The 72,089-nt window shown below is 43.4% G+C and overlaps 1 protein-coding gene, 1 long non-coding RNA gene and 1 pseudogene across 4 annotated transcripts in view; 1 reads left to right on the top strand and 2 right to left on the bottom strand.

Annotated features, from left to right (window-relative positions):
• Nucleotides 1-21,805: 21,805 nt before the first annotated feature.
• VDAC1 (voltage dependent anion channel 1) lies at nt 21,806-44,014 on the bottom strand. Of its 2 annotated transcripts, XM_083428940.1 has the most exons (9): nt 43,351-44,014; nt 32,572-32,641; nt 31,450-31,499; nt 31,141-31,293; nt 30,992-31,044; nt 26,729-26,956; nt 25,989-26,139; nt 23,513-23,570; nt 21,806-22,807 (listed from the first exon to the last, which is right to left on the bottom strand). In XM_083428940.1, exons 1-9 carry the CDS (start codon nt 43,459-43,461, stop codon nt 22,716-22,718), a joined length of 966 nt encoding a protein of 321 aa, XP_083285066.1. In that variant the 5' UTR covers nt 43,462-44,014; the 3' UTR covers nt 21,806-22,715. The 2 variants fall into 2 exon arrangements, with proteins under 2 accessions (XP_083285066.1, XP_083285067.1); XM_083428941.1 differs by lacking the exons at nt 31,141-31,293; nt 31,450-31,499; nt 32,572-32,641; nt 43,351-44,014 and having other exon boundaries at nt 26,729-28,032; nt 29,742-31,044.
• On the top strand, nt 43,974-62,420 carry LOC310672870 (phosphatidylcholine:ceramide cholinephosphotransferase 2-like; annotated as a pseudogene). Its single transcript, XR_014515475.1, has 4 exons — nt 43,974-44,079; nt 55,453-55,880; nt 61,404-61,464; nt 62,329-62,420. The product of XR_014515475.1 is annotated as a phosphatidylcholine:ceramide cholinephosphotransferase 2-like (transcript).
• Nucleotides 62,421-66,976: 4,556 nt separating this feature from the next.
• LOC310672193 overlaps nt 66,977-72,089 on the bottom strand; it is a 6,252-nt gene continuing 1,139 nt past the window's right edge. Inside the window, exons 2-3 of the long non-coding RNA XR_014508468.1 lie at nt 71,045-71,130; nt 66,977-67,416 (exon numbers count right to left, since the gene is read on the bottom strand). This is a non-coding gene — a long non-coding RNA (uncharacterized lncRNA). The remainder of the gene's footprint in view (nt 67,417-71,044; nt 71,131-72,089) is intronic.

Raw genomic sequence — 72,089 nt, 5'->3', positions numbered from 1 at the left:
TGCTCAGATGAAGGCTTTTTGAACATGCCAACCATTCTGTGCTTGTCAAATGCACAGATGTAGCAGCATAAATCCAAGTGGGTGAACCTCTGGCTAGGAATTACTGCAGTAATTACAAAGTAGGAAGAATAAGTACAGTGGAGAGCAATCATCTGGAGCACCGCCAGCAGGCCAGCCTCTTGCATTTGGCAGCGAAAAGAAAGTACGGTATGACACATGTAAAGCTTCTCATGGTGCTCCTTTTTTTTACTCTCAAGCAGGTAATAATGTGGAGGTTTGCAAAACCATACTCTTATTCTAGATCACTTAATCCAGAACAAATATAACCTTCTAGTTCACGGCCCACAAATCACTGACACAAATGAGAACTATGACATACTGTCAAGTGCATTCTAACACAAGCCGGTTCAGCTTTTAAATTGTTGGAAGCCTTTATTTCCACACAATCTAATGTACATTTTCTCATGCATTCTATACACGTGCAAGGAAATGTATTTACAAGGATGCATGACATTGTGTCCTTTTTTTTAATTAATTAATTTGAACTTCTATGACTAACCATCACTGTAATGGGTTAAAATCTCTGCTCAGCTCTTTGGAAAGATGTGAGAGGTGAGTGCGAGGAATCTACCTTTTTTTCCATGCTGAATCCTATATTGGACTAGTGAACAAAAAGGGTGGTTCAGTTGCATTGAGAGTCTATAAAAATTATAGAGCATCCTTTAGTACCAGGGAGTACCTTGTTATACAGCATCCCACTGTATTATGTCCTATGCTGTGGAGGACGAGCACAGGGAATGCAGCACTCACTGACCATCATGCTCTGGCAAAAAAGCACAAAAGCGTAAATATTGGCACTTAATCATACCTTTGCCTATAGGTAGCCTCTCTTCACAGCAGTTCAGCCCAGCATTTGGCAGCCTTGTACATTTCACTCAATCCCTTGCAGACGGACTGAGGCCTTAACTTGTCACTGCTCATCACTGTAGGAAAACAAAAACAACAACAAAATCTGGGATTCCAGTTAGTAGAGCAAATCCCAGGGAAAGCCAGCCAGATACTGCATCTCCAAACTAACATTTCTATAATCCTTCACAACAGGAAGACTACTGAAACCTTCCCCCTTCTCACCCGTAAAAGCAAAAAAGCTGTTCCTCCGCAGGGCTTCAGAGTCATCCAGGTCATGACCTCCAAGCACACTCCTGCTCAAGCAAATAAGCTTTCCCAAACAGTGTTAAGCACTTGCAAGCCCAAAATAGCCACACATTGTTTGCGCAGGAGCTAACTGGCCAAGGCATGCCTAGAATACTGATGGTGCCCATGCCCTAAAGATACATTCCCCATTTAAAAGCCAAATGCAGCCTTAAGCTCACTGGCCATTTAGCGGGTTGTTTTTGTACCCAAGAGCGAGCAGTAGCCACAAAGAGTCACTGGCATATTTCCCCTCTGTTTCTTTCATAGGGCTACAAAACTGAGCATTAGGAAGATCAATGGAGCCCACTAAAACCCTCATTTGTATTCTCTTCAAAACCATTTCCAGAGCATTAAGAAGCCCCCAAAGAGTTGAGGAAACGGCAGAGTAAATAAGCTGGAGCAAGGGGGGAGAAATAGAGCCAGAATGGCTACTTAAAAAAAAAACCACTGAATATTCTATTATGATTTACATACAATTTTCTACAGCCATGGCTTCTCTCCTCTCCTCCATCTCCTTGGGAACAGAGACCTTTGTCCTGACACAGCCCTTTCTTTGCTTCATTTTGCTACAGTTTGCTTCACAAAACTTGGGAAGAGTCAAACCAATGGAAGGCCTTCTTTATGGCTTTGTTTGAATGGCAAAGAAGCATATGTCAGCAATCGACAGCCCATGGTCTCAACCAGCCCCACCTCCCCTTATTCCACTAACTGGCCAGTCTTGCATCTCTGTTTGCTTCCCCAAATTTTGTGAAATGGGCTGAGTGGGGAGGGACACTCAGAATTATTATTGACGTGTCTTTGGCCTGGTTCCTGTTTACTTTCCCCAGCAGGAAAGTGGAATGGAAGCCTGGTAGATTGCAGCGTGTCAGTAACAGGATGATTCCTTCTCTCCTCATCCTGCTGTCCTCCCTTTCTGTCTCCTTCTGCCTCCCTTTCACTTCAGCTGAATCTATTTCCTTTCACTGCTGTATCTGGCTTTATAAAATGAACAACACTGGAGGGTTTTCCTCTTCTGGGATGATGTGTTCTTTCCCTCTGTTCCTGTTCTGACCATTTCTCCAAAGAAAAATATTCAGGTAGACATGGAGGGAATAAAGAAACCACTAGTCTCCACTAAGAATACAGTGATGCCTCGCAAGACGAAAAGAATCCGTTCCGCGAGTCTCTTCGTCTAGCGGTTTTTTCGTCTTGCGACGCAACCCTATTAGCGGATTAGCGCTATTAGCGGTTTAGCGGCTATTAGCGGCTATTAAAGGCTTAAGGGATTAGCAGATTAGCTGCTAAAAGGCTATTAGCAGCTTAGTGCCTTAGAAAAAGGGGGTGGGGAGCGAAAAAAATCGCAAGAATCGCAAGACATTTTTGTCTTGCGAAGCAAGCCCATAGAGAAATTTGTCCTGCGAGGCGCATTGAAAAACGGAAAACCCTTTCGTCTAGCGGGTTTTCCGTCTTGCAAGGCATTCGTCTTGCGGGGCACCACTGTACTTGAGGAATCCTGTGGTTGCGAATCCCAATATCAATGGACGTGATCTGTGCCTCCTAGACGAATGTGCAGGTCTGAACTTAGTTATGCACCAGCTTTCACATTTCCCAAATGCTCTGAGAGAGTTATTGTTGGGGGGGGTGTTTGACAAAATCAGTCCTCCTGGAGTTTAGGACATTCCATGCCTTTTATCAGCAGAGTTTCTTTTTCTTTGGGGAAAATAAGTGGCTCACGTAAATACAAACTAAGCTTAAATAATAAAGAAAACTGTAACTGTAAATAGCATAATGAGAGAAACTGAATACAACAACATGAGGCAAGTCTGAGGCAAGAAAAAGAAGAGATAACGCATCCCTCTTAACTGAAACTTTACGGAATACACTGAAGGGAAGGGCTGATTCTAGAACATACAAGCCCCACCCACCAGATGCCAAATATTCTACAGATCACATTAGGCCCCTGTGTTTCTCTTACAGTTTTTGGCTCAAAGAACATATTTAAATATATTTTTGGGAAACTATTCTGATAGAAAATTCATTTAGAAATGTGTCGTGCTTTTTTTCTAGGGGGGACGCAGGAGTACGCATTCCCCTAAACATTTTGTGAATCTAAGTTTGGCCTCATTGAGGGGCAGTATTTCAATATAAGTAGGGAAATGAGAGTACCCCTAAACAATTTTTTTAGGAAAAAAAAAGCACAGGAAATGTGCAATAAATAGGTATTTGTATGCAATCCTCATACAGATTTGTTGTGTGGTTGTTTTTACTAATTTGCAGATCAACATGGAAATTGGACAGAATGGAATTATCAAGGAACACATGCAAAAGCAGTACAGACCAGCAATTCATCTGTAGCTGGTGGGTGAATTCAATTTTCATTCAATTTAGCCACAAAAACATTGTAAGAAGGGCTATTATTTATTTAAGGGGCCTAGAGATTTATATTTAGTGTATCTAGCTTCATAGACCCTAGATTTAGAAATCTTCCAGCGTATCACTCTTCCAGCTCTTTGCCATGAAAACGGGTGCTCTATAACTGAAGCATCCATGATAAGTTATCATTCCAGGTCATCTTAATTATTATGCCACTTGGATGTTTTTCAATTTCAGCCAATACTTGGTTCCACCATTTTGGATTATATTTGGCTTCCTTGGAGATCACTGCAGCAATAAATCTTAAAGCAGCCGTTCTAAAAAGCCTGCTTATTCCACTGCTGAACTGCTCTGGTTAGAAAGCGTTCCCATCCTAATGTTTAATTTACTTTACTGTTATTTAAACCCTTTACAATTCTCAGCAGAGATATGACAAGCACTTCTTATCTCTTTTCTTTTAGATATCCTATTCTCCCGAGCCTTTGCAGTCCTTCTCATTTTCTTATTATTACATACCAATCTGATAAATTTAATGTCTAGCCTGTTCCAGCCACTGATAGAGGATGCTTGAGCAACGCTTTCTCCCATTGCATAGGAGACATTACAAGTCAGTTAAATCAGCTTACTGCAAATGAAGCCCATGTGATTAAGCTGCCTTTTGAGTTTTGTGCCTGTTGGTTGCATTCACCAATCAAGTGAGCGTGAGCCATTATATTAATCAGGCTCCCATTCTGGAAACACCAGGCCGCCAGCAATACACCTTACTCAGCAAGTAGGGAACTTGGTCCCTTTCTGGAAAAATGTCTAAGGGCTTCTCCACACTTAGCTCTTGCCCCACACTTTCCAGGCACACTTTAAAGCTCTATGTCCGAGTGCTCTATTTTTTCACACCTAAACCATAAAGTACAGAGTATGTCCAGAAAGAGTGGAGGAAAGATAAGTGTGGATAAGCCCTAAGACTGCTCAGCTATGTGGGAGAGTTATGTAGCAGTTTCCTGCTCCATCTGATCCACCCAGAACTTGCAATGGTTGGACTGGAAGGCACAACAATAGGTGGAGGCAGCAACAGCCTTAGGAAAGAGGTAGAGCTACAGAGGCAGACTGATGGAAGAGAGATCTGTCCAAGCAGAAGCAAATGTATCACCAGCCACAGTAGCTGGGCATGCTTGGCATGTCAACAGCATTGGAAATGACCAGAAGAGGAAAGAAACCAGTGATTTCTCCTCCCTCTGGGGATAAAGCCTCCCTTGCCTGAAGGGGCAGTTGTGTGAGAGAGCTCCTTCATTGTAAGGTGGAAGTGGAGAGCTGAAACTTTGCCAGTCCTAGATTGACATCTAGCGGCCAGCAATGAGAAGGATGCATCTCACTGAAAAATTGCTCTAAGAACCCAGGATGCTGAGCCCAAATCCCCCACATGCACTAGGAAGGTGTTTGAATATACTCCAGAACTCAACCAATGGTTGCCTCCTCAAGATGTGAAAGCAAAGGACTTCCCATTAACCCACAGCTGCCAGCAGCAGGGCCCAAGACTTGCATAGCTTTCTCTCGCACACACTTTGCAAGCTGTGACATCTAGACCATGTGCAGTCAACTCACGTGCTAGAGAAGAAACCACCCAACATGACATGGGTCAGTGGATATCTGTTGCAGTCCCCCCAAGTGAACTGAAATAGCTGGTGAAATTGGGGGAGGGGGCCAAGGTCAACAGAAGAGTGCATGTAGCTATGCAAAAAGTCCTGGGTTCATGTCTACCATTTCCACTTTTTAAAAAATCCAGATAAAACTTCTACCTGAGGCCATGGTGAGTTTTTGCAGGTCAGGCAGCCTAGTGGTCTGACTCAGCCTAACAGCAGTGAGTGAGCATCCTGTCTGCCTGCTTGGCTTCCCCATGGGCACATCTACAGTTTGTACCATAGGGAACATCAGCTCACATGCACAGGAAGATGCCTAGGAGCACAGTTTTGCCTCAAAACCCACCTTTCCTTCAGGACCAGCCTTAGGGGTAGGTGAGTTTGCTGCTCACCCCTGGGCACCAAGCAGAATGGAGAGACTAGCTGAACTTAGTACTGTCTGCAGTTAGCTAGGGCAAAACTGTTGAGAGGTAGCTCTGTTCATTGAGATAGCTAGGAAAGACAAAGAGCAGTACGGCCTGTAGGCTGAAGTTTTGCAATTCTGAACAAGCCATTCAGCGCAGCAACACTGCAAACTGGGTGGGTGGCATTGAAGGCACTCTTCAACCTGAGCACTATATATCCTAGGGCCAATCCTGCTTCCCTTCTTACGACACACACAGTTTCACTGTGGAGCCTGTTTAATGAATGCCAAAGACCACAGGAGTTTAATGCAACTCTTTGTCCAGGAATAGCTACACAATAGCCCTTAAAAAGAAAAACTTCTCTAATGCAGGCCTTCTTGTGCTCCAGTCTCTGTTCTAGTTTCACTTTCTATACCATACAATAAGGCCTTCAGGATCACATTTCTCTACAGAGTCCTCATACCCTCTAGTGATGGGCACACAAAGATATGTCCTGGTGGCAGGCAATGAGTCCTCAAAGGAAGGATCACACACCCTACAGGTCGAGAACCTTGAGGAGCAGGTAGGGCCCCCCTCAACACAACCCTTCAAACATCCCCTTGAAGGACCCTCTGAATTGGTACCTGGTGAAAAAACCCCATGGAATTCTAAGAGGAGGAGTTGGGGCAGCCCAACAGTCCTCAGCAGTGAGGCTGCCAGAAGCTTTGGGTCAAAACTGGAGTGCGACATCACAATATGCACCTACAGACCCAGGCCATTGGTTTACTTGTGAGTAAGGGGTCAGCTCATGAGTAAGGCATCCCTGATACTCCTTCACTGCCAGCAGGTGTTGTTGAGGAGACCAGATTCTTCCAGCTTCTTCCAGCTTCTGGAAACAACACAGATCTCTGCCTCCTTGGTCCAAATTCTAGTCTTGCCAACTGCCTACATTGTACCTTGCCTGACCTCCTTGTTATGTTGACTGTTTCCTAACCTTGTTTCTGGGTCACATCTGGACCTAGACTGATTCTCTGTGCTTGTCCTTGTTTTGTTTGAACTGTGCTGCATCAGGCCCTGCCCTCACGGGTGAGTACTTTGGTAGAGGCTTATATTGTCTATAACTGAGACCCTAGCTCCATCCACTGGAGCCTGGCAGGAGGATGCAATACTTTCTGTAGCCACTAATCCTGAACAGTTATGATTCTGCATAATCCATCTACTACTGCCCTGCTCTGAGGCAAGTCTGGGGGGCAACCTGCTGATTTTTTGCCCCATTGCTTCCATGGATTGTAGTGGTAGATATCATTGGGGCAGCCCTCTACTTTGCTGTAAGTGTTTTACAAGCGACAGGGGGGTGCGCAGCCAAGACCTGACTGCCAGTCAGCATAAATTTACAGTGGCTCCATAATTGAAAAGATCTGTTGTGTTAGCCCAGCAAATACTTTACAAACAAAAAATAACCCATTTTCAAGCAGTGGTTCAATAAAGCAGGACAAAATAATTGATCAGTCAGTAGCTGAACAAATTAATTAGCCACAGTAATTTTAGCAAAGTCTCCCGAAATCTATATTTGCTACAGGACCCAGCAATTATTTGTACATTGCTTTGGAAAATGTTGACTGTCACCGGGCAAGATTCATCGTACTATAATCTCATTACGAGCAACATTCAATCATCCTCTGATTTGTATTCTATCATATGAGATAATAAAGACTGGTGAGAGAGAACTTCACGAGGCTGATTGAAATCATGTTGCTTCGATAGCAAATACAAATATGGATAGTTCAGACTAGCTTGGAGAACAGCTGGCCCTTTGTAAAAAAGGGGGGGAGACAATGAAACACAAAAAATATATGAAGGGATGAATAAATTTAAGGTTGTAAAAGAAATGTGTCCAAGTCAATAAATGGTGCTGAATCACTGAGGAGAACCAAACCTGCCAATTCCAAGGCAATGTACAAACCAGGCTGTTAATTGTGCACTTGGATCACACAGATCTGATTTATCTGTGTGCATTTTTGTGTATGTTTGTCCCACGAGTGATTTTAATTGAACTCTATTTTAGTGTTATCTGTCCACACTAGTGGGCAGAGCTTGATGGGGTGAATTTGTAGTGTTGTCTCTGCCCCTTGATAAGCAATTCCCCACCCTCCCTAAGTCCTGGAATTCTGAGGTCCATTGTGGGCATGCGCGGACAGGGGTGCCAACTTGAATAAAATATTGGGGGGTGCCAGGTAAGCCCCACCCTGGATAATCAATTGCATGATGTGGTGCATGCACATCATTTGAATGGCAATACCCATTAACTTTGGGGGCAGACCCCCTCAAATATTTTATTGGAGGGGCTGAGGACCTCTCAGCCCCTCGGAGTTGGCTCCTATGTGCACAGTTTAATTGCCTCTTTTTTCTGATAAAAAATTCCAGTATATCAGGCTTACATAAAAGAGCAGCTTAAGAAGAAATGGCTGTATCACAGCCCCTCCACCCCAAATCTGAGGTTCGTTGTGAGCCAGCATATGTTTACTCATGCAGATGTCCAGGGTTTTGGTTTTTTGTTTTTACTTTAGAAAGTTTCCAGAATACAAGATTTGCGTAAAACAGTGGGTTAAAAATTAAAGTTTAAATATGTATGTGTTGCAAGTGGCTCCACCACCAGCCCACTGAAGACTGCCTTGGATAAGATAATACCAAACAAAACATCACCACAGACGTTGTTGTTGCTTTAAAAAAAAAAAACCACTCACATAATGCACTTCAGAACATCCACAGTTGGATAACATGCAATTTTATGCTGGATTCCCCCCCCCCACACACACACACACACTTACTGCATTATCCGCAGATCATTAAAAATAATCCAAATTAAATGCGAGGGGATGTGTGCACTGCCACTTGGATGAGAAAAAAATATTGTGTGGGTTGCACAATAAACATGCCCCCATGGGATGCTTAGAGTCCATTGCAAACTGCCAGGTGTACACAGTCAAAGACGGTACCATGCTTTCTACAATGGACTCTGACTACCATGCTGTGAAAAATCAACAATATTACAAAAGCTGTGCTACTTTGTATGTTAAAGTAAGTGACAGAAACCTTAACAGAGGTCAACTGTAAAACAATTAACACAAGATGCTAAACAGAGGAGGAGGAGGAGGAGGAGGAGGAGGAGGAGGAGGAGGAGGAGGAGGAGGAGAAGAAGAAGAAGAAGAAGAAGAAGAAGAAGAAGAAGAAGAAGAAGAAGAAGAAGAAGAGGAGTTTGGATTTGATATCCCGCCTTTCACTCCCCTTCAGGAGTCTCAAAGCGGCTAACACTCTCCTTTCCCTTCCTCCCCCACAACTGCTCACTGAATCTCATTTGCCATTATGCTACTCATTTACGCAGTTTGCAGTAGTAGTAGAAGAAGAGTTTGGATTTGATATCCCGCTTTATCACTACCCCAAGGAGTCTCAAAGCGGCTAACATTCTCCTTTTCCTTCCTCCCCCACAACAAACACTCTGTGAGGTGAGTGAGGCTGAGAGACTTCATAGAAGTATGACTGGCCCAAGGTCACCCAGCAGCTGCAAGTGGAGGAGTGGAGACGCGAACCCGGTTCCCCAGATTACGAGACTATCGCTCTTAACCACTACACCACGCTGGCTCTCTACTGGAAGAACTGGAACTGGAAGAACTGGAACAGAATGTCCTCGGCTTGATGTCTGATAGTGAACATAGCAGTCTGTGTTGTATTCTTAAACAAACTAACTAACTTCTTAACTTCTTAAACAAACTAAACAATGGGAAGTACATGGTTGTGGCTGTAGACACAGGGGTAAGGCCAAAAATACTGGGAGGAAACACGGAAAAGTCCTAGCTGCAGTCACTGTGGTCAGAAGAGGGGCAAATCCCCAGGGGGGGAGAAGGAACCCCCGCAGACTAGAGCATTACATAGGCACAGAACCCAAAACTATAGCCGTGCTTCTTGTTGGCTAGTTTTGAGGTGGGGGTGTTTCAGTATTTAAGAGCATGCAAAATTATGCAAATATTTATTTTTATTTGAGTCAGTTCTCTCCTGTTGTTCCCCAATCTACTGCTGCTTTTGTGCCTTTAAAAAAACACCAAGAAAACAACAACCCTGGGGTCTCTTCTTCCTCAAATGTGTCAAATGGGTTATCCCAGCCAGTGCGCAGTGTATTACATCACAACAATGCATAGCCAATAAGAGTTGATTCTGATTTGAGATCACCAAGCACAAGTGTGGCAGCCTCCAGGATAGCTGAAAGGTTTCATTTTCTTTTGATGTAATGCCTGGAAAATCGTTGAAAGGGGAATGTTTCCCAGTGCTGCCAAAAATATTTGCACAAAGCACCTTTTCTTTGGCTCAGCTCTAAGTTAAACACTAGTGTTTAAGTGCCTGTTACACGTCTGTATAAGGAACCTGGTCACTGCATTCTGCACCCACTTTTACCTGCAAAGAATCACCAAGGGTAATTCCACAAGGAATGCATTGGAGCAATCATTCTACAAGTGCAAGAGCTGTGTGCAGGATGCTAGTGCAGGGATGACTGTGACTCTCCCAATGGTCTTGGACTTTAGCTCCCATCATGACCAACCAACATAGCCAATGGAGAGGAAGGATGGAAGTTATAGTCCTAACAACATCTGGAAAGCCACAGGCTTCTCACCCCATGTTAGAGGGTCTGTGGAACAAAGAAAAAAGAAGAAAAGAAATTATGGCTTAATAATCAAAATAGGGATGGTAACGTGCTATTATATTCAATCATAAGCATCATTCTACAACAAGAAGGAGAACATACATACTTTTCTGTGAACTGCCCTGAGACCTCTGGGTATAAGGAAATATATAAATTCAATAAATTGTTGTTGTTTAGTCGTGCCCGACTCTTGGTGACCCTATGGACCAGAGCACGCCAGGCACTCCTGTCTTCCACTGCCTCCCGCAGTTTAGTCAAACTAATGCTTCAAGACCACTGTCCAACCATCTCGTCCTCTGCCATCCCCTTCTCCTTGTGCCCTCCATCTTTCCCAACATCAGGGTCTTTTCCAGGGAGTCTTCTCTTCTCATGAGGTGGCCAAAGTATTGGAGCCTCAGCTTCACGATCTGTCCTTCCAGTGAGCACTCAGGGCTGATTTCCTTAAGAATGGATACGTTTGATCTTCTTGCAGTCCATGGGACTCTCAAGAGTCTCCTCCAGCACCATAATTCAATTCATAATTCACCATAAAATTCAATAAATAAATAATATTAACTTTAAGATAATCTATAAGTCAGTGCCTGCCATCAACACCTTTTTTTGTTGGGTTCAACCAGCCACCTTTCTTTTCATTTTCCTTGCACAACATAAGCTCCACTTCAAACAACTAGTGAACTGCATAGAAAAGTGCCCATGAGATTTGGTTCCTGATGGCAATGTATCTATAGACACACCATCTCCAAATGGTCATGTATCAAATCCCCGTTGACTAGCAAGTCATCCATCTGTCTTCCCCAGGATCTTGTCTGTCTTAGCACCAAACCTAGATGTTTGAACAACTCCCCAATGGCAATTAGAAGGATAGTCTCACTGCCTTAACACTTTGCACGTGCTGTTGTATATCTTTGCTAACTGGCACTCATTGACCTCAGCATTGACAAACGCAAATCACACATTCAACAAGCCAGGGCTATTGCAGTCATAATCAATGCCAATTGTAAAAGACATTTGAAACTTTGTATTCAGTTTGCCAGAACTACTCATCGGTTACCTGGGCAAACAATCTAGAACAAGAGGGTGTGCTTTATGTTAGCACACAGACTAGTGCACAATGTCAGCTTTTATCTGAAGGGCTTTCAGTGTTTGTTTAGAAACATCCCTCTTTTTCAGGTTTTTAAAATAGCTGTGTGCCGTGCAGTCGCAGCGCCCCCTGCTGCATATTCAATGGAAACTGGGAGATAACACTCCAGAAACTAACTTGTGCTAACTTTAACACAGAGAGACACAACTCTCTTTCTTCTCAATAGGTATAGAAGTTTCATAAGAGCAGTAAGTCATATTCTGTTACACTCTCCCAAGAAGCTGCTCAATGAATGTTACACAGCTCAGATCTTTCCAAAGACGAAAGAAAGAAAGAAAGAAAGAAAGAAAGAAAGAAAGAAAGAAAGATCACCTTCCTGTGATGATGGGGTAATTAATGAAGTGGACATACTGCAAGAAGTAAAAAGGAAGGCTGGAACATCTCACTACACGCAAGGGTCACCACTACCATTGGGTAGGGTGAGGCAACTGCCTCAAGTGACAGGTACTGGTTATACCTCCCGAGTCCCCAAGCTGTTTCCCTCACTTGGAATACAGAGCGGTTATTTATTAGATTTATCACCTGTCCATAAGATCATAGGGTAGGTTACAACAATATAATACACCATTATAAAAACAGGTAAAGCCATTACAATTATAAAACAAAGATAGGTGCCTCATGGTCTGTCTTGGATTGCTTAACTAGCCTGATGCCTCGGGTGTGGTGAACGATGCTATCCTATTGCCAGGGTGGCAAAATGTCTTCCACTGGTCCTTACTACACTAGACTTTGCTACTGTACAATCTTAAGAAGAGTACACAGTTAACCCATCCATAAGTCTCATCTAGGAACTGAGAGACATACAGTTAGAAAGGTAGCATTTATGTCTTTACAATCAAATCCCAGGCCTTGGGCCCCTTTATTCCTGCAGAAGGATGGGTTCAGAGAACTGCTGGGGCCATGCCAAAATAGGTAGAATAAGAACAGTTTTCTGCCAACACTTCCTTAGAAGAAGTCTATAAAGCAGCCACGTGGGCTTCACCCAGCTTTTTCACTAGGCAATACAAAATGGACACTTCTGCCTCAGCAGAAGCCACTTGGGCAGGAGAGTCCTTCTAAAGGTCCTGAATCAGTAAACAGAGTCCTTTTTCCCACCCTCACTGAATAAGCTCTAGCACAGATGCCTTTTCTGCAGTGACCCCAGAAACAGTGCCGGTGCCAGACTATTTTTCACCCTAGGCACCCCCCAAAAAAATAAAAAATAAAAATGGCTAACCTCAATTTTCCAAAACAGATAACTTGTAGAAATGATAAAATTATTTGAAATATAAAATAAAAGTAAAATGTTATCAGAAATGTATAAGAGATACTAAGCAAAAACTAATCTGTATAAAACTGTGACCCTCAGAGGTCAGCACTGCACCCCTCTGAGGGCTGGGCCCTAAACGGCTGCCTAATTGGCTCAATGATAACACCGGCCCTGCTGAGAAAGGACCATTGGTTCCTGCCTGAATCAGTATTCCTGGGGTATTCTTGCAGCAAAGGCATCAGGCCCCAAACCCTTTCACAGCAACCCTTTTACTCATATCCCTTTACATACATCACAATAATAGGAGTCACAAGCTATGCAATCATATAAAGGTCTATTGAGATTGAGAAGTAAACTCCACTGAGCTGGGTGGGACATACTCCCATGTAATTATGACATTTATAATATGGCAGCCTAACCAGCAAGCAGCTCAAGTCTTGTCCAAATGAGCCATGTAACCTCAAAAGCCAGTCCTGTCTGATACTGATTGGCCCATTGCTTTCAATAAATGAAATGAAGTTCAAATTTCCTTTTTTAAAAAAAGGATGTTACTTTAAAAAAACAACTTTTGACTTCAAAACAATTTCTTAACATCACCACCGTTGTGGTTTTGTATGAAGAATCATGTCCAAATCTAGCTTCTATTTAATCTAATAAAAAAAAAAACTCTGAGGACTCCTGAGCTTGAACAAGGGGTCTTAATCTTCCCATTTTAACAAAAACCAAAACATAGCTACTGAAGTACATTTCAGTGGTTCATAATTCAATAGGCAATAGACCTTGTAATTAAAAATAAATGTGAAGAACTGTCTATGCAAATTCAATAACTGGACCAATTATGGGGAAAATTCTTTGCTAACCAAATACAGAGAACACTGCCAGTATAAGGGCCTGAGCTCAATACTTCTGTACTACACAGAGTGGATTTACAAACCATGAAACTTGGAGATCACTTGGCGGGTTGTTGTTTTTTACTGCTGGTGGGTTTTTTAGGAAATATAATATTTTGCTGTACAAGAAAATATTGTGAATTGGATCCTGTGGACGTATTTACAGCTCCCTCTACCCTCAGTCTCTCAAAGGCACTTCTGAGAGTCAGGGACCCTTCGGAATTATGTGGGATGTGGTCCATGGGCTGTGGTTGGATGAGGAATCCGTTATCATCAGAAGAAAACACACTCCTTGCCAGAGTAGAATCAAAGCAGTCCTTTTGGACTCAAGACCTTGTTTTTCTATAACTGGAACTGCACCGTCATCTAATCATCTTGCAACACCATCACAATGGTGTCTCGAAGTACTTCCCTTTGCTTTTCCTCATAAGAGTGACTGTCAACCATGGGTGAAAGAGGTGCATTTGGGGATATCAGCGCCATGGAGATGAAACCTACTTACAGTTCCAACAGCTGCAGACGTTGACAGCTGAGCCTACTCATATGGACACATTTCCCAGCTCCCTCTTCTCTTTAGCTACATCCAGGATTATATTGCTGAGTTGTGGAGAAACAGAACTGTTGTGCACTTTATGTGGGGCTTCTCCCAAAGACTGTCCTGAATATTCAACTGGTCCAGAATAAGACTGCTCCCTTTTGAGGGGGGGACACAGGCCTGTTGGCTATTTGCAGTTTAGTAGCACTGCAGAGAGCTTGCTGGGGAGACCATGCATTAAAAAGGGACTCAAAAATAACTTAAACAAGGTTTTAATAACAAAAACTCCTTATACACTAAATACATCAACAACAAACCAGACCCAACCACCAACCCATCCCCCAGGGTAATGGGAGAGCAAGGTGCTGCTCCTTATATACTACACCCAATTGCTGACACAGCTTAATCAATACAACTCAGCAGCACCTGCTATGTTTCACAGCTGTAAAGCTGGGTCTCGTTATTTTGCTCTGGCCCCTTAAAGACATACACATCGGGTGGAACAATGATGAACCTTTACATTTAAAGAAACCATTCAACAAGGCCATTATGATTGATTGGTGTGTCGGTGAGGGTATACATAGAAGCACCCTTAAAGACCCAAAAAGAACCCAAAGTGTTCAGGTCAGGTCAAAACCAGCACCTTGGACTGGATCTGAAAACAAACTAGTACCCAATGAAGTTGTTTCAAAACAAATATTATATGTTGATAGAATCATGATGGCCTGTGTAGATAATGTGTATGCTTTGCTTGGAGTTGGCTTGCCTGTGTAGACTTGTGTCCACTTTTAAGGTCAGCACTTGGAAGTTATATCTTCATGAACAAAGAATGTCAAGTTCAAGCATCTTTTACTTTGATTCTCCATAACTGTAAGCCTCCAAGCACTATTTAAAAAAATATTGTTGCTCTACAAAGAGTTGCTTTTTTAAATCAGGCCAGCTGCTATTTGAACCCTTCCTTCTAAGGATCTGTAAAGAGGCATGATCCCTCTAAAGCAGTGGTTCTCAACCTGTGGGTCACAACCCCTTTGGGGGATGAACAACCCTTTCACAGGGGTCACCTAAGACCAGGGGTCGGCAAGCTTTTTTTGGGGTGGGCTCCTCCACTGATGACAGCCTCTACTGCTCGCAAGGGCAGGCACAGGAGCTGCGCTTAGCAGAGCGGCAGCGGCAAACAGCTTGCTCCGATGAGGGACTGCTGGAAATGTGCTTGGCCAGCTCAGCCCAGCCCCCTTCCTCCTCTGGCTATGCGCAGCTGCCGCTCGCCCATTGGCCAGGGCCTCATACCTTAGCAGGCGATTGGCCGGTGATTTGCTACACTGGGAGGAAGGGGAGGTTCCATGCAGAGCTATGCTAACTAGACACGCTCAATGACAGGTGACAGAAAAGGGACAACATTTTGCTGTTTCCGCAGAATCCATCGGTCTGATAATTTCAGCTTTCAGTTTTAAAAGGCACTTTTTAAGCTTTTAAACTACAAAGTATTCAATATTCAAGACTAGCAATGACATTCATGTGGAGGAATATTAGTCCTTTGCAGGGAGATTGTGGCACCTTAAAGACCAACACATTTACTATGGTATAAGGTTTCACAGAGTACAGTCTACTTCATCAGTTGCAATGTGCAATTCTTGAATAACAGATATTTGTGCACATGGGTTTTTGTAGGGTGTGAGAATAAAAAGTGATATCAGAGAGAAATAAAATGCAGAAAACAACAGACAGTGTTAATTACATACTTTCCTTTGATGAGAGACTTGAAGCCATCCTGCAACCTTGAATCTTAAACTGTACTGAGCATCGTTTGCTTGAACTGTTTCATTCCTACTTTTTATATTCCACAAAAATCAAGAAAGCTTATATCAATAGGAGTTCTCAACTTTCATCTACTGAAAACCTTGGAGAATATTTTATTCCTTTCACCAGAACACTGATGAAAGGCATAATTCACTTTCATAGGAGAAAGTTCCTCACTTCAAGAGATGAATTCATCCTTGCCTCTGGTAAGCTAAGGGGGTTTTGATATTAAATTGATTTTTTTTCCCTGTTTATCATTTCTCTCTTAATTTGACACATTTGATTACCTCTTACTAAAGTTTCTGCTTAAAAGGTATAATTAAGCAGAACGAAACAAAATCTTAAAATTCAATTCTGCTTAACTGGTCCCATTATGTCACATTAAACAAAACAACCATTTTTAAAATGCAGTAAAGGCACAATCCTGTTCAGAATATCTACTACAGGGGTAGGCAACCTAAGGCCCAGGTGCCAATCGCCTTCTCATTCCGGCCCACGGGTGGTCCAGGAATCAGCGTTTTTTTTACATGAGTAGAATGTGTCCTTTTATTTAAAATGCATCTCTGGGTTATTTGTGGGGCCAGCCTGGTGTTTTGACATGAGTATAATGTGTGCTTTTGTTTAAAATGCATCTCTGTGTTATTTGTGGGGCATAGGAATTCATTCATTTCCCCAAAAAAATTTAGTCCAGCCCCCCCACATGGTCTAAGGGACGGTGGACAGGCCCATGGCTGAAAAAGGTTGCTGACCCCTGATCTACTAGCTGAACAACCTTAAGAATAAAGGATTGGTGAATATGTCAATCTTGGTTTCTCATGTTTCCAATCTTAAATCCAGTTCTTCACATTTCCAGCTCAGTTTTGGGAAGGGGGGATAAGTCCTCATTCTCCTAATGTATGCCTTCCTGTATACATTTGATGCCTAATACACACATTTTTGGAAAGCAATTTTCCTTAATATAATGCATTCTGTATGTTATTTTCACTGATATATGCATTCATATCACCCTAGCATGTGGATTTTTGTACACATTACTTAGCTAGAGAACTGTACTGAAAATTTCAAAGAATGCCTGTGTTTCGTTTCACGTATTGCTTTGAAAGGGCAAATTAGGTGGGCTCACCTATAAATATGAACTGAGTCAAATTTCTCATCTCTTCCTACTTAGGAAGCAGCGTAAGTGTCAAACACCAGCGGAATGATAGATACAGAAATGTGGGCAGATTGTGGGTGTGTTGTGCTTATTCCATAGCCAATGCCCTTTAATTTCTGCAGCACAGCCACAAGGATGATGCAACTTTACACCACATCAAGGGCTGGTGTGTTTTCCCTGCCAGGAAAATCAATAGATTTAAAAAGCAGTCCCAACAAAAGCAATAGAAGATTTAGGAAGCAAAGTTCCAGAAGGTGTGGAGCTGGATTTGGCAGCATGTACCACAGCGGACAGGGACGCGGGTGGTGCTGTGGGTTAAACCACAGAGCCTAGGACTTGCCAATCAGAAGGTCGGCGGTTCGAATCCCCGCGACGGGGTGAGCTCCCGTTCCTCAGTCCCTGCTTCTGCCCGCCTAGTAGTTCAAAAGCACGTCAAAGTGCAAGATAAATAGGTACCGCTCCCGCAGGAAGGTAAACAGTGTTTCCGTGCGCTGCTCTGGTTCGCCAGAAGCGGCTTAGTCATGTTTGCCAATGACCCAGAATCTGTATGCCGGCTCCCGCGGCCAATAAAGCAAGATGAGCGTCACAACCCCAGAGTCAGCCACGACTGGACCTAATGGTCAGGGGTCCCTTTACCTTTACCACAGTGGACACTGTGCATGAACTGTATGAAAAGGTTCTTCCAAATAATAATAATAATAATAATAATAATAATAATAATAATAATAGCTTTATTGTCAATGTAAATGTGTACAATGTGTACAATGAAATTAACCGAGCCTCCCTCCCCCCCCCCAAAAAAAAACCACTCAATCTCATTGCACTGTGTGTGCTTCTGGCACAACACACCAACCCCAAAAGTCAGTTGCACTATATTATTTTCCATTCAGCAGCCTAACAGCCCACGGATAGAAACTGTATTTTAGCCTGTTGGTATGACTGGTTATACTTCTATATCTCCTGCCCAAGGGTAGAAGATTCAAGAGGTGCTGGCCGGGGTGCAAATCGTCCCTGAGAATTTTTCTCGTTCTCCTCTAAGGCATCGATCCCTTGCAATGTCATCTAGCGGGCTCAGGAGACAGCCAATGATATCATGAGCTATGTTCACCACCCTCTGTAAAGACTCTGTAAAAACATTGTGGATGTTGCTCTGTATTCTGGAGGTTGCTCTCAGTAAAGGTCTGAGTGTTGCCAGAAGTATTCGCCTAGAGGGTGAGAGAGATTCTTCATCCACATCCCTAGTTTGATTTGACTCCAGGATGGGACTCCCAAGGGGAATGGGCAGGCAGCTTGTTAGACTGCAGGTCTAGAATCATAGAATCATAGAGTTGGAAGAGACCACAAGGGCCATCGAGTCCAACCCCCTGCCAAGAAGGAACCACCATCAGACCACTCCTGACATATGGTTGTCAAGCCTCTGCTTAAAGACCTCCAAAGAAGGAGGTCCGTGTCTTTCTGCTTGATATCCTCTGCAAAGGCCTTTCAGTGGCATGGGTGCTGCCTCTGGGGTGTACGAGGCAATCAGAGGAGGAGGGAGAAGGAGTTTTTGCTTGCATACTGCCTGCTAGGGGTGGCCTACCGTATGTGGCACCATGTGAGTAGCAACTTGATTGCACGGGTTGCAATGGAGGCTGCTAAAAGGACTTGTTAGTCCACACAAAAGCCAAGCCACGCAGCAGCAAATCCTGTCCAAGGCTGAGTCCAGATGGGAACATTAGCTCACAAACTCTTTCAGATCTGATATTTCTGCACACTCCCTTTTTTTCCAGTCACCCTATTGATCCCTGTTCTGCAGCTTGCTGCCTGCCCCAGAATTGGGCAGAAGATATTCAAAGTACAATCTCATGTGTAGCTTTTGTTCCTCTCTTCAAACACTCTTCCCACAGATAGCTTAGATGATTAGACAGCCATCAGTTTGTTCTTTTTAAAAAAAAAAAATGTGCAGTTCTGATTTAACAGACTTGTGCAAGATATGTAATAATAAAAACAAAATGCAGCAGCTTAGTGCTCTGAGTGGGGCCTGTGTGCGTGCCAATGCTTCTGCTAGTGAAGGCAATTCCATTTTCACTGCCTTCTCCAACCATTAAACTTCAGCTTCAAGCATCCAAGGATCCGGTCACGTTGCTGAGGCAGGAGGTAAATCAATTCAGTCCTGAGCTTCTCGCTGATGTTTTTTTCAAACCTCTCTACTACTGAAGAATTTGGGAGGTGGGGAAACAGCAGGAGGCAGCACGTGGGGTTGCTCTCTTGCCTCTTCTTTGTTTTTCCCCAAAACCTTTCCAAAGCCTCTTGCAGCAAACTCAGGGTTGATTTGATTCCCTTTCATCCATCTTAGCACCACAGTTCGATTCGTGCGTGCTTTATGCTGAAGTTGAAAACTAGTCTGAAAAGTCCAGAACGTGAGGAATTACCGTATTTTTTCCACCATAACACTCACTTTTGTCCTCCTAGAAAGTAAGGGGAAATGTCTGTGCGTGTTACTACATAGCAGCAAAGTTTTTCAGCTCGCCTACAGGTGGCGGGGGGGGGATCTGCTGCAGTCGTGAGCAGAGGATCCATGGTTCCCCTTCCTTCCCTCCTTTGTGGCTCACTTTGAAACAGCAAAGAGGGAGAAGAGCCGCTGAGTGGGGAGGAGAGAGGGACAGAGAGCCTGCTTCTTTAAAGGAGCAAAGCGGGAGAGGAGCCGCTTACACTTGTGTCCGGTTGGTTCCTTTAAAGCAAGCAGGCTCTCTGTCCCTCTCTCCTCCCACTACATAGCAGCAAAGTTTTTCAGCTCGCTAAGCCGGGGATGAGCGGGGAGGAGGGAGAAAAGCAGAGCCTGCTTGCTTTAAAGGAGCAAAGTGGGAGAGGAGAGGAGCCTTCTCCCCTTACACCCCTCTCCTGCATTATTAGCAGCATCCTTCTCCACACACCCCACGCGTGCTCCTTGTCCCTTGAGTGCTTTTCCTTCACTCCCCACTTAAAACGTGGTTACAAAGCACAGATCCACATGGATCCTCAGGATTCTTGCACTGGGTCACCCCAAATTCACCATCAGATCACATAGCATGCCCATGGCATGCTTGCACCAAAAAAATCACACACCCACTGTTGCCTGGGGCCGCAGTGGTGCAAAAACATGGTTACAAAGCATGGATCCACATGGATCCTCAGGATTTTTGCATTGGGCTACTCCAAACTCACTGTCAGATCACATGTCTGTGGCCACAGCATGAACCATAAAAATCACACATCCACTGTTTCGTTTAGAATATTTTTTTTCTTATTTTCCTCCTCTAAAAACTATGTGCGTGTTATGGTCGGGTGTGTGTTATAGAGCGAAAAATACGGTACCTTAATTTACAAGGGAAACAGCACATAAAGCAGCCCCAAACTTTTTACTATTATTATTACCTTGCACAGGTGGAAGGGGGCCTGAAGCAACAGAAATGTCACCACACATATGACAAACTGACCAATCACCCAAAAAATGCATTAAGCAGCTTTCACATCAGCAGTGATAACAGATGGATAAGGGGTTTACTTATTGGATTTTATTGTGGTAAGGGGAAATCCAGATTAAAGGGAAATGAAATGTGGGCTGAAATTCTGATGATGTTGTTGTGGAGACATCACAAAAACTTATAAGCATGAGTGGTACAGAGTCTGAAATAAACAGGCATGTGAAAACACCTCATCTCAGGTAGTTTGATCTGTCCCACTCCTTTTACTAGTGCCAGGTTGGCGCATGCACACACACACACAATTCAGACTAGGGTCTTCAGTAGGGATGGGGCTTGCTGCTCATCTGTGCTTGGTTAGTGCTTATGCTTCTCATCACATCAGCTTGGTTCATGTTGATGCTTAGATGCCTTTACCAGTTCGCACTCAGCGCATAGCAGGTATATCGAATGTGAATTTCTCTCTGCTGTCAAACTTTAGCCTGTTGAGCTAAAAATGTCAAGCTCTGGCTCAGCCAAGATTTGGACAGAGAGAACGTGTTAATCAGATTGGCAAATGCAAAACACTGAAAAGAACAGGAACACTGTAATAAACCATAGGCTCAAGAACCAATGACAGACATCTGTCAAGGTTATTCATTTGCTGATAAGGCTATAAACAAACTCCAAGGAATGTACTTTTTTTCCATCATGTGCATTGTTTGTGATGAAAGCAACTATAATTGTAGTGCAGGGGAAAGGGTAGATCTCTCAATCAGATGTGCAGTCTAATCTGCATCTCTTGTGCCATCCAGGCTCTCGTTCCTTCCATTCCTCCATCTTCCACAATGCCTACCCCATACCAAAGGTTCCTCAAGACACAGACCTACATTTTTTGTATTAACTCCATGTACACTGGGGGAGATATCAGCTTGCTTTGGGGGATCCCAAGGTTTACAGAATTCTTTTAAACAACTTAACAAGGAAAAAATACACACACACACACACACCCAAAAAACCTGAATCCAAATGAGGGTGGATTATCCCATGACATGTTGAGGGTCAAACTGGAAAAGAAACCATGGAAACAGTGCGGAGTCATGAAGTGTCCTAGAGGAGAATATGACTAGTTCGCATACCTGTTAGAAAGTGACTGCAACATTGGGGGGGGGGTCTCATTTGTTTCCATAATAACCAAAAGCTTTCATACTGAGGGCTTTACTGGGATATACACTCATCTGCTTGTTCTGTCTTACAACAGATGGGGGGAAAACACCTATAAGTGGTCAAGAGAAATGTAGCCATTGCGTTTTGTAAGAACACAGGTGGAGATGCTAAACCATTTAGGAAAACAGACACAATTAGAGATGAAGTTTCAATGTTTTATTCAAGTTGGGTTTGCTTGTTTGTTTCATTTTAAGTGGTGTCCAGTACAGCATTTTGGGGTCTAATGCCACACAAAAAAAGATGGAAGACTGAAGATGTAACCATTAAACTGCTAAAAAGAGAGAGAAGAGGTGATAGAAACAAAGTCCATCTTGTTTAATGCAATGTCACTAGGTGATTACAGTTACAAAAGACTTCCCTGCTTATGGCTCTGTCGTACAAGCTTTTCCATAATGAGTGCAAGGGAAAGAACCACAACACGGGGTGTGATTTTTAAGTGGTGTTGGCTGAGTCACATCAAACTTTCTACACGCCAAAGTTATACGAAGTGAACACTCTAAAGCACTCCAAGGACAAGCTGTTGGTGTAGGAAGAGAGCTGAAGGTGTAGGAGGGAGAACTAAGTAAGACTTAAACGTGTGTGATGCATCTGCCTGAGCAGCCCCTTATCAGACAAATTTGAACACTCCATCACAGAATGAAAGCCTGCTAATTCAAGTGACAGGAAAAGGAGCTTCCTGAGCACTTGGATGGATTGGCATTCTCATAGCATGAATTCCAAATGTTTCAACCATTTCAGGAACCATTATCTTAAGAAAACGGTTCAAGACAAGAATCAGACCTTCATATTAAGAGCTGGTAAGTATGGCGTTCTAATAAGCAACATTCCCCCAAAGGCCTGGAACTGGAGGGAAAAAATCATCACCGGCCTTCTCTGAAAACACACACTTTGAAGCTTAGCCTTCTTTAACCAGGTTCAACATGACTGACACATGGCAATAATTGCATCCCAGACATAAAACATTGAAAAGTACACTAAATTCGGAAGGTAGCTATGCTGTATAGTATTTCAGAATTAATCGCCAGAAATAACGGTGGTACAATTCCTTCTTTCATGCTTCAAATTCCAGTCCTAGACCTAGTTTGTGGCCACCTGCGTTGACATTCTTCCCATCCAACAACGCTGACAATGTCAATTTAATACCTGCATAGCAAAACAGGGAGAGAGAAGATATGAGCATTCATACTTAGGAACATAAGGGCAATGCATACAATCTGACAGCGATTTCTGCCCGGACAGTTTCCGACTGCCGTGTTCTGGCTATGTCTGGGAAATTCTGGACATATAGGAAGCCTATCTGAGAGATGTATGAGAACTAGACATACAATGGATATAAAGGGTTAATTAATACTTTCCTGATATAGGACAGTGGTTCCAAAACTTCAATACAACTACCAAGAATCCTCACTAAGCTATTTGCTCGCCATTCCTTGTGATGTCAGCATTAGCAACATTGTCCTTTGACTCACCCTCTTTTAGTATTTTAGATTTGATCCAAGCAAATGACTACAATAAATCATGATCAATTATCCATAATTCTTACACAGACTGATCGGCTTTTTCTGTCAATTTAGATTTAATATTTTTGGCACTGTAGTGGCAATTTTTTTGAGGAAGTACAGGGAAAAAAAATTTGGAAACCAGATGGAGTGGCATTCAGTCGCCTTCACAAGAATTCCAATTTAGATAAAAATAAAGCCTGAAAGAATTGATCACTAGGGTTGAAGAATAATCAGGCTTTCCACACAGCACAAGCATACAACAAAATCACGCATGTCATTTTCTACCATAACCAGAAAAGGACAGAAAAGGTCAGCAGAATCGAATACAATTCTATTCCATGCGTACCTGGCTTCAGAGTCTGAGTATATCCTAAACCAATCAGACTGGAATTATTCACTTTAGCCTGAAAAACAAAAGTGAAGATATCTTTCAAAGTTCTTGTTGCAGATCATAATTGTGGAAAACAGAAATGACAGTTTATTTCCTCAGGGGAAGGAAACTGGGAATTCGGAAAGCATGTGGATGTGTATTTGAAAACGCAGATCTTGTTGAGTTCAACAGGTCTCCCCCCGCCCTGCCCATCCCCATCAGCTAAATGTGCAAAGAACTACTCATGCATTTCCTAACAAACTCTTTACTTTTGCTGAACAAAAGTTTTCTCCAGGTGATCAGTACAATATTGTGGCTTGCAGCTCAAATGGCACAAGTAGAATGAACTTAGGCTGTTGGCTTGTGCCAGTGTAAAGGGAAAGCTAGTGGAAACTTATACCGCACCCCACCCCACCCATTTATAAATTTGAACCTAAGGCTAAGCATGATGTTTTGCTGCCATGAATCATCTTAAAAGCTCTCTGCAAGTCATCCAGTTGCCAGCCAGCCTCTATACTGCAGACAAAATATGGAAGGCTGGCCTTGAACGGGAGAGCCCTCGCTTTCCACTCTCCAGAATAGCTACTGCAGGTGCGTCATGCATTATTCCAACCAAGGAAATAATTAATGAGAGGGGTCGTCAACTTCTATCACAGCTCTGATTGCCTATTGGATCCTGCTTTTCACCCTGCCCTCGTGCCTCTACTGCCCGTCCCCGTTGCCCTCCCCAGTGGGGCCATGTCAGGCACCTGTCCACAAGTGGAATGAGCAGGATAGAACCACAGCCACCATAGTAAAGACCAGTGTTTTAAAGCATCAGTGCTACTGAGGCTACATGTGGGGCTATAATAATTAATGATGATGATGATTTATTATTTATATCCCGCCTATCTGGCTGGGTTTCCCCAGCCACTCTGGGTGGTTTCCAACAGAATATTAAAAACACCATAAAACATCCCCAGGAAGAAAAATGCAGAGGGGTTTTTCAGGTGCAGAGATTTAAAATAAAAAATGTTATGATTCAGATGTGATTGTGGGGCAATTAGTCGTACCCAGCAAAATTTATGTGGAGTAGTGAAATTAATGGGCTTAAGTTAGCCATGTCTATTCATTTCAATGGGGCTACTCAGAGTAGAACTAACATTGGACACAACCCTATATGTCAGGCATAGGGGACCTTTGGCCCTGCAAATAACAACAATAATAATAATTTATTTATTATTTATACCCTGCCCATCTGGCTGGCTTTCCCCACCCACTCTGGGCGGCTTCCAACAAAAGATTAAAAATACATTAAAACATCAGTCATTAAAAACTTCCCTAAGCAGGACTGCCTTCAGGTGTCTTCTAAACATCAGGTAATTGTTTATTTCTTTGACATCTGATGGGAGGGCATTCCACAGGGCGGGCACCACCACCAAGAAGGCCCTCTCCTCCTCCTTGCCCAGTGGCAGACTTTGGGCTTTCAAATATCAGCAGCGCCCTGTGTGACACCAAAATTCAGCGCCCGCCTTGCCTTCTGTTCTAAGTCATTGTTGTGGCACCCTCTCAGCTCAGCGCCCAGTGTGGGTGAACCAGTCGCACTCCCCTAAATCCGCCTCAGATGGAAGAGAGAACGAGCCAGCCACAGGTGCAACAGCTCTTGCAGTACTGCTAGTTCAAAACACACATAAATAAGGTTTGTTAAACCTTTTGGCTCATTCTCCCTTCTATTCTTTAGCCAGTTGTTTCATGAGTCAAAGGAAACGATGAGGAGATTGTCTGTGCAGCTGCCATAGCACAGCACTGAGCGAAGCTACGGCAGCTGCATACACATCCCAGCAGCAGTGAGAAGGCATGTGGTGGTGATAGCTACTCACAATGAGCAACTAGGCAAAGTGCTAGATCTACAAAGCTGTATTGCTGTTTTCTTGTTTCTTATCAACGAGTCCATGTTGTTAACACCCAGTGTATCTGAATACAGCTGAATAACATGGGGAAATAAATTAAGAAATGTGACATTAAAGGGAAAGCAAATGGAAACAAAAAAGATTTCGTGTTTATGAGAGGTGCTGAGGTGCAAGTGTCTTTTTTCTCTCAGGGCTGCTTTCCTTGCCTGGACTTCGCTTGATAAGTGAAGCAAGAGGAAGCAGTGATTACCAGGTGAGGTAGGTGACCCAGCAGATGGGTTGCTGTTGCTCTCCAGGAGGGGAGGGGAGGGGAGGGGAGGGCAGCAGGAAGGTCTGTGCATTGGCAGAAGTGCAGGACTGGCTCTGCTGGTGCTTTTGCACTGCACCAACCTCCCCGCCACCTTGCCCTTTGCAGGAAGCAACAGAAACCCACCTGCTGGGAAGCTGGCATAGCTGTTCCACCCCACCTGCTGAGCTGCTTCTTGGAGTTCCAGGAGAATTAAGCAGTCAACTTCTGTAACAGAATAAATCTCCATGAAAATGAGTGTCCACATGTTACTCACAGAGAAAGACGCATCTGGGTCAATTTGATATTTGGCAGCTATTCCAAAGCGGGTGTTGCTATTTCCAGCTGTCCAAGCAAGATTGACGGCAGTTTCCAACTTATTATTCACCTTCTGATAAATGGAACCTCCAAATTCTGTGCCATCATTCCTGTAAGAACATTTTTCATACTTTATTGTACAGTCATTTGTGGGAAGTGCGCAAGCCTAGGCATGGGTATGTTTATGATTTGCTGCTGAACTGTTCTAATGGTTGGATGCTGGGCTTTTACTTTTTTGTAATGTTTATATTGTTTAGCTTTTCATCATTTGTATACTGCTGTGAGATCCTACAGGACGAAGGGCAGTCTAAATTACAATAAATTATATATAGTGCTTAAAAAAAAAACATGAAGGAAATATATTAACAACATCCTTTCACATTTTTTATTTCTTCAATAAAATAGTGTGAATTTAAGTCTGTCATCCATTCCAAATCATTTCTGAACCCAGGTCTCCAAACCCTTCTTCTGGGTTTTGGAGATCTGGATTTAGAAATGATCTGGAAGGTCCTATATATTTGAATAAATATAAATTTGGATAAGTGAAGATACAATCTTCCTCCTACCAAAGCACATAGTGATGTTTAAAGAATCCAAGTTATTGATAAAGAAACAGTACCACCTTCCTTTTCACCAACTTGATAGGCTTTTTTCCCCTGTTACAATACTTTCCCAGTATGCAGTCTTCCCAGTACTTACACATTGGTGTGAAGCTGAAATTCATCGGTCTTGTAACCAACAGCAAAATTGCTCTGAGTTATTCTGGACTTAGTAGTCTCAAAAGTCATTTGGTAACCAGCCAGCCAACCTTCATAGCCAAAGACAAAGGCACCACGTATTGAAGGACCAGCAATGTCAAAATCCATGTCACAGCCCAAGTTGATATGTTCCCTCTTGTATCCAGACTTGACTTTAGCATTCTTCTTCCTAAAAGGAAAACCGTGCTTTACAGTATTCATTTTAAATCATGCATTCTAAAGCTATTTCCCCCTCACTGCTATGTACCAGTCCCATGCATTCTCCAATATCAGTTGCTGGAAACTACAGGAGGGAAGTGCTCTTGTGCTCAGATCCTGCATTTTGGTTGGCCACTTTGAGAACAGAACGCTGAACTAGATGAGTCATTGACATGATCCAGCAGGCTTCTCTTATGTTCTTGCCACCACCAGAAAACTTTAGCGGTAACATGGAGACTGCCAACACAAATTAACCTCTTTCTTTGTATGCTGAGCCGCTTGACAGGCTAGTCACCATGCATAAGCTGTCTTATGATGCTACCTCATCATGCACCTGGTGGCTGAAACAAGTAGGCCAATTTTTTCAGCCTCTCCATTATTAGAGATTTCAAAACAAAAACTGGATGGCCACCTATCATGGAGGCTACAGCAACAAATTTATTACATCAGCAGGGGACTGAACTAGATGATTTTGAGGTCCCAATTCTATGATTCTAACCAGGAATCAGTCCTGTTTTGAGCTGTTGAAATAGGCACTGCACTATTTCAATACAGGGGACTAATGATCAATGCAGTAGGTTAGGGAAATTATTTGGAACATTATCTGAAGATATTGACTCAAAACTGATGGCTGGCAAACATTTTACTTGCAATGCCTTTATCACCAGGCACCCTTCCACATGCTGCTTAAATTAAGGACCTACTTTTTTACCTGTTATTAATCAACCACATTATTTCCTCTCAATTCATTCAACCTGGATATTTACACTGAAGCCAATTGGAACACTGAGATGATCCAAGACCCCAGGTGCAACAGCTCATGGTTCGACATGACATGCACCCCAGGAGGGTGACTGCTACATTAAGCGGCAGACATATCCCTCTTTCACATACCGGCGCCTCCATTTCAAGTTTGGAGAAGAGGCAAACCTCAGAGCCACCTCAAGAGATCACAGTTCAAGGTTCACTGAAGGCAGGTGCTATCAGTAACGCACACCAGTCCTTGTCAAGCAACACTTTCACTACTTCATTTTATAAATGGTGTCACTTAACCACATAATTAATTCAAGGGATGCTGGCCCGCCTCCATTTTCCCTGGGATTAATTGAAAGGACGTGCGTATCTGACATTTGGGACTCCTGAACAGCGTGGTGTGTTTTTTTAAGGAGCTTTATATGGGCAGGAACCTGCCTAATAGTAGGCTAGAATATTTGTCCATCTAACCCAGAACTGATTAGACTGACTGGCAGTGGCTCATCAGAGTCTCAGGTAGCACTTTCCCATTACCTGTTATCTGATCTAGCTGGAGTTGCTGTGCATGCAAGGAACGTAGGAAACTGCCTTATGCTCAGACCCACAGCATGACCAGTGGTCAGGGATGATGGGAGTTGTAGTCCAACAACATCTAGGGACCCACAGGTTGAGAACTGCTGCCTTAGGCCATTAGGTTGGTGCTGGGCATTCAACTGGGTCCTTCTGCATGTGAAGCACAGGCTGTACCTCTGAACTATACTCCCTCCCTAAAGGATGCTTGTGTGGCACTGATGGAGAAACGGACAGTCATGAACAGTCCCAACTAGCATCTCAGGAAAGCTGCCACCTTCCTTCTTCTCTTCACATCCGCCCTGCGGTCTTGCTTGGAAGCCACAGGGAAAACTTCCTTAGCCATTCCCCAGCTTTCTTTGCCAGGCATGTCGCACACCCTCTCTTTCAACTCCCAAACTCCATCAAGGGACCCTGTTATAAAAGGAGAGCAGGGCCTTTCCCCACTGAAGCCAGTGGCTATGCTGGGGTGTTATACCAACATGCAGGAAGCCAGCCTCCTCTGTGCAGCTTTCCTTAGCACCTCTGCAGAAATCAGGGACAGGTTATCCCATCCCAACATGAAAGATGGATTGGGGGGGGGTCTCTTTTGTGTTAGCAAATCACTCCTCCATTGCTGATATATGACTGGTAAGTCACATGTCTGTGTTTACTTTCCTGAGCTGGGAAAGTCTGAGGATGGAAGTTACGTCTTATCTCTTCTGTTATGTCATGCTGTTGCACTGTGTTTTTCTCTCTGTGTCTGCTGCTGAAGAAGAGAGCAGACGCCATTATGATTTGTCCTGTAAATATTGCAAAATAAATCTAAGAATGCTCACATTCATGCTTCCAGTCATCACTGCAGACTCCGCTGATTAATAGCGTGCACAGGATCATCCAACCTGTGTCCCTGAGTGCTCCAGGATGAAGACTGGTGTCCATCCTGGAGGAGCACAACACCAGACAACGCCCAGAGAGGCTTGTCTCATACAGGAGGCAGTGGGGCCCCCAAGGCGTGTTATGGACACTTTGACCTCATATTGAGCTTCAGAGGTGCTCCAAGGTACCAGGTCAGGGGAGAGGTGTGGCTGGTGGTCAGTCAAAGTTTGCAGACACCTGCACCAAGGGAATGACAGAACTGAGGTTCATCGCTCCCTTGTGTGGTTTCTGCTGTGCCACCAATGAGGCAGCAGGAAGGCAAGAATGGAGACAGAATGGAGGACCCCTAGTGGAAAGGATTACCTGTCGCTGGAGTCCAGTCCACACAAGCATTCCTCTCAATACCCACTCACTTGGAAAGGGGATTTATGGCTCTGTGTCTTACCTGCCTTTAAGATGTTGCCCTCCTCACTCTGCTATCAGTAATTCAGCTGTTTTGAAAATGCAATTTCTGAAATTGGGTTGCAAAGGGCCACACTTAATGCAACACTAAACACACAACATGCTGCGGCAACTTTTGTCCTTTCATTGCTAATGGCAAGTACAGGGAGACCAGTTTTCATCAGGACTGTGATGTCGGAGTGGGGAGTGGGGAGGAGAACCACTGTGGCTCTGATGAAAATCAATGTTCCCTGTGTCTTGGGTGAATAGCAGTTCTGCAGAGAGGAATTTTATTTAGCACAATGGTGAAGGAGGAAGGAGTGAAACCACTCCTTTCCTACATTCCACAGTCCCCAAAGTGAATCACACACACCCCAATTTGAAACAAAAAATATGCAACAACCAAGAGGTGCATTTAACACCATGTCTAAATTGGGTCTTAAAACGGCTAATTCCCAAATGGACATTTTAAAATCACACCAGTAATTAAAAGGATCTATTTAATTTAATAATTTTAGTAGATCTCTGATTTAGAGTTTCGTGTCAATGCTAAGGCGGATGCCACATTAACCCCTGGTGCTTTTAGCAAAGGTGCTCTGTCATTTTACATTTTTTATTCCCATCCAGGTAAGCACTGCTAGTAAAACCTGAGTTTGTAATGATGCTGCAAAGCCAAATCTGGAGGCTATGGAGCAGATACTCAGTAATCATTCTGAGATTGAACATCCACAACTCAGGAAAGGGACACCATACGTAATGAATGCAGCCCTGATTACTAGAAATGCAATGCGCTACTTTTAGCTGTGCAACATTCTGACATCAGGAGCATTTAGAAAGGATGATAAAAATGAAGACACACACACACAAATATTAAGTACATATAATCCCCCAGCTGCTTAATCCTCCTGGCCCACATAACATGCAGGAAACAACCACAGCATCAAAACCTTTCATCCAACCAAAGGCATCTAGCGTTACAGCCTGCAAGAATGGAGACCAAAAATCCAGCTGCGGCAGGGGAAGAAGAGGCGTCCCAAATAGCACAACTTAGTGGTAAAGAGTGAGACAGTTATTGTTAAGTAGCACTAAATAGACCTTGCACTGCAGGCTGTTGGAAGATGTATTTTGCATTTATAAGACCCACATGTGCATCTTAAGCCAAAATTAGCAGCAGTTATGACAAGTGGCTCAAGTGATTAACTATTTTAAATAGCACCACACTTAAGTTTGCAAAAAGAAAAGACCTTCATGAAAAGGGGAGGGATGATCGCACACAAAGGATAATCACTAATGCAGCCCAGATTGGAAAGATAAAGCAAATTAAGCAGGCAACTAACAACAACAAAAAAGGTTATTCTACTGTATGAATGTACCCACTCCTTACCCAGTGTTAGGAGAGAATGAGGAGTCAAAGGTCAGCTTCAGTCCATGTGCAAGCTGAACAGAAAAAGAAATTCACCAATTGCATTTATAGTTTGAAAAGATGAGTACTTAAAGAGTTGAAAAACTGCCATCTTTCAATGTAACACTCACCTGATCTTCTAAAGTTATCTCTGTGCCTAGTGTGTTGTCTGTGTTCCACTTCTCTGTGAATGTCAAGCCATATTCTGTCCACCTGTACTTGGTTTCCAAACTTCCAGAAACTTTGGTTGTTTCTGTGTTTGCTGAACCTGAGCTTGTAAATTCCTAAGGACAAAATGCAGGGTGAAAAATTGTTTTTCACAAAGTCACCTTACAGAGTTAGAGAAATATACAGGCCCCTGTCCAAGTAGACAGGTGGCTTTATTGGAAGTGTCAATTAAAATGACATGAAAAAATCATGTTTGGTCTTTCTCTACTCACCAGTCCATTTTCAGATTTTGTTTTCAAATCCAACTTTATTAAGCCAAATCCTAAGAAAATATAAATAAGCCAGAATGATGTCAGTAACCATCTGGGGCAGAGGCAAGCAGAGATTCTGAATGAACTTTCATAAAATGTAAGTCTTCTATGCAGGAAGAAAAGCATTTAAGAAGCTACACTAATTTCAGCAGCTTGCAGAAAGTTGGGATATGATTATATTCACATGATATATTACCTAGCCACAGGACAATCAGGATAAACATGATAAACTTTTGCTGCTGCTCTTACAAGAAGTAAAATGAGCAGCATTTTTATATATTTCAGTTGATTGGTGTGTTTTCAGTTGTATCTGTTTTAATTCGTGTTGTGAGGGAATACTGGAAGAAAGATAGGATATAAATAAAATGAATAATGGGAAAACACATGGTGAGATCAATGATTCCATGATCTATTTAACAGAACACAAACAGTTTTCTTCAAAGGATCAGAAGGCAAATTGCTGAAATAAATACTCCAAAGTAAAGGCCCAAATGAACAAAACCATCTTTAGTACACAAATTCAAAGGTAGCTGGGACTTGGCCCAAATTTACTCCCTTCCACAGGTTGCCGAGTAAAGTGACAAGACTGATTACTCAGGCTGACAGCAGCTGGATAAAACTGTTAATTCAGTCTGGTCAAAAAAGGGACATGTCTCCCCTTGTCTCTGCCACTGAAAAACAATTTAAAAACACACAATTGCCAACGCTGCCTCCAGATATACAGTTAGTTGGGCTTAGATAGGCTTTTACAAAGTGGGAGCTACATCCGAGAACTATTCTTTGCATCCCTCTACTGCAGTTTACACCTTGAAGGACATGAGCTATACTCATAAATACATACAGACAGAGAAGTCCTGTGCATCTTTAGTCAGAAGGTTTACTAAGTGAGCTAAATGATGCCCAGAAGCTAGTGCATACTGGGAAAGACCTATTCTTAGGGCACGGCTTGATCTATGTATATTGACTGTGATCTATAACACACACAACTGGCCAGAAACTGCAATTATAGTTGTGTGAAATCCTTGAAATCAACAACCCAGATAACCAGTGAAACACCACCCATTTCCTTGTGGCAATATTTACCATATCCCTTGGTGAAGATGTCTCGAGCAGATTTTCCTAGGTCAGCATAAGCAGGGGGAACAGCCATTTTCTGCCAAAAAAAGAGAAAAGACACTTGAGTTATGGTTTTGTGGAGAATCCAAACACCACAGTGCTTTTGTCATTCCAGAGGTCCAGCCACCAATTAACCAAAAAGCCTTTTTCATGTTACATCACTGAGATGCCCTCTCACTGGTCGCTATAAAAACAAACCCCACAATCAAGAACAAAGCTGAGTTTGTCGTGACCTTTATTTGTAATGTTGAATCACCTGAAAACATATATTGAAGAAAAATTGGATAAGAAAAAAACTCCTGGGGCTTTAATTTACTTTTTGATCCTTAACAACATGAACAGATCACAATGATCTGGGCTGCCAGGAGCATGTGAAACATGTCGCTCTGAATCTGCTGAGTTAACAACATCTTCTCTCCTCCCCCACCCCCGATATAGAGCGCACTATTTATGTTTTCCCTTCTTCTAAATCTTTCCACAAAGGAAGGAGATAGTATGATTAAAGCATTTTTATTCTCTTTTCCAGATAGCCTTGAAGCCCAAAGCATCCATCAGAAACAGCTGACAAAATCAAACAAAGCCATCAAAGCTATGCAATATTAGGATCTGGATCCAGCACCTTGTTAAATGTCAATACATAAAAGTTATTCTAAAAACAATCATTCTTTAAGAACATGAACCATAGAGATCTATTTCATAGCAATCAAGTCTATAACCACATGAGGTTAACAAATCTTATAATTGAGCTCAATGAAATGACATTTTAAAGCATCTTTGCTCTTCTCCTGCAAGGCCAGTATGTTACAGATAAGTAGAGTTGCCTTGTAACAATCAAGACAGGTCCAACTCATGAGCCCTTAAATCCTTTACTCTTCACCCAGATGAATATGCAACAGTGCCTTACAGCTTATCTGATTCATTACACATGGTGCAGGATTGTTTATTGTAGAAACTGAAGATTCCACCCTCATTTCTTAAATGGATTAGAAGATCCATTAGTATACTACTAGCTACACACCATAGGTTAGAAGCTTTATACAAAATAATTTATTTTGCCAATAAGCAACAGGCATTGAGAAGCTATTTCATATTTCACAGAGAGAATTATTTACCATAATTCCACCAAAAAGGAGAACGAAAAGTAAGGATATGCTGAACACCAAATTTTGCATGTCCCTAAACCGTTTTGGATCAAGCACCACTAAGTTGTTGCTTATTTTGGCTCCAGACCAGAAGCAATTTGCTTTTACAAGAGAACTACCAGAGCACATATGTCAGATAGGTACTTTAGCAGTTATTCACAGCCTGGAGCGCTAAGTGCAACAAGCTGTTGCATGCCAGAGTTGGATACTGCTCTTAGATAAGGCAAGAGTCTCAAGAGTCTCTCTTCTGGCTCAAATTGAACTGCTACATCAAGCAAACCGAGAAAACAAGCTACAGAGAATCTTTCTGACCTAGTGACATAGTCAACATTCTTGAGGGTACACTGATTGAGAGATACAAACCCCAGGTGAAACTAACTTAACTATTCTGTGGTCGTCTCCAGGGTGCTCCAAGCCTGGCACCCAACTCAGTAAACTTAAAATGGATGCTCCTCAACTAATGAGATCTTTAGCAAAATGGAAGACCCGAAGGCCAAGAATCATATACTCAGCAGCGTAACTAGTCACTCACGTGCCTGGTGCAGCACGCACATCCTGCAACCGGGAGAGGGGCGAGCCGCCCATGGGGATGGGGGGAGTGCTGCATGGAGCCTCTCTGCTGCCTCCCCTTCAGCTGTAGGGCAGCTGAGGGACAGGCAGAGGGCAGGTGCAAGCCCCAAACTGCAGTTTCAGGCAGCGCAGAGCCTGAAGGCACCCATACCACCATGTCACTCCCAGGAGAGACGCGTGGCTTGGGCACGCTGCAGGCCCCGCAATAAGTGCCAGCCACATTTCGTTATGTTTGTTGACTGAACTAAAAAGTTTTGTGAGCCCCATTTTTTAAAAAACTCACATTTTTGTCATTTTGTCACATCCCCTCACTGATGACACTCGGGGCGGCCCGCACCCTCCCTTCCTCTGCCACTGCATATACTCCAGAGGTCCCCAAACTAAGGCCCGTGGGACTTGTTTATCTGGCCCGCAGCAACCCCTACTGCCCGCTGCCGCCACCCGCTGTTACCTGCGCTGCACGGCTGCCCACTTCCGGGTTGGAGGAGCACCGGAAATAGCTTGTGCGCATGCGCAAGCATTATTTGCGTATGTGCAAGCATTATTTCTCGTGCACATCCAGGTCAGAGGAGGCCCGTGAACATGCGCACAAGCTATTTACAGTGCTCCTCTGACCCAGAAGTGTGCTAGAAATAGTGTGTGCGCACGCGTATGGGCACGCGCTCCCCCGCCCTCTGGCCCGCCATGCGATCGGCGCTGGAGACACCAGCCCAAGGCGCGGTAAGTTTGCTGACCCCGATATACTCAATACGTGTCACTGTGAAAAGCTAAAAGAGAGCCATGGAATGTTAACAGGTCTCAAAAGCAGTTGACCTGAATGTGAGCACTAAGTCAGAGAAGGGACCTCTCATAATTCTACAGGTGTCTGGAGTAACTAGATCTGTGTGCATCTTTCCATGTGGCAAGCACTGTCTCTGCTCCAAAACCAGAATATTCCTCTCAGAGGAGCTTGTCTTCATAGGCCCCCTTCTCCAGTGCTGTGCTTGTCCACTGCTATACTAGTGTGAGCTGGAGGAAACAATACCTGGAACAGCTCCTTTACATCCTTAATGATGTTTTCGTGGTGCTCAGATGTGACAGCTATCAGTCAGGACAACTTCTATTCCAACTGGCTACAAATCCATTCTAAAACTCCAGCAGGTAGCACTGAAGAAAGCCACGTCACCAGGATCAGCTCCGGGGTTTTTCAAGAAAGCCACCACAGCACGGGAAACGTCAGTGATGGCTGTGTGATGAATCGATCATGACATGCCGGCTTAATGCAGCAGTCTAAACTATGCCTATGAAGCAGTGGGAGGTGTCTAAATCCCATCTTATGCAATTACTGAAATTAAGGAATATTAAAAGGTAATCCTGTATCTAATGAGAATTGACTTCTAAGCAACTATTAACTTCGCAGGGGATCAGGTGTCTGAAACAGACAATATCACAGTGTTTTTTCTGTGGTTAACCCCGATTAAGATATGAATCATCAAGGGGAGGAAAAGTTACTTGCTTCCTCTGTGCAAGAGCTGATCAGTCATTTAAGTCTGCGGTAGCTCAAAGACAACCGTCAGCCTCCGCAAGTTGAAAGTTCAATGAGCTTAATGAGTGGGGCTGCGAGGTCTTAACAGGGCAGCCTGTAAATGCCCCTATATATCAGTCCTGGGATCTCAGAATGTGAACTCCGAGTGGGTCACAAGTGAAACTGCATGTCAGTGTCTGATCCCAGCCTTGAAGATGATAAAGCTATCACATGACTCAATCCCTGTTCAAGGATATCACCAAGACTGAAATAGCAGGGACAAAATGCAAGTCAGTGTTAAGCGCTCCTGACTTAGCAACACTAAACTCTGGCATCTGTTGTCCCACCTCATGATTCTGCAATTTATAGGATTATTACATTTTTAAAAGATGCTGTGGAAGCAAAGTCAGGTAGCAAGCTTTAGAAGCTAATTGTTTTAGGAAACACCAACTGGCAGGAATAGGTTCATACTTGGGTTAAGAAGCCTCCTTCTAAAAGAAAAGCAAGTTTGTTCTTGTATAGCCCTGTCACTGATGATATAATAACAATAACAATAACAATAATTTATTATTCACACCCCACCCATCTGGCTGGGCTTCCCCAGTCACTCTGGGTGGCTTCCAATAAAAATACAATAAAACATCAAACATTAAAAACTTCCATAAACAGGAATGCCTTCAGACATCTTCTAAAAGTCAGGTAGTTGTTTATTTCCTTGATATCTGATGGGAGGGCGTTCCACAGGGTGGGCACCACTACCGAGAAGGCCCTCTCCTCTACCTGGTTCTCTGTAGCTTCACTTCTCACAGCGAGGGAACTGCCGGAAGGCCCTAATTGCTGAACCTCAGTGTCCGGGCAGAATGATGGAGGTGGAGACGCTCCTTCAGATATACTGGGCTGAGGCCGTTTAGGGCTTTAAAGGTCAGCACCAACACTTTGGCATAAGAAAAGGTCGGCACCAACAAAACGGCATAAGAACTTTCTCTAAAAATAAATACAAGTCTGCATAGCCACAAAGGGATGACAAGTTGAAATTGTTTTGGACCCTTGGGCATGGAGCAATTCATTTTTTAAACCAAAAGGAATGATTTGATGTCTTAAAAAAACTTTTCATATCTTATTTTAAGGGCACAAGAAAAGCCCTGCAGGATCAGGCCAAAAGCCCACCAAATGAGTTCTAACAGTACACAACCAGATACCCACTGGAAGCCCAGAATCAGGCCCTGAGTGGAACAGCATTCTCCTAACTTGTGATTCCCAGCAACCAGCATTTGAAGGCATAGAGCCTCTGACTAAGCGGGGGGAGAGATGCAGTAGCAGCCCTAATGCCTGTTCTGCATTAGTAAAAACTCATTTGTTCAGTGTGGCAGCAACTTCCCATTGGAACTCCCTGCCTATTGAGACCAAGCTTAGAAAGTTAAGATCATTTTAACCTGTTTTAGTATTTCAACTTTTGTATATTTTAAAGTATAGTTGCAAATTTCTCTTGATTTAACTGTTTTATCTTTCATAAGCAGCTTTGAGGTGTTGTTGTTTCACAACCGGGCGGTGGATGAATTTTATGAAATAGATAAGAATACACTTCTCAGTCTCCGCTGTGAAAACCAATGTACATTAGGCAGTCTTAGTTCCAGCTTTCGTCAACCTCTGCCTTGGCTCCCATCTCCATGCCACTTTCTGCTGATCCATCGCTCTTGCCCTTAGTTTGTGCCTCTTCTGCAGCTGGTCCAGAAGCTGTGGATCCTGCTCCTGTACCAGCTACACCATGGGTAGGCAAACGAATGTCCAGGGGCCAGATCATGCCCAATCACCTTCTAAATCCGGCTTGCGGATGGTCCAGGAATCAGCATGTTTTTACATGAGTCGAATGTGTCCTTTTATTTAAAATGCATCTCTGGGATATTTGTGGGGCATAGGAATTTGTTCATTATTATTTTTTTCAAAAATATGGTCCAGCCCCCCACAAGGTCTGAGGGACAGTGGACTGGCCCCCTGCTGAAAAAGTTTGCTGACCCCCTCACTGCTACCTGAGCCCCAGGTCGCTTGCCGCCACCACACACCCCAGCCAGGCAGGAGGAATGGACTTTAGACCCCCATCAAAAGAGTTAAAGAGTAACAAGTAATGTATCATTTTCACGGAATCTGGAGACGGCAGAATCCTAAGGTACCAGCAGCTACAGAATGTCAGGGCTGATCTTGACACAGTGTTTGGTACTAAGGCAATCCATCCCAATAGGAGGAGCTTTGTACAAAGAAGTTTTCAGGTTTGGTCTTAATCACATAATATTGTGTTTTTCTCTAAGTAATTCAGCTTTCCTTGCTGCATTTGATCACCTCCTTGCTGCTGGTTAGCAGTAAACCCCCCCCCCCCCAAACAAGATGTAGCACACAGTGTTAGAAACTCAGATATATAACCTAGGTGCCAAATGGCTTCTTAAACCAAGATTGCCGTAGCCAAAACAGAATGTCTAGTTGCTATTTTGGGGTAAGACAGCTCTTATTTTTCAAATGATGTCTTATTTTTCAAATGATGGACTGGCTGTGATTGAGTCTCAGTTAAACATCTGGCTAGTTCAGATGTCAACCTTGAGCAAGGTTAAGAGCTCTGAGAACTTAAATAAGAAAACTGACTTGATCCAGGGACAGTCACTTATAAGAGGGCCATTCCAACCTTTTTTTCCTTAATGGTGACTGCTGCTGCTCAGGCTGCACAGAGAAAGCAATTTGATTCCACAAATTCATTCTAATTGTGCAGATAAAATATAACTGATAGAATTCTACAGGATGGGGTATCAGTGTGTGGAAACAGTCCATCTTCACTTGGTTGCAAGTGGTCAAAAGCCAGCTGGAAAATGTGACTGGCGCCTGACCAATTTCAAACACTGATAGCACACCTTGCCACAAAGCTACTGTAAGCAAAGAATTTCTACATACTTTGAATCCTACCTTATTCTCCCCGACTTACTGTGTGAACAGGTGCAGAAAGCAATCAAACCTAAGCCCTTCAGCCCACAGAACATGAATGATATCAGCCTCAGTAAGATTTACACATTCATATTACTAAATACAAAGGTGATTCAAGAGACTAATATTTGTTCTGACTTCCTGCTCCACAGTCAAACCTCCATAAAATTCCAGCTCTAACCCACACGCAGACTTCGCAGTCATACTGACTGAAGTGACATTTTGCATGGGATTTGACCTGACCACACAGAAGTGGTAGGGAAATGCCTTGCTACTCATTTGCTGATAATATTTTTACATAAGAACATCAGAGCCTGCTTGGTCAGGACAACGGTCATCTAGTCTTGCATTCTGTTCTCACAGTGGCCAACCACATGCTTATGGGAAACCAACAAGCAGGATTCAAGCACTCTCCCCTCCTGTGGCTCCAAGCAACTGGTTTTTTGAAGCATTAGTGCCTCCATCCACTGGGGCAGAGCATAGCTATGATGGCGAGCAGCCATTTTAGTGACTCTCAAACTAGATACATAACCCGCTGAGGAAGAAATCCTACATCTGCTAACTTGGTCCACAAACTCCAGTGCTGCCCAAGCAATTGTTCACACTGTATGAGGTTCTGTTCAGTCACCTGTAAATGTTTCCTATTTCAGAGAAATAATTTCTCCCAACCATTATAGGCTGGAATCCATACCTTTTACATAGGGAATGTCTAAAGCACAGAGATGTGGCCACCACAGAAGTCAGAGCCAAACGTATCAGACTGCAGAAGTGGAAAGTCGCCAAGTCTCCTGATGAAAGACCTCTTAGATCTTGCAGCTCGCAAGCAATAATACATTATATTAAAAGAAGGGTGGAATATACATTTCAAAATATCCCACATAATTTCTTGGAATCTTTTGCAAGCTGAAAAGACGGATTTTGCTCCCTCTGCACCACCAACACTGATTTGTTTTCTCTCTCTCTCTCCCTTAATCTTTTTTCCATTGTAAAAAATTGATTACCAGAATGGTCAAATCAATATATGTAGTAACTGTAAATGGTGCCTTATTTAAGGCACAGAACTTGACACATCAATGACATGAAAGGCATGGGGCAGGGAGAAAAATGGGACATTGCAGATTTAATGCTACCTGTCCATTATCACTAACTGCATTGCTGGGAATTGGGGGGGGGGGGTTCTTTCATTGTATCTTTTTAAAACATTTCAATAAACAACAAACAAAATGGACCAAATTTCTTCTCTATATATCAAGCCACTATCCCTCCCATATGTCTATATAAACACACACACACACACAACCCATTCCTAACAGCGCTAGCCTTATCTTATCTCCACTGTCACCTAGGTCATGTCTATCTCATCTTTGCTACCCTCAGTCAGTATCTGACTTCTACCAATCTTCGCCTTTTGCATCTAATGTTCCTTGGTGAGAAACAATTTGCACTCAGCTCCTGCTTTCCTTAGGTGGTAAAAGGACAGTGAGTGCACAGTTCTCTGGCTCTGTGCTTTTATGTTGTGCATTTGATGATTTTCTTTGCCTTCTCTCCAATGTTATCCATCATGCAATCTTGATGTACCTTTCATATACTCATTATCAAGATCTGAATGCAGCATTGTGAGCACTCAGTTCTGACTCCACCCCCTAGCTAGACGAGGATACGGGAGGAGAACAGGAATGACAGATGTGCCCGAGTGTATCATTTCTCAAATAAATAAAGCATGGGCAGAGCTTTGTGTTTAAAATTTATGTTCCTTCAAAGCAACAGTTGGTATGCCATGCCAATGAAATGATAGAGAACTTGATTACAGACTCACCATGGATTTTTATTCAGAAAACAATATTAGCTCCACATATTACAGGATTACAACTCCCATCATGCCTGAACATTGGCCATGCTGGCCAGACCTGCTGGGAGTTGGAGTCCAACAACATCTGGAAGGCCACAGGTTTCACCGCCCTGATGAAAGCAGATTTTTTTATTATTATTAGCCTAGCTAATTCTCTGATCAAATTTAGGCTGACATCCTATACAAGCTTACTAGTAAGTCAGTTGCATTGAACTCAATTATTGTTCTTAAATCTGCATATATAGCTGAGAATCTAACTGTAGCCTCATCATATATATGTATCAACTGAAAATCATGCTGCAATAACTTTTCCGCAAGAAGCTCAGTTTTGGAAGCAAAATACCTTCTTCTTTTGTGTTTTAAGAATTAGATTTTGTTCTTACTTTGCCTCTAGGTGTCTTTTTAAATGTGTTGCTTTGTTTCTGCTACAGACTTTATGAAAACTGCTGGGAAGCCTTTTAACAGGGCATCTTGGAGAAGATTTTACCAATGTTGCCCACACATGAACAGTTCTATTGAAATAATTATATTAAAAGGAAAGCACATCACTAGTATATGCCTTGCTAAAATAGCAGAGGCATATGCAAATGGAGCAACTGAAAAACAATAGCCTCAGTGTAACTTCCCACTGAGATCAGTATCTGTTAAATGTAATATGTGAATGGCTACATGAGTCTGTTTTGCTCCTTGGACCCTTGTCTGGAAGACAACATCTGTACTGGCAGTCAGAATATTTACATATGACACTGTACATGCTTCTTTCATACAGTAGCCTTCAATCCCTTGGATTTCCAGTCAGTCAACCTGAAGCAGCTGAGGACATCTGACTTCTGCACATGTTATCACCTGCTGAATCAGGAACCTGTGGACATATGTCTCATATGTATCTGAAAGTGGGTGCTATCTCTCGGCATTGCTTTTGACAAACAATCTGTTTGCAACCCCACTAAACAAAAAACAAACAAAAAAAATAGCAGGAGTAAAATGATGAAATTAGAGGTGGTAATTAGCATACAGATTTTTCCTGCCATTTTCACAGGGGAATCAAGTTCGAACAGAAGCACACATGTGCAGAAAGGATGAGGGAGTAGCAACATTGTCCAATGAACACTGTAGCCACTAGTGTTAATGAAATTTAGCATGTCATGTAAAAAAAAAATCACAGTTCCATACTGAAGTGTGAAAGAAACATTAGTCTCACATGTACAAGCATGTTTAGAATTGGATGTCATGTGTCAGTTTTGCTCAATACCAAAGCACATTTTCAAAACACACATTTATGTTTTATCCCCATACATTTGGTTGTCAATGACTTTGAATTTGTGCTAGTAGTTAATACTGTGTTTAATTCTATTACAAACAAAAAGGATTGTGACACTATACATGGAAAGTTAGAAATATCCCACATATAATTAACTGTCTATTTGCTAGATATATGTAATGTAATAGGCACTGTAGAATTCTACCTACTTAGCAGCTATATTGGCCTTATGAATGGCACTAGGATTCTGCCTAGGGCAACAAATACAATCTGCATCCAGCCATAATGGCTGCAAAAACCAGCTGCAAAAACAGGTCACATTCAGATAGCCCTTTTGAAACACATCAAAATCAATCTGAGAATGAAGGTATTTCCCATTGCAGACAGTGGAATTTGATGTAGCCATGCTCTTGAATATTGAAAAACCCTTGCTATTTATTTTTTAAATGACATTCCTTTAGAATTATCTACATCCATTTGAAGACATTCAAATACACCCATCCCTTTGGGGCAAAACCTCATGACTCCATGTTCTCCGCCCATTGAACTTTTGCCTTCACCCAGCAGATATAAGAACACGCAAGGGCATTAGGGGCATTTAGAGGTCAAGGGGAAGAACCTGAAAAGAGGAAACTGGAGGGAAGCAGCACCCACTAACAGGTAGCCAGGAAAGGCGACGACACTGCTACCTGTGCGCTGCATCTAGACCTTGCCAAGCCCACGTTATCGTGTCTGTGGCCTACCCCGGGGTCACACCATCTGGCATCTCTACTACTTGGGTATGTGCTGCCCAGGAACGCAAGGAGCATTCAGCTCGAGGCCTTTCCAGCGAGGAAGAAGAGCACATGGAGTCGGCGCGAAGCACGCTTCGCGCACAGAGGTCACCTACAGCTCGGTGCTGCTGAGCGCGGGGAGAAGGGGAGCAGCAGACCCCCCCTCGTCCCCGTCTTCCAGGAGCCCCCGGCGGGGATGGGCTGGCACGCAGATGGCGCTGGCTTGGAAGAAGAGGTGTCCAAGGGCCAGCCGGGCACCTCTGGGAGGGAAGGATGGAGAGGCGGAAAGAGGTCTGATGGGAAGCAGATGCGCATGAGGGAGGCCCGCGGCGGCGAAGCGAGGCGGCCTCGTTCAGGGCTTTCCGGGGCCTGCGGCGGCGCGCCGATCAGGCAGCCTTCGCGGCCTTGAAATAGAAAGGGCAAGGCGCCAGGGGTCGCGCTGGAGGGCAAGGCGATTTCTCCTCGCCATCCTCGCGACGGCCACCTCCCAGGCCTGCAGTGGCGCAAAGCCTTCTCCTTCCCCCAGCATCCCTCTCTCCGGCTGCGGCGGGCAGGGGAGCAGTAGCCGCGCCAAGGCCGACTGCCCCGGCTCGCCTCCCTCCCGATCCCTGCGGCGGCCCGGAGAGAGGCTGGCAAGCACCCCGGCGCCGCCCGTAGCGGCCGATCTGGCTCGCTCGCCTTACCGTGTCTTTGCCGTGGCCGCAGCAAGGCTTCTGGTGAGCGGCGGGAGGGGCGGCGGCGGCGGCGGAGGCGGCGTGGAACGGGGCGGATCTTGCAGGCGCCGAGGCCAGCATCGCGGGAGAGCCACGGGCAGCAGGCAGGCAGGCAGACGGACCCTCCCTGCCGAGCAGAAGGACGTGACTGCGCCGCCGTCGGACGCTGGCCGGCCGCGGATAGGCTGAGCGCCGGGGACGGGAGGGGGGGATGGCAGAAGAAGCGGGGCTGGGCTTTCCGGGCGAAGGGAGCGGCTCGGCCAATGAGCCAAAGGCGGCGTCTCTCGCGTCTTAAGCCGCACGGTGGTTGCCAAGCGCGACGCTGGAGGCGGGCGCCCGCGGAGTCGCCGGATCGTTCAGGTTTAGCGTATCGCCTTTTCTGCCCCGAGACGGGGTGGCGAGGAGGTGGTGTTAAATGCCTCGTCTCCAGCTGAAATCGGTGGCCCTCGCTTCCAAGCGGAGCTCCCGCTCAGGAATGGCGGTCTTTATCAGCATTTATTCCTCGCTTTACATACCCAAGTCTCCAAGCGAATAGAACACTCGAAACAGCTAGAAATCGGTTAAAAGTCAGAGAGCAGAGATCGCTACACCAGATAATCCGTGAGGATCGTTCGCACGTAGGCAGCGGAAGGCTGGTGTGAATTCCGGATATGCTAAAATGCATGCCAAGAATGCACGGTGGGGGAGCTGTCCAAAAACGTAAGCAGCATCTGCTGAATCAGGCCAGTGAATCCTCTAGACCAGGGGTCAGCAAGGTTTACCTCGCCTGGGCCGGTTCACTTCAGCGGAGACCCCTACATGGGCCAGATCGCGTGTGTAAGAGTGCACGCAATTTCCAGCATCTGCATCTGTGCAGATGCGATTTCCGGCATCTGTGTCTGCGCACATGTGTTTTTCGGCGTCTGAGCATACACAGACGCAGTTTTCGGTGCCACAGAAGCAAGTCCTCGCACCGCGCCGTACTGATTTAGTGCAGTGCGCGGGGACTCACTGAGCAGGCGGCTTAGTTCGGGGGCAGCTTGTGGGCTGGTTAAATGACCCCTGTGGGCCGCTTGTGGCCCATGGGCCTTACGTTGCCAACCCCTGCTCTAGACCAGCATCCAGCTCTCGCAGTGGGCAGCTCACAAGATGAGCACAAGGAATATCTGAAGGTCTTGGAGATAACGGGAGCCCTGCATATAGACACAAGAAGACAGAGTGCATACAGGAACCCACCACATTAGTACTGGCCATCAAATGATGGGGAGTAGCTATGATAGCTCTGAGGGACATAAAACAGAGCGATTCCAACTAAACATCAGGAGGAACTTCCTGACATTAAGAGCCACAGTGAAAAGGACTCCCTCGGAAGGTGATGGACTCTCCTTCCTTGGTGGTTTTTAAGCAGAGGTTGAATGGCCATCTGTCACAGATGCTTTAGCATTGCAGGGGGTTGGAGTAGATGAATCAAGCCATTGTTCCATTCAGCTCAGTATTATTCACACTGACAGTGTCTCTCCAGGATTTCAGACAGGGAGTCTCTCTCCCAGTCACAGCCCTACCTTGAGGATGTTGAGGATTGAACCTGGGACCTTCTGTGTACAAAGCAGATTCTCTACTACTAAATGGCAGCTCTTCCCCTTGGGACTGGAATAGGGGAAAGAAAATGGTGACAATTCCTCAGGTGGTAGATGACTAGTGGGAGTGGGAAGGAAGGGCCATATTTTCACCATGTTTGTATAGAGGAAGTCAACAAAAAAAGAAACACAAACTCAGGACAAAAGGGAGAAATGAGCTAAGAGGAAGGCACATTTGGCAAACCCTCACCATGATCAACTCCTGCCTGGAAACCTATGTTCCCACTGTGGAAGGATGCGTGGATCTAGAATTGGCCTCCACAGTCACAGACACACCTCTAAGACTGTGTTCATGGAAGACAATCTTTTCCCCTTTTTTTAAAAAAAATAATTAACAATTTCAACATAACAATAGCAAAACATCATATTCATTATCCCCCCCCTTTATAAAATTATTTATAAAATTATTTCAATCCTTGTATTATCTATCTACCATGTTATCAATCAATAAATTTGTGCATGTTTATTCAAAACCTGCCAAGGAGTCCAATTCATTTTGTTGTCTTTTTAAGTACTTTGTAAAAAGTTCCCGTCCCAGTTGTCCTTATCTCGCAGTTTGTATGTCAGTTTAGCCAATTCCGCATAGTTCATCCATTTTTCTTGCCACTGTTCCTTTGTCGGGGTTTCCTCATTCTTCCATCCTTGTGCTATGAAGACATGAATAGCATACATGAATAAGTTATTTGTTTTCCTTGGTAGGTCTTGTCCTACAATCCCTAACAAAAATGCTTCTGGTTTTTTTTACAAATGTCATTTTAAACATTTTCTTCAATTCATTACGTGGAAGACAATCTTACTCGGATGCAAGTGATCACCAAAGAATAGAGGAAAGTTGCACAATGGTGATGGAATGAATACTCAGGGGAAGCAGGAGAGAGAAGCTTCATGCCTGGTTGACAGGGTGGGTGGTAACAGGGATGGATCTTTAGAGAATAGGAGAGGAAGGGAGAATGAGAAGTTTTGATCATATTGAGTTTGATGCTTTTATGATCCAAGTAAAAATCTCCAGATAGGCAAGTTAGAGATGTGAGGTTATTATAGGGAGGTTACTATATCAGTTGTAAATCGCTTTGGGTTGCCCTGAACAAGATAAAGTGACAAATGAATTCAATAAGTAATAATAATATGGAAAGGAAAAGCTGAGAAGTAGAGCAGGATCTGGTGGCCTACAGAACCATGAAGGGGTGGTTCTGTAAGCCATGAAATTCACTGAGGTCACTCAGGGACAGTGTGGAGAGACAGAGAGGGAAATAGCAGAGGGATGACAACAGATTCATTCCTAAGGGACCCTGGCAGAGAGGAGAGAAAGCAGAGAAAGAGCTTCCTGCTGTGGGGGCAGGGGGAGGGACCTGAATGAGCAGTGAAGTAGAAAGAGGAATTTAGGTCCTTCCTTCCCAGCCACCTTGTCTGACCCCCTGCCCCATGACTTCTCAGTTCTGCTGCTGCTCCTATTAAATTATTATTGTTATTATTATTCCACCTTTCACCCTACAGTCCCTGGCTGGGTTCTAACAATGAAATGCAATGTTAAAAACGTTTTAAAACAATTGGTTGTTTATTTGATTTTCATTTGATTTTTATTGTTGGAGTGATGGGTTGTTGTAGTTTTTTAAAAAAAGTTTCTCAGTCACTTTTCATGTGGGACCTTTTCCTTCCTCTTGCCAGGGGGCCAGCCTCTTGCTTACTGGGTTGTCAGTTGTTCGGGAGTCTGGACCACTGAGACAACTCCTTCTATTCCCCTCTTCTTTTTTCCCTTTCTGCAGTTTCCCCCTCCCCTTTTTGCAGAATGGGGACGAAGATACAGTGTGGTGTTTTCTGGCCTCTTGCTCATGCAATTGCAGGATGCTTTGAACTACAAAGGCCAGTTTTTGCTTCCATTCTTTGTTCTTTTTCTCTTTCTTTCTTTCAAGGCAAAAGGATTGGGAACTGGCTGCTTGGCCCCTCATGCATCACTGGCAGTAAAACTCTGTGTGTGAGAGGGGAGGGAGGGAGAGAATGAATGCCTGAGCCAGGTTCCTCAGGGAACTTTGTGGCCGTGTGTGTGTGTGTGTGTGTGTGTGTGTGTGTTCATTCCTGTGTTTTGAACGTGCTGTTAATTATGTGTTTGTGTTGAGGTAGGAGTTCATCCCTGCAGGGCTGTTTTTAGCTCTGTTGGGTGACTGACATTCCCCTAGACTTGAAACAACAGCCTGCCCATTGCAGATGACATTCTGCTTCAACCATCACACTAGTCTAGGGGCATTGCCACTACTCTGGTGAGATGTCTCTGGTAAGCTCTTCTTTTTTATTCTCTGTTCCTTATTTTTGTAACTAAAAACTTGTACATGCAATTGCTTACTATCTCCTGGGGTCAGGGACTATCATTTTTGTTTTTAGTAATCTGGATGGCCACTCTGGGAACACGGGATAAAAATTATTCTAAAAAAATATTATAAAGATAATAACCTTTAGCCTCAAACTCTTTCTTTCAAAGCATCTTTTGTTTAATGCAGATTCAGAGATGTCTACATTCTGGTTCTTTATGTGGCCTAGGGGGCAATCCACTTAGGCACATGCCATGTATAAGACACCTTAGGGACGTTCACATAAAGGAACTCATAGAAAGCAGACTTCTGCTGGCCCAGAAATAAGACAGAAAAGGGAGAAAATATGCCCAATGCTCGGACTCTGTGTAAGGCTACTGCAAGTGCTTCTTACGGTTACAAAAGTTGGAAGCCACCACCAATCTCTAACAAGCTGTGACAAGATTCCAGGAAGTTCCAGGTGCTCACCGAGGGTCTGTGTTCCTGTGATAATTCGGACACAGTGGAGACTGTTGTGCCTTTAGAAATATGGTTTAATTACACATATTTACACCTTTAGTCTTTGTGTTTGTCCATGGAGTTTTCTTGGCAGGGATACTGGAGTGGCTTGCCGGTTCCTGCTCCAGGTGGATCACATTTGGTCAAATACTTTGGTCAAATACTTTGGCCACCTCATGAGAAGAGAAGACTCCCTGGAAAAGACCCTGGTGTTGGGGAAGATGGAGGGCACAAGGAGAAGGGGACGACTGAGGACGAGATGATTGGACAGTGTTCTCGAAGTTACCAACATGAGTTTGACCAAACTGTGGGAGGCAGTGGCGTGCTCTGGTCCATGGGGTCATGAAGAGTCGGACACGACTAAACGACTAAACAACAACAACACACCTTTAGTCTACATAGAGAGAGTCCAGATCTTACAGCATGCTCATCTCAAGAGGGGCTTGTTCTTCACAGCAGTGCAGCACCTGACTTTCCAGGGCATCTCTCCCAGCCAGCCTTCAACAGCCATCCAAGATCATTCTGTCCTTTTTTTTCAGCTGTTGCAAGCCAAAGGCACCAAACCTTTCCAGTGACATCATACCCCTTTACCCTACCAACCTTCCAAATATCCTGTCTCTGTTCACACCTCAGGGCAGGGAAGGAAGGAAGGAGAGTTTTCTTGCATTGCCAATGGCTCTTAATGGCCCTCTATTGTTTCTTAATGGTCATAGCTCATCCAGGTCTTTTTGCATAGGTTAGTCCAGGAATTCCTCTGCTGTATTTTCCCTTCTTACAACAAATAATCAAAATCCTACCATTTATTAATTTCTGCTATTCACTGATAGATTCTGTTACCTCATAGCGGTGACAATACATTCTTATGATGGAGCCAGGAATATCCCTATAATGACTAACCTACTACAGCAATCTTGTTTCTGTTGTGGTGACAGCACTCAATGCTTGTATGGGAATTAAGTTGTCTTCTTCTTCTTTGGCGATCACTTGTAGCCAAGTAAGATTATCTTCCATGAACACGGTCTTAACAGTGAGTCCATAAGTGACTGTGGAGGCCACTTCTGGATCCACATGTCCTTCCACAGTGGGGATATAAGTTTCTGGGCGGGAGTTTATCATATCCACTGAGTATGCTTGCTTTATTTTTTATATACATCTGCCAGAAGATGGCAGTAAAGGTCCTATCAATTTAGCTATATACTATTTATAGCTTTCTTCTGTTGTAATAAACAGATGGTGCTATAAAATAGTCTGTTGAGTTGATAACTGAGTGTGATATTGTCCAATGAGTGGAATGTTGTGGGCAGTCGCGTGCCCCACACCTCCCTCTTCCTTGCAAAAAGCTATTTAGCCACTCATAAAAGGTAAAGGGACCCCTGACCATTAGGTCCAGTCGTGACCGACTCTGGGGTTCTAGCGCTCATCTCGCTTTATTGGCCAAGGGAGCTGGCGTACAGCTTACAGGTCATGTGGCCAGCATGACTAAGCCGCTTCTGGTGAACCAGAGCAGCACACAGAAACGCTGTTTACCTTCCCACCGGAGCGGTACCAATTTATCTACTTGCATTTTGATGTGCTTTCCAACTGCTAGGTTGGCAGGAGCAGGGACCAAGCAACGGGAGCTCACCCTGTCATGGGGATTTGAACCGCTGAGCTTCTGATCGGCAAGTCCTAGGCTCTGTGGTTTAACCCACAGCGCCACCCACGTCCCTTATAGCCACTCATAGGTAGCAAAATTAATGTGTTGTGTGCTGCATTATGGAAATGGTGCGCTACAGCCTATGGGTTCTCTGTCTATCCACAGCTTTATGAAGCACATGCAAAAGGGTCTCTTTCTTGGGCTACAAGTTTAGGTGATGCACTATACCTTGCATCTGGTGACATCATGGAGCCAGCTTGGCCATTGCCATGCATTTGTTGGTGACTTCTATGCACTGCTGTTTTGGATGGTTATGAAGTAACATGTTGATTGCTGAATGGTGACAAAGTTACCAGGGATGCTTGGAGGACTGCCTGTCACTGTTGCTATATTTTGTTACAAGATTACGGATGGTGGCTATGTTACACCAGTGTCAGCTCTGGAGTCATGGCTGCCTAACAGAGTAGGACTACTGGATCACCCTGCTTGGCAAAAAGTACTTACATTGAATTTATTATGCAATGTAAACATCCCATCCTTCCATCTAAAGGAGCCCAAGGCAGCAAGTGATAGCACAGTAAAAAAAATATTAAGAACAATTCCAATGCAGATGCAGACTGGGAGAGTTTTCAACTTAAATGGCCTGTTGAATGAACAAGGTATTCAGTAGGTGTTTAGTATTCTTGAGGGAAGGGGAATTCCGAAGGGTAGATGTCATTGGGAGGTTGCAGTCTCCATATCATATATACAACATGTTTACAAACTGCAGGTCTAACACAACCCACCCCACTAAAATAGGCCACCAGTATGCCCAATGCCCTCTAAATGACAGGCCAAAAGCCAGGGTCAAAAGAAAGGTTTTTGTCTGGTACCTAAAAACAGAGAATGTAATCACAGAGAAAATGTAACTTAAATTTTCAAATTCAGTAACTTCTCCCCCCCCCCCCATGCATGCAATGTTTTTTAAAAAAAATGGGGGGAAAGTATTGCCATTGGTGGTGGGGAATAAATTGTACTTTGGTTGAAAGAGCACACTCAGTAGCAAACACAATTTAGAAAAGTCAAATAACTGAATATTATTTCCTTTTTCCCAGTCATCTGGAAAAAAGCTAAAATAAGAAATAAAAAACAGTGTGCCACCAAAGTGAGCCAAGTGAGCATCTTTTGATCATGATAGATGACAAAGAAAGTCAGCTGACATTATTGTTTCCCCTCACACCCTTGCTTTGGGATGTGTGTGTTGACTTTGCGTAACAGGCAGTGATCAAAGTCAAAGCAGTTTTTCTGTCACTTTATATTTTCTTCTTTACCCTGAGCGCAAGTTGTTAAGTTTGCAACATTTTCCCTCTTGGAAGCACTGGACCAGTAGTCTACTTCAAACAGGGCTGTTTAGAAAAGAGAAGACTCCTGTGGATTCTGTAACCCCATCCCCATGCCTCAAAGGTAAATGTATGCAGCTTGAAGACACAACTGGGAAATGAATGTGGAACAACCCCTGTAGCTTTGGAGACAGGTTTCCAGAACACAAATACAAGCTTAAGACTTCATACCCCTTGAGAGATCAAAAGAGGGATACATGGATCTGTTGTCTTACTTTATTTACCTACATCAATATTTTTATGCTGCTTTTCAAGGCAACAACCCCCTCTAAAGCAACTTACAAACCATTATCTTACATTTGTTAATGTTTTATTTAAAAAAACATATAACCCAATTAACTAGAACTGCCTTTTTTAGAAACAGGTGGGGGGGTGTCTCAATAAGACAGGAATGATGTGGGTATGATACCCACCCAAATGTGGCCATTCCCAATAAATCTCTGAATTAGAGAACTCAGATTAAATACTATGGGGAAGGAAATAAATATACTCCAATAATCACGTAGGTTTGATCATTTTCTGGTTTTGGTTTAAAAAATAAAACAGGTTAAGATAGAAATTATGGATGGTGCTGCTAGCTATGTGCCATTTATATCAGGGATGGGGAAGCTTCAGCCAAAAAGGCAAGATGTGGAACCCACTCATCATCATCCCACCACCAGTCTCCTGGCTCTAAGCCTTCCTCCCTTGGGGGCTGCTCAGCTGGTGCCTCTCACTGCTACTCAGCATCTAGACCAGCCTTTCTCAACCTGTGGGTCCCCAGATGTTGTTGAACTACAGCTCCCATCACTCTTAGCTAGCAAGGCCAGAGCTCAGGGATGATGGGAGTTGTAGTCCAACAACATCTGGCGACCCACAGGTTGAGAACCGCTGATCTAGACAGTCAATGACACCCCAGTGGCATATCACACATTTAAACATCATCATTTTCATTCCACATCAAGCATAAAGGACAAATAAATGATCCCAAGAAAAAGATTTGAAACCCAAGGAAGAAATCAATCTTTGAATGTTAGCTGAAAAGTTATTGACCTAGGTAGATTTTTTTAGATTTGGACTTAAGCTGAAAACATCTCAGCTCTCCCATGTATCTAAGCAGGAGGTTACAATGGATGTGCAGCAAGAGGAAATTCATAGAATTATTCAGTGTAATTTCTTAGGTTTGTAGATAAGTGCATATGTGGTTTGAAGATGCAGATATGTGCCCAGAATTAGGATCTAGATTTCCCCCTGTTATGCCATGAAAATAACTGCTTTTTAAGTTCCCACAAAGAACACATCAAGGTTTTCACAGGAACTTCATCACATTAAGTCTGAGGTCAGTGTCCAGGGGCAGAACATATGAGCAGATCAAAGCCTCCGAACAGCATAGAACTAGTAGGGCAAAGTCACTGGAAACAATAAAGGCTTTCATTCTGATTACCATTTTAATTACTGAAAGCTGCATCTGAAAGCAGAGAATGTGAGGCAATCCCTGGGCACAGTTTAAAGACAGATGTGTTAATTAGCATTAAAGGGACATGAAAATATTTCATGCTGGCATTATTATCTTTCTTGTTGCAATTTGAGTGGATAACTAGGACATATGGTGCATCCCATCAGAGCTTTGTGGTACGGGGTGAGTTCCTTTCTGCAGTGTTTGGAGCAGATGTGTTTTCCTACAGCAGACACTCTTTATATCATTCTCACTGTTTGCAAAGCAATGGAGAAACCAGCCGCAATTCACCTGTTGCTAAGTAATGGCTAAATAATACTTAAGAGTTCATGGTTGCAATCCTAGCCACACTTACCTGGGGTTGAATTCAACAGGACTTTCTTCTGAGCAGATATGGTTGAGATTGCACAACAAGGCATCTTTTAATAATAATTTTTGCCATTGATAGTGTTGTCTGCTGTCAGATGGGTGATGGCTGTCAAAAAGGCATTTTTTTGTTGATATGGCCAGCAAACCCTGATAACTTCCTGGTGCCAAATTAATACTTTTTTCTTGATACTATGTTGCTGTTTTCAAATAGTTTTCAAGGTTTCAAGTGAGCATGACTGGCCACCTTCCAATCACATGACCCATTTTTGTCCAGCAGCACTTTGAAGTCTTGACAATCAGCTGACTGTTGCAGCTTCATGGCATCATGCAGGGATCTGTGCAATAGCCACTGGGGTACTAAACACAGGGCCTAGCGGGTACCACCAATCAGTTGATTGATGCCTGCCCCAGTCACAACTTTAGCTACAACATACCTGCTTTGGGCATGTCTTGGCCAAATGGACTTGTGGGCCAAATGGGGAGTCTGATGGGCCTAATTAAGCCTGTGGGTGAGATGTTTCCCCACCCCTGGTATAGTTCTACCCTCCTTGCATTTGGAATGGAGGAGAGCTCCAGAGGTTTGACATACACTCCCCAGTGAAAATAAAATCATTACTCAAGATGACCCTTCTGGAGACTTCTTCCGGCATTGACAGAAGATATTGAGCTTACAAGCCTTATGTCTCTTGTTTTGCTTTCTATCTAGCAGCCCTCCCATTCACTGACTCTTCAGACTTAGTGGATCAGCTCCAACCTCCTCCTGTTCTGAGAGGCTGTCTCTGAGTTTGTTCGCGCCTGTTTGTGCTTCCGGCAAGCTTTGGCTGTGTTCTAACCTGCTCTCAGCTACTGCCTTATTAGCCTTCCCCTCAAGGTCAGGAAGAACCAAAGTCTGCAGCTGCTGGCTCTCCCCTGCCTGACTAACATCAAAGCCTCTCTGTTCCTGGCTGCTTTCTGCAGTTGGCTGCAAACCTTCGCTTGGAGCTGGCTCATTCCTGACAATAGCTCTTACATCTTCCTTGGGGAGTTTATGTTCTCTCCTCCATTTTGGAGTGCAATAAGAAACATATTTTTGTGGGACTGGGTGAGGTTTTTGTTATTGTGTTACATAATTTCTGTTTTATACTGTAAACCACCCTGCAAGTGAAGGGTGGTACATAGTTCTATAGTTGTAAAAGATGAAACAGTGGATGTGCCTCTCCCACTCCTATATGTTTGCCTTCAGCTTGCTGAACAGTTGGAATTTAAAGATGGTTGAATGCAACACTTCCTTGGGTACCATTGGACATAGAAGCTAATGTGCCCTATTCACACCCGCTGGATGGCTTGAATTACAGAATACAGAGTTCTTTTGAGCCGAGAGCTCAGTATGTTCAAGTTGCTTTCTCCATTGACCAAGGGTAAAGCCTTATCTATAGGGCATTCAAAGCACCACTCACTTAGTGTAATTACACTACGGGTCATATAAATCTGGCATTGCTGTAAAATATTGGATGTAGCCGTGTAAGTGGAATAAGATTTCTTATTAACATTTTACAGCGTTTCTAATTTGTAGCAAAGAGAGTTATTGGGATTTAATTGAAAGATTCCTCTGTTGGGACTATAATAATTTTCCACGAAAGTAGTTAAAAAGTGTGTTGTGCTCTTTCAAAGAGTAGCAAATATTATGCAGTTGCTGGGGCAGACGGCTTGGCATCTTGGTGATGCACTTGACCTATATCCTCCTTCCTTCCACAAACCCTTTCATTTCCCTGTATTCAAATTAAAGGGGCAATCAGTTTCATCTGTGCTGAGCTGTAAAAGCAACATTCTCTAATGAGCTGTCAGCCTGGATGAAAATTTACATACAGGCTGATCCCCCCTTTTATGACCTGTAAATGTCTACTGTGTGATTTATGTATAGCAGCACATTTAATTATTCTTTCAGAATTATTCCTTCACCTGGTCTATGCGAGAATAAGTTCAATGGAGAATATTAAATGTGCTGCTATTCCACCATGGAAATTCCTGTGTAGGGAAAATTTAATCACAAACACCGTGTAAAATACAAGGAAAATGTAGTCTGATCCTATAGTCCAGGGACAGCCAACTCCTAAGAGAGAATAAAAAACTGGCAGTGATCCACGCCTTTTGGGGATTCAGGTCAAAGCTGTTGAGGTTTTTTTAGGGAGGAAAGTCCCTTTTTTAGGGGTTCAGGTCAAAGTAGTTCAGGGGTTCTTGCTGGGCTTTTTGGGGGGAGAAAGGGGAAAAGTCGGTCTCCAAAGGAGCGCTTTCCTGGTCATGTGACCAACATGACTAAACTGCTTCTGGCACAACGGAACACTGTGACAGAAACCAGAACGCACAGAACTGCCGTTTACCTTCTCACTGCAGCAGTACCTATTTATCTACTTGCACTGGTATGCTTTCAAACTGCTATGTTGGCAGAAGCTGGGACAGAGCAATGGGAGCTCACCCCGTCATGGGGATCGAACTGCTGACCTTCCGATCAGCAAGCCCAAGAGGCTTAGTGGTTTAGACCACAGCACATATAGTCCTTGTAAAATGGTGGCCACTATGCTGCTCTTGTGTCAGTACCAACTATCCTCTTCATACATTTTCCAGTAGCACATCAACAATGCTCAAAAGACATTCAGTATAGCAGGTGTGAAAAGCACCATCCACTGAGTCAAAAGGCTCTCCTGACCTGCCTAGATGCCAGTGTAGCCCTACACAGACATTACAGTGACCCCATTGGAGAAGAGGTGGTATAGAAGTCTCTGTGTTCTCTGCTTTGAACTTCTATTCATTTAGCTATCTGGAACCCTGACACCTATTTGTATGGTTTTTATCTTTGCAGATTTTAATCAGTAAAGAGAACCAGATGCAACTCAGTCCTTTCTGATGCTCTATGACCAGAGCTCCCTTACTGAGCTCCAAATGCACAGCAGAACTTCTTGATCCTCCAATGGAACTCAGAAGCTGATATGCAGAAGCAGGAGGATGTTAGGATATGGTAATAAATGTGGGTGCCAAATATCCGTCTGAGTGGTATAAGACCCTCACAATGTTCCTCTACAGAAGATGTTCTTTGCTATGCTCATCTTCGGTAGATTTTCCTCTCCACTCAGCAAACAGGGTGCTGCTAAATATGCCATCTCTCCAACTGCATTCCCCCCCCCCCACGCCTTATATTAGAGGTGCTATCCAGTCCTTTGAAATGTCCAAGGTCACAAGTTTTCTGCTGGTAGCTCTTTGGCTCCTTCAGTGGCTTCTGCTCCAATACAGGTGAGCATTTTGTCTCCACAGGCTCTTAGTGGACAAGAGAGGCCTGTTGTCTTGTCAAGGGGCTTATTATTATTATAATAATTATTATTATTCAGGTAGGCAATAAAAGAGACACCAACTTAATACAGTGGTACCTCTGGTTACGTACTTAATTCATTCAGGAGGTCCATTCTTAACCTGAAACTGTTCTTAACCTGAAGCACCACTTTAGCTAATGGGGCCTCCTGCTGCTGCCGTGCTGCCGGAGCATGATTTCTGTTCTCATCCTGAAGCAAAGTTCTTAACCCGAGGTACTATTTCTGGATTAGCGGAGTCTGTAACCTGAAGCGTATGTAACCTGAAGCGTATGTTACCCGAGGTACCACTGTACTTTATTTGCCAAACAAGACCGCAAGAGCAAAACATAAAAAAAAAAAAGCCATCCAAAGTTCCTCCAGAGCAGCAGCACACCCTCCCACTCCTTCAGTCTATGGCTGGCATTGGGATCTCCAACTAAGCAGGGTGCATTGCTGAGTTTATATACTTCTGATGTCTCAAGAGGAAGTCACCAAAATATTTCCACTCTCCTGGTTGTTGACTGCAAAGTTGGTTGGCGACTTCAAAGGACTGGCCGGCGGCCAAAGGTGATGGCTCATTACTCCTGTGCTAACCTCGTGCATCAGTGATGCCTGGGCAGCTATCTAGGGCCTTATCTTGATGGCCTTTAAGGGAAGCCCACCACCCTTACATCTGTATTTTCCCACGCTGTGGTCTTAGCGTAAGACCACAGCCCTTTCTCATGACGTCATACATTTCTACACAATTAACTCCTCATGTAAGATGCAGGCTAGAAGGATTCTGTTACAGTGGTGTCTCGGGTTACATACGCTTCAGGTTACATACGCTTCAGGTTACAGACTCCACTAACCCAGAAATAGTACCTCGGGTTAAGAACTTAGCTTCAGGATGAGAACAGAAATCGTGTTCCGGCGGCGCGACGGCAGCAGGAGGCCCCATTAGCTAAAGTGGTGCTTCAAGTTAAGAACAGTTTCAAGTTAAGAACGGACCTCCGGAATGAATTAAGTACTTAACCCGAGGTACCACTGTATTAGCTAAGCATTTTCAGGTTCATAAGCCTAAGACCTCAGAGAGATAGCCTGTTGAAATGCCACTATTTCCTCATGATCATCATATGTCTTCTGCCATATTTCCCATACACCCATATTCTGGAACCCCTCTGAATCATAGCCCTACATTCACAGGCATAGGTGGACCGGCCTGCTCTGAAATGAACCCTGTCTCCATCTGTTGTGATATAGAAACCATGGTCATTCTGCTCCATGGACAGAAGCAACAACAACATCCAGGAATTAAAAGGAACTCAGGCATACAGACTAACCCTGCCCCCAAAACAAAACAAAAAACACCTCAGAGAGCTATGTGGTTAATTCTCTTTAATGCAGTCTCAATCCATATAAAAGCCTGGAGGAAAAGTAAAGTTACAAATGTGGATTCCCACAGTTGTGGACTCTCAGAAGTACCGGAGTTTTATTAGAAGCTATTCTAGCAAACAACGCTAGAGGGTGACTGCAACTTTCACTGGAAAGAAACAACAGTTTTTAAGAAAACAAATCTTCCTTCACCACAATACTTAACAAATACTTAAATTAAAGCTAAATAGTTTAGGGCAGGAGGACTGGGCAATTTTTACTATTTGCCTGGATATTAATGATATTAATCTGGTAACTTGATTTTGACATTTACTAGGATTTAATAAAAATAGGGTTCCTTGGTGTGTAAGCTTTATTGTGGAGCATTTTAAGATTTCTATTAAACAAGCTAAATTACAGAAGATAATAAAATTAAATCCATCATGTCCAGGGGAAAAAAATTCACTTTAACCTTTTTAAATTTCACTCATTGCACTCATAGTGGCCCAAACATCTTCCTGAAATAGATGTTGTCATCGTTAAATAAGTCATATTTCCTATTTCTACATTCCTTTTTTAGTCTTTCGTAAGATCACTTGAAGCTCTTTCAGTAGAGTGATTGACCATCCCTAAATTCAACTTCTTTCTGATCTTCCCATGGGTATAATAGCACTGAGAAATAATTAGATATATTTGTTAATATTTACATTTAAACCAATGGGCATTGCTGTTTTCCACATCCCTCTCTAGAGTTCTGTGTATCTGCGTACAATGGTATTACATTATAATAAAGTTTTGCTTCCGCTGAGGGCAAAACCAGATGTTTTTCTTTACTTCAAAGCAGCTGGGGAGGACTGCTAATTTCATTGGGGAAGAAGTGGGGGGAAGGACAGTCAATCCCTTTCTCCAATCCCTTTTCCCATTCCACATTTATTTGCTATTTTAGTAATTTATATGCTGCATAATAACATAGTTTTTAAGCAGTGTACCTTTAAAGCACTATACCTTTAAAGCACATTCAAAGCACATTCTTCCCCTCAAAGAATTTTCGACACTGTAGTTTGTTAAGGGCTGCTGGGAATTGTAACTCTGTGAGGGGTAAACTACAGTGCCCAGAATTCTTTGAGGAGAAGAATGTGCTTTAAAGGTACAGTGTGTACACAGCCATCAACATCACATAACACCTGTAACACGTTTGTTTTAGCTGTCGGTACATTTTGGAAAATAACACCCTTTTCCTCCGAAAACTAAAAAGCTGTTCAAATTCTCTGTCGTGGAAAACATTTGACATACAGTGGTACCTTGGGTTAAGAACTTAATTCATTCTGGAGGTCCATTCTTAACCTGAAACTGTTCTTAACCTAAGGTACCACTTTAGCTAATGGGGCCTCCCACTGCCACCACGCCACCGCCATGTGATTTCTGTTCTCATCCTGAAGCAAAGTTCTTAACTCGAGGTACTATTTCTGGGTTGGCGGAGTCTATAACCTGAAGTGTCTGTAACCTGAAGTGTCTGTAACCCGAGGTACCACTGTATTTGAAAGTTGGATCAATGTGGGAAATTGTTCACCTGCAGAGATTACCTTACCTTGCCAAATCTGATCAGCTATGTGTGTGGCACCAAGACAGTCATGTTACCTGGTTTTCTGGTATCACACTGGCAGGAGGTGATAAGTTTTGCTAAAAACTGAAGGCACCAAAACAGTTACCAGGAGAAACAGTAAGCTTTTGGGAAGCATTAAAGCCAGGATAGGTAAGGGAAATCCAACAGATTGCTTGGCATGGGGATATAACCACACAGAGGCCAGGGAAGACAAGCAAGCTAAAGAGTTGTTTACCAGGAGCCCAAAACAAGACCACTCTTCCTGCCGCTAGTGCTAGGAACATGCAGCACTCTGATATAGAAGCTCCTGCAGAGGTGGATTTAGGGAAGCGCGACTGGTTCAGCTACACTGGACACAGAGCCTTGGGGACGCTTCAGGGGTCGATGCAACTATGATGTTGAATGGAAGGCAAGAGGTGGGACATGGTCCACAAATAGCTCCTTGGTCAAAGCCCCACTGATTCATACAAGGGAGAGGAGGATGGTTAATGAGTGATAAAAGACTACATGGACTCAGCCCTAATGTTTACCTTTTGTCTCTTTCTACTATGAGCAAAGCTCCCAATTGCAGAATGCTCTAAATATTTTGGACTTGATATTTGTGATGTCATTAGAAAGCGCATTTAAGATCTTGAGATCTTTTCCAGAACCATGTTGTGATTTATTGATATATTACTGTGGCTTGCCCAGACAGGAACAAAACAGGTTCTCAGTTAAACTTTAATGAGCTTTCCTGCTGTGACCACCACAGAATAAACATGGAAGCAATTGTCTCTTCATGATTTGATTGGAATGGTGAGCAGGCACGGTTTCCTCCATACGTACACAGACAAACTCATGTTTTGTTCTTCCTCTCCGTTTTATGGAGATGGAAACTTTTGCTGAAACAGACACAGAAAACAGAATCGGCAGGTAGATTACTCAGAGATCTTCCTGCAGTGTATGTGTATGGTCATGCAACTAAACTCATTCTCACCTGCCTCTTCATTAAAGCCTGTAAATACAATTGAAGCCCGAATGGGGGTCCCCCCCCCCACCGTAGTCAACAGCTAAATGAAAAACAAATTGAGAGCAGAACATGAGAGCAGTCCATAGGACTTCCCCATCAGAATGACAGCTCCAAGTTCTTGCGCTAGCAGAAGCCAGCACAGCAAGTCCTTTCAGTGCAGTAGGATTCCCCCCTTCCTTCTCCCTGCCCTCCCTTCCACCTTTTCCAAATCTCCTTGGGATGATGTGGTGGACTCAGAACAACACAAGAGGAGAGGGGAGGAGAGATCATTCCATCCACCAAGCAGAAATTCTGGCATTGTTTGAACCATCATCTGAGCAGAATGCTGAATTCCACCCAGACTGATTTGCCCCTCCTTAGTTAAGAATTTTTTGTTTCTGTTTTGCTAATTTATGTTCACTGCTACTATTACTGGGACGCGGGTGGCGCTGTGAGTTAAACCACAGAGCCTAGGACTTGCCAATCTGAAGGTCGGTGGTTCGAATCTCCACAATGGGGTGAGCTCCCGTTGCTCGGTCCCTGCTCCTGCCAACCTAGCAGTTCGAAAGCACGTCAAGTGCAAGTAGATAAATAGGTACCGCTCCAGTGGGAAGGTAAACGGTGTTTCTGTGTGCTGCTATGGTTAGCCAGAAGCGGCTTAGTCATGCTGGCCACATGACCCAGAAGCTGTACGCCGGCTCCCTCAGCCAATAAAGCGAGATGAGCGCCACAACCCCAGAGTTGGCCACGACTGGACCTAATGGTCAGGGGTCCCTTTACCTTTACTTTATTACTACTACTATTTTACATTTTTGCGATTTTGTTTTTTGTTTCCTTTGGGTTGTTTTATGCTCATTTTGATATTGCTGTATCAGATACCAGAGGTTTTTGAGTCCATGGCTCCCTTGACGAACTACCTTCTTTCTGCGGCACCCCTGTGAGGCTCAGGAGCCCAGTTATGTCACCCCTGGCTTGCAGAGCTGGCAGCCTCTCACCCTTTTTCGAACCCTCTCCCTTGTGGAGTGTTCCCTCAGCCTCCTCTCCTCTCCCCTCTCCTTGGGAATACTCCGGGCAGTTGCTGCTGCAGCCCCAAAGAAAGTTGCCACCTCACGCCACCCCACAGGGGCCTGGGCAGAGGATGCCCCCAGCCTTAGTGGCCCAACAAAGACTGGCCAAAGGTGAATGTGAGGCCAGCATCTTAGCTTGGGAGGCAGCAGTGGCGGCAGCAGGGTTGCTGCAAGAAACAACTGTGCAAGCCTTTGGGAAGCAGAGATATGAGAGGGCATTAGAGGAGGGAGGGAAGGAAAGAGGGACAGAGGCCAGTGTTGCCTACTGCACCCCTGACCATCATTCAAGGTACCCCAGGGTGCCACAACACACTGGGTGAAACCCACTGTCATAAACCTCCAAGAAATCAATAGTCACAGGTACCAACTGAGTCTGGTGAGGCAGAAAGGCCACCAGAGCACAGGACAGATGGGGGCAACTTATTGTAATTTTGCCCCCATCTTCCTCCCTACAAGGGGCAGTACTGAGGCAAAGCAGGAAGAAGTTGACAGCTGGAGTCATCCCCTTTGGCTGGTTGTAAGTATGAAGGCAGGTGGCATCTAGCTGATGGGGCAGTGCCCCATTTGCTCTAATGAACCAGACTCCACTGCATGAAACACGTGGTTTCTGTGTGTGTATTTTTTGTAACCTTACAAACTTAGTAAAATACATACATTTATACATGGTGTCTCTTTTAAACATTTCAAGTACATGTGGCGTTTAGTTGTTTCCATTATGCTTCCATTGTCAGTTGTGCTCATTAATAAATCTTGCTCGGTAAGAAATCAATTGTCTTTTCTGATGATGTAAGTTTTGTTGTACTAATATTATTGCCACATGCTTGACAAAACAACAGAATGTGTTTCTGGGTCTGCAACTCATCAATTCAAGCCTAAAGTTAAGAGAAACAGAACTTTGAAATCAAAATAAGACATCCTTCAGGCTTCATAAGATTTATCAATATTTGGCCATAGTATGTGAAAATTATGAACAAACACATATTTAGGGCCTGATCAAGCCAAAGTTAAGCACTTGAATTCCACATTTCCATGGAAGAGTTAAGCAAACCTGCTTCCCAAAAAATATTAAACTTTTTTGCAATAAGGAAAATGTAGTGGAAAGTGTGGGCTCAATGCAACATCTCCGTTTAACAATTCGGAAAGAAAACTCAAAGGGTAGATAGTCTGGAAGCATCAAAAGAGTAACTGGCCCAAGGTCACTTCTTGAAAGGAATGCAGATTTAAGGCTGGGCGTCCTTGCTCCTTGGTCCTCTATCCTCTACACCACACAGGTTCAGCATAACTGGCCTGTATATTAGATGTACTGAGCTACTTATCAGTGCCATGGAACTCACAGGCCTTCCCTTCTATTCACTAGTAGCTGAAGAAAGGGCCACCTTAGAAATACCTCTCCAGCATCTGGTGGTTCAGAATATTTGTGAGGAAAATATCCTAGGAAGTATTCCTCATTCTTTCTCAGTATGTCACAAGTAACAACAGAACCAACTGAAGCTCAGTTAGTTAGTGATGTTAACTAACCCATGATTGCTAGACATTTCCAGGAAATATAAATCCTATTTTACAATCCATTTTTCCTTCAGGACAAGCTCTTAACAAGCCTCTTATACATTGCAAGACACACACAAAAACTGTGTCAAGGAAGCAATTTGTTTTCTACCTCAATATGAGCTACAACCAAGAACTAATTGGCTTGAAACTGTTTTGTTGCTTCCCCCGCCCGCCATCTGGGTGACACTTGTGGTCTTCAGATGTGGTCGCCTTTGTTTTTCTAGATGTCCTCCTGGCTCCACCCTTGTGTTCACTTTCTTCCTCCTCTTTGCCTATCTTTTAGTGAGACAGCTGATTAAGACAGCTCAGATAATGTATTTGATTTTTTTATATATATAAAAAGAATTAAAATGTAAGCCACAGAAAATCATCATTGCTGTCTGGAGTGGAATTACGCATTATTTACTATTTAAAGTTAAAACATTAATCAATAGGCAGATGTCTCTGATGGAGCTGACCGTTGCTTATGAAGTCCCATGCTGTAGTCCACCAGTTAATCATAAATGTTTCTCAAGACTGTTATTCTGATAGCACAGAATAACATAGCGACGCTTCTGGAGTTCATCCCCAGTGAGAGATGGTCGCAGTCACTGAAGGAGATAGGAATACATGAACTTCCATCAATACAGGACTCTTTCTATGAAGTTTTTAAGCATCTGCAAAATGGAGGATGAACCTGAGGGTGTCAGGAAGGGGTAACAACTCGCAGTGCTGTCTTTGTAAGTCATGTCCCACGCTTCCTTAGCAGATGTTCCACATGAGTTCTGCACAACCCATGAAGCATCAAACATTACATAACACAATATCAAAATGTGGGTGGGAGTTTTACCAGGATTCCAAGTTCCACAGGTTGTATTTGCAACCATCTGCATGCAAAACATATATTCAGCCAAGAACCTTTGATCCCTTCTTTAAATAGTGTAAGACCCAGTGAAACCTCCATGCATTGGGTCTAGTTTAGTTGCTTCAAGCTTCCATATTCTCATTTTCAATATTGCGCAGCATCTGGAATTTCAGGCATTTTATAAAATAAAGCGAGAATAACAATTTGACTTTTCTACTTGCCATCTGAATTTCTGTTGCCATGGATGGTTTTATTTGTAACTGAATTCTGTATTTTGTTTTACACCATTTTAATCTTATCATTTAGCTTTGGGTTTGGACTGTGCAAAAGGCCACCCTGGGACCTTCAGCTGAAGGGTGGATTACAAACACTTTTTAATAAAATAAATAAACAATAAACTAGAGCTGCACTTGCATGTTGACATTTGGGAATATTATGACCTCCCAAGCCAAGCAGACTTTGATACACATAGCTAACAAACTGGTCCTACTAGGCAAAAATCACTGGTTTCAATGGAACTTTCTCCTTGGTATGTATGCATGTTTTTTTTAGTCGTTTAGTTGTGTCCAACTCTTTGTGACCCCATGGACCAGAGCACGCCAGGCACTCCTGTCTTCCACTGCCTCCCACAGTTTGGTCAAACTCATGCTGGTAGCTTCAAGAACAGTGTCCAACCATCTCGTCCTCTGTCATCCCCTTACATGAGTGAGCCCTCAGTGGGACTTACTTTTGAGTAAATGGCCTACGTCTGAGCTCCTTCTATAGTAGGACTGTAGCCATATACATATTGCACAAATAGCCATTCATACAAGATTTGTTCAGGATTTTGTAGCAGCCAACCTTTTTTCTTCTCTGGACATTTGGCATTGCAGGTCAAGTAACAACAGATAAAAGGGGTAATTTACATTGGGCTGTCTGTCTTGCTACGCTAGTTTTCTTATCTAAACACCAGCTAAACATGAGTATGAGCTCAGTTTGAAAGGCAACTACAATATTCAGATTCTTGAATAATCCATATGCATGATGTGACCTGCTGTTTATAACGTTCTGAAGCTGCAGATTAGAGATGTACTAACTCACAGCTTGTCCTGATTTAACACTGAACTACATTGAAGTGATGAATCATAATTACTGCAGGATAGACAGATAATCCTCATTTCTGGTGATGGGATTGAACAAAGCTTCAGCGTGTCTGTATACAGACAGGAAAGAAGGGGCTGTTTAAAAGTTCATGTACACACAGAATCAAGCCAAATTGGATTGTAACTAGAACTCAAACAAAACTAGTAGACTTTGTGTGTGAGAGAGAAAGTATTTTTCAGCAGCATGGAAAAACGGCTCTCATTTTCTTGAAGCCTTTTGGCCTTCTTTGCTGAAACGTTTGCACTTGCGATTTATTCACTCTCACCCTGCCCAACCCGCTCTCAGTGGCATCATCATATAGTTATGGTGTATGGCCATCTCTGACTGCATGGTATTACCCATGGAATGACTCCAGAAAGGAGGAAGTGGCAGATAGAACTATTTATTTATTTTTATTTTGTAACATTTATTTCGTAACCACTTGATTGTTAAGAGAAACATAAAACCACAAAGCAGTTTACGGGGGGTGGGGGTGGGGAACGACACAATAGAATTATTAGTAGAAACAGTTAAATCATTCAAAAAATTAGAATCAGCAAAAAACCAAATCATAGAATTCTGGAGTTGGAAGGAGTCGTGAGGGTCACCAAGTCCAACCCCCTCAGCAGTCTAGATATCTGGTTAGGCTTGTCTAAACAAGAATGTTGTTAGCAGGCACCAAGCAGTGAGATCACCTGCCTGATATCAATAGGCTATGACTATGAAGGCTTCCTTGTATATCTCCCCCCTCCCCATACTACATCCCTGGTTGGGATAGTGCAGTGTTTTTCAACCACTGTTCCGCGGCACTCTAGTGTGCCGCGAGATGTTGCCTGGTGTGCCATGGGAAAAATTGAAAAATTCGAAAGATTTACAAAAAATAATCAATTTTTTGCCCACTAGGCGGGCGCCAGACTGTGTCCTGGGTATGGGGTGGTGGGGTTTTTTACCCCACCCTCGGCCAGCAGGGGCGCCGATTGGAACTCCTCAGGGGGACATCCTCCACTTTTCTGATGTCCAGGCTGTGATTGGTCCAGACTCCAGCCTGAATTAATGTAATCATAGAGAGTTACGTATGTTCATCCAATTCTGTCTACTCTGACTGGTAGGGGTTCTCCACTCAGAGTTCTTCTTAAGCAGGGGGAGCCAGAGATCAAAACTAGATTCTTCTGCATGAAAAACATGTGCTGTGCCGCTGAGCCTTGACATATAGTGTTTTTTAAAATAAAAAAAGTTAGATAGGGGTTTGGGGGGGGTTGAAGTTATTATAAACTCTTGGGGGAAAGGCAAGATGGCTTGGAAGGTGACAAAATAAATAAGGTATCCTACACAAATAAACAAGGATTTCTTGGTACCCAAATGTTCCCGTCTGGAGAAGCATTTCCCTGCATTGTTTTACTCAGCCTAGCACTATGTGATGTCTTCCTCAAAGAGTTCTGTTGCAAAGTTGGCACAGTGTTTTCGAGAGCTCCGCTGTTGACAAGCTGACGTCTCTGCCTGGGCTGGAACAACTTCAGCTCTTTGTCGTGGTAAAGCTGAATTACATGGGCAAGCATTTCCCCCGGTCCTAACACAGCTTCATAATGCTTTCATACACAGAAAACAGAATTATTCAGCAATGACTTCACGAATATGATTTGGTTCCTAGCCACTTGTGCACTTAATTATTCTTCAAAACAGATGTTCAACAAGAGCTGACAAAACAAAGAAAAAGGACCACCAACCGAATGTTTCCACAAGTAGAGCTTTTAACTTGGCTTCACAATAATTCACCCACCCAGTCCCAACAGGGGATTCTCTTTCAAATAGATTCAATTGCTGAAATTGTAGTCTAATTCAATGAAAGCCCACTTGCTCCAAGTCATATTCGTCCATAGTCCACACCACACCATTGCCTTCACTTATTTAATATGAGACCTAACGTGTCCTAATATTTCATTTTAATGTTTGTTTCTTGCAGGTCATCACCATAATTCAGCTGCTGTGGTTGATTCCCTGTATCTCATCTTTTTGGACTTTCTAGACGCGTGAGGGGCTGAGACACGTATTTCCTCCTCACGGAACAGCCTTTGTTGGGAATACAGCTACATGAGGAAATGATCTAATACAGTGCATGTAACCTCAAAGCTGCATTTCTGTAATGCGCCCTATGTAGAGCTGTCCTGAAGGTTGGTCCCAAAGCTACAGCTGGTGGCGTATACCATGGTTAAGCTGCTGTTAGGAGTGACCTACTGTCAGCATGTAACACTGCTGTTAAGAGGTCTATGCTGGCTGCCAATTTAGCTGCTGTGCCAAGTTGGTGTATAAATTCTTCATCTGTGTAGAACAGGGGTCGGCAAGGTTTATCTTGCCTGGGCCGGATTGGTCCCGCAGAGATCCCTCCATGGGCCGGATCTCTCGCATGCATGAGCACCCTTGATTTTCAGTGTCTGCATGTGTGTGCCCATGATTTTTTGAGTCTGTGTCTGTGCAGATGTGATTTCTGGGATCTGCGTGTGCGCAGATATGATTTCCGGCACCACAGAAGCAAGTCCCTGTGCCACACTGTGCCAGTTTAGCACAGCGCGCGAGCGGGCACCTCAGTTCAGGGGCCGCTTGTGGGCCGGTCAAACGACCTCCACGGGCTGCTTCCAGCCCATGGGCCTTAGGTTGGTGACCCCTGATCTAGGACCCATTTACCCTATTTACCTGTCTTTTCTCATGTCCTCCTGCTTGAACCCTTAGGTCATCATGTGAGACCTTGAACCCTTGGGTCACTAAGTGGGTTTACCTTCAAGACCACATCTTCTCTCTCTGCCTCAGTTTTCTCCCCTCAGAGAGCCCCTCTCTAGGACCACAATACCTCCTCTCTGCCATCTGTTTCTGTTTCCCCTCAGGACCAAACAATCTCCCCTCTTCATGTCTCGGTTTCCCTCCCAAAGACCACAATGCTTCTTCCTTCCTCAGCTTCTGAACCTAGAAAAGAGTCACATATTAAAAAATAATACGTCATAATAACATATACAATCCATAAAGCCTTAATCTAAAAATGTTAAAACAATATTACGGTAGCAGTCAAAAGAATCCCAGCAGAATAAAGCAGTATAAATATTTTTTAAAGATTTTTTTGTTAAAGGATAGTTATAGACAGAGCATTAAAATGTCAATTAAAAGCAGTTTGAAAGCAGGGGGAGTCATCCATGGCAATCTAAAAGTCATAAGAATAAACTCTAATTATCTTGGAGGTTTTTTGGGCCTGTAGCTTAGTGTCTGAGACTATGCTATGTGTACACATCATATAAAATACCCCATTTTCAATCCCTGGAATTTCTATTCTAAACAAGGAAGCATAACAAGAGAGCTTTATATGACCAGATTGCTTTACCAGCTCAAAGCATTCAAGAACAAGAATCAGTACATAATAATTCCAACTGAAGCTTTTGCTGTCAGGCCTCATCCCACATTTTCTGATATAGAACTCACTGTTTCCCTGCAGGCTGACCAGCGAGGGTCCCTCTGAGCTTTAGCCGAGTCCTTACCTCTCCCTCACTACTTTGTAAATATGGCCTATAATCATTCTGTGACTGGGGCCTTCTATGCAGACATGAGCTCCTCTCTTTCAAGCAGTAGATTAATTTGATATTAGGCTGTGCTTAGCTCTAATTTCATGTGAAACATTCCCACCAGCATGGATCAAAATTTACATCAGGAGTTGATTTCCCAACAGCAAAGGCATTTCTCAGTGATGAGGTAGTTGTTCATTTCCTACAGAGCCATCAAATTAATTGGGCTGAATGAGAAACTGAATGGATTTTGGTCTGAATCTTGCAGTTGTTCTTACTCTTTTAAAACTAAATTAAATGCTTGTAGTCTGAGACAGACACCAGGTAATATGAAATTAATCTCATTTCTTCCAATAATCCAGAAAGCCCAGCATAGAGCTAGAAGCAGAGAGCGGCCTAATGCCGATGGATTCCCATTACAAAAATGAACTTGCATGAGCCTTAAGCTGACATGGCTCCCGTCAGTGGCTCATTTAGATCATTCTAGACTCTGGAGTGAGCGGTGCTCTTTCGATTGCCATGTGCATTTCTTCACTGTCTTCAAAACATGCTAATCCAGCCCTGTTGTGTTTTCCTCCCTTCTAAGTGTTGTTGTGAGGAGCCATAGACTTATGCCCCCCAGGGTCCAGCCCTCATGGTCTACCTCCCATCCCCACTGATCCATCTCCCACCACAACTCCTCCCTATGTGCAAGGAGAAGATGAAAGGCTTTCACTTTTCAGCAAACTATGGTTCCCTATTGCAACTGAAGTCAGGGAACTATGGTTTATCCTAACTAGCTAATAAATAAGTTTGATGCAGTTTGATGCTGGTTTGCTAACCAGAGTTAGAAGAAACCACAGTTCCTTGAGTTCAGGCAAAGAACAAAGAACTATACCTTGTTGCAAAGCGGCAGCCTTTGATCCCTACACCATCATAGATCCAGCCATGGCAGCACAAGTCTGCATGCTTCCTATATCCGACTACATAAGGTTTGTGAGCAGGATTGCAAATGACATACAGCACAACAATATGTGCCTGTCCCTAAGCTCAGCATGCAACTGTAGCTTTGTCAATGAATGCACTCTATGCCTTGTTGCAACTCTCAAAGTTTGAGGTAGCAGAAACAAGTCAAATGTGTTATTCATACAAGTAACAAAGCTAATCTGTTATGCATTTCTGCTCACAAAAAAAGAAACCCTCCTTGATCTCTGCAGAAATCAGCTGATGTATGTGGACCATTTGGTCTCATTCCTGCTGCCTCCACATGTAGTTCTCCCTATGAGGATTATTAGTATTCTTAATGCCAACCAGCTGTTCTTAAACAAGCCAGCTGTACAGCTGAGCTCACTGGATTTGATGTGATTTTCTTTTTTAGAATGACAAGGTTTTGCCATATGGTCTGCCTCTTGATTATGCACACTATAAAAATGTATTTCGGAATGACATGTAAAAAGCAAGATGATAGTAATGGAACTGCCTGTGTGTCCTTTTTCACAATGGATTTTTTCATCTGTCATTCATAAATCATCAAGGAAAGTTTTCCCAATCAAGCAGTTTCCCCATAGCCTAATTTTCCCCCTTTATTCATTTTCAGTCAGTGTCAAAAATGGTCAGCTGTTCTTCATTCTCCCACCACCCAGTAGCACTCTAGGAATTAATTCCTTCAGCCAGGGCAGTTCAACGACACAATGACCGGAAGGACAGGTGGGTTCACACCAAGGGTTGCCAAACACTACGTGACATGGAGTCCAAAAAGTACCTGGGAACAGCAGGTAAAAGCCACGCATAAGTAGATGCACTAGGGCTTTGTATCAGCAGGAACTCAAAGGAACTCAATTCCAGCACCTCTCAGGTGGGCACCATTGGCATTCTAACAGAACAAGGGAGGCGTGAGTCCCAGCACCTCTTTTTCTAGAAAAGTAGAACTGAGAAGCACATTTGGAATTACTAGTCAGAGGGGGACTCCTGCCATGTAGGTTGAAAATGGAATTGCCTAGCCTGGCTTATATAGCCAAATGTTTCTTTATTTTATTTATTAAACTGATGTTATGGTGGAAAACTAATAAAAATTATTGTATGTATGGAAGTGAGAGCTGGGCCATAAAGAAGGCTGATTGCCGAAGAATTGATGCTTTAGAATTATGGTGCTGGAGGAGACTCTTGAGAGTCCCATGGACTGCAAGAAGATCAAACCTATCCATTCTTAAGGAAATCAGCCCTGAGTGCTCACTGGAAGGACAGATCGTGAAGCTGAGGCTCCAATACTTTGGCCACCTCATGAGAAGAGAAGACTCCCTGGAAAAGACCCTGATGTTGGAAAAGATGGAGGGCACAAGGAGAAGGGGACGACAGAGGACGAGATGGTTGGACAGTGTTCTTGAAGCTACAAACATGAGTCTGACCAAACTGCGTGAGACAGTGGAAGACAGAAGTGCCTGGCGTGCTCTGGTCCATGGGGTCACGAAGAGTCGGACACAACTAAACGACTAAACAACAACAACAAATAAAAATTATTATAAAAAAGGGAAAAATCAAACCTGCATGTTAAAAGAAAAGAAAAAAATGGAATTGCCAATGCCCTGAACTGAGGGCATCTCATAATGTATCATTGCTTTCAGAGAGACACTTCGGGATAAAACATGGCAGCTAGGGTATTTATTTTTAAAAGGGTGGGAAGTTTAAAAGGCAGCTCTTGAGCCAACTCATTGAATAAACTATAATTAACACTTTTACAATAATTTTATGCCATTTTTAAAAACACACACCTCACTGTACTCATCCACCTATCCCTGCCCTCCTTGCAAATGAACAGCATGGATTTTATGATGACTCATGGGCTAACTCCAAATGAAGGCCTCCAGCACGGGACCTGGGAAAGCATTTATAGACTATTGCCTTGTGAAATGGATGCAGTAGCCTAATCTGCTTCAGGATGTTGGCAAGGGTGAAGCAACAGTCACCCCTGGTTGCCCACTCAGGAAGGAAGGAAGGAAGGAGCATTAGGGTCTTGGTGTTACAAAAGATCAAAATAGGTCTGAAAATAATCTGAAATTCCTCACTTTTAACCCTTGGTGCCACAGCTGTTTGTGACGGAGATTTGTTCTGTTTTCTTGACTGGAAATAGTGATTGTAGCGCCATCATCACCTGTCCAGCAAAGCCAGCAAAAGGCATTAGCAGATATCATCAACTAAAAGCTACATGCCCTCAAAGAATTCTGGGAACTGTAGTTTGTTAAGAGTGTTGGGATTTGTAGCTCTATGAGGGGTAAATTACAGGCCCCATGATACTTGAGGGGAATCTATGACTGTTAAAGTGGTATAAATGTGCTTTACATGTATGCTGGGATTGTTAATGAAATATTTCTATCTTTCAGAATGCTGCTGTGTTTTGTGAGTTCAGGACAAAAATGTCCATTTCTGCTGAAGCGCCCAAGAGTGCACTTAATATTGTTTCAAGAATGATACAAAAATAGTAGCTCACACCGGCCCTGAAAAGCTGCAAGACAGTTGGCCCCTTACATTGTGACTTTTACCTCAGAGCAACTCGTAAAAAATAATGTTGTTGACATTTGAGGAAAAAGCAGGTTTCCTGTTTGAACTCTGACAGGTATCGGAAGATGTGAGTAATGTCAAATCTTGGGTTTGCTTTAAAGGCAGTCTGTGGTCATGGGTTTCTCACATTTGTTGTGTGCCAAGCAGCTTTGAATTGCTTGCAGTACTTTGTCAAAAAGGAAAAAAACACAACACAACACAAACAACAAAAAAACCTCTTGGAGATTCTTATCGAGAAGAGAGACAGGATCCGTTATGACATATGTGCAGTTGTGAACAGGTTACTGGAGATCAAAACCGTTCTATATTACAGGCTTCGCTTGCTGTAAAATGTGGTAGATGTACCTGATACCCCCAAGCAAACGTTGTATTTCACTGTGTTTGGCCGGAAAGGGATGCTTTTTTGAGACAAGCTTTTATGTTTATTTTCATTTAATATTATTTTTCTGAATCAGAGGTTAACACATTTGACCAAAAAAAAAAAACAGTCCAGGAGGTTCCTTGTGAATTGTTTTTTAAAAAATATTATAAGAACAGTTTTAACATGTGTTT

This window comes from Podarcis tiliguerta (assembly GCF_965153285.1).
Source record: "Podarcis tiliguerta genome assembly, chromosome: 2".
In the NCBI taxonomy this organism is placed as follows: domain Eukaryota; kingdom Metazoa; phylum Chordata; class Lepidosauria; order Squamata; family Lacertidae; genus Podarcis; species Podarcis tiliguerta.
The sequence above is the reverse complement of the archived record's forward strand: the minus strand, read 5'-3'. Positions and strand labels throughout refer to the sequence as shown.

Coding starts and splice junctions, on each gene's coding strand:
- VDAC1 (XM_083428940.1), bottom strand. CDS start 43,461: ATGCTGGCCTCGGCGCCTGCAAGATCCGCCCCGTTCCACGCCGCCTCC. Junction 26,957..30,991: donor TCATTCTCTCCTAACACTGG/GTAAGGAGTGGG, acceptor TTTTCCTTTTAG/GAAGAAGAATGCTAAAGTCA. Junction 22,808..23,512: donor TACTCAGACTCTGAAGCCAG/GTACGCATGGAA, acceptor TTTGCTATGCAG/GTATTAAATTGACATTGTCA.